The 72,089-nt window shown below is 29.0% G+C and overlaps 8 non-coding genes across 8 annotated transcripts; 6 read left to right on the top strand and 2 right to left on the bottom strand.

Annotated features, from left to right (window-relative positions):
- The first annotated feature begins 35,312 nt into the window (after positions 1 to 35,312).
- Positions 35,313 to 35,384, top strand: Trnac-gca. Its single transcript has one exon. It is a non-coding gene; the product is annotated as a tRNA-Cys (tRNA).
- A 1,064-nt stretch (positions 35,385 to 36,448) lies between these two features.
- On the bottom strand, positions 36,449 to 36,543 carry Trnay-gua. The gene is made up of 2 exons: positions 36,507 to 36,543; positions 36,449 to 36,484 (listed from the first exon to the last, which is right to left on the bottom strand). It is a non-coding gene; the product is annotated as a tRNA-Tyr (tRNA).
- Positions 36,544 to 36,719: 176 nt separating this feature from the next.
- Trnay-gua lies at positions 36,720 to 36,814 on the top strand. The gene is made up of 2 exons: positions 36,720 to 36,756; positions 36,779 to 36,814. It is a non-coding gene; the product is annotated as a tRNA-Tyr (tRNA).
- A 5,090-nt stretch (positions 36,815 to 41,904) lies between these two features.
- On the bottom strand, positions 41,905 to 42,002 carry Trnay-gua. Its single transcript has 2 exons — positions 41,966 to 42,002; positions 41,905 to 41,945 (listed from the first exon to the last, which is right to left on the bottom strand). It is a non-coding gene; the product is annotated as a tRNA-Tyr (tRNA).
- Positions 42,003 to 47,426: 5,424 nt separating this feature from the next.
- Positions 47,427 to 47,521, top strand: Trnay-gua. The gene is made up of 2 exons: positions 47,427 to 47,463; positions 47,486 to 47,521. It is a non-coding gene; the product is annotated as a tRNA-Tyr (tRNA).
- An 88-nt stretch (positions 47,522 to 47,609) lies between these two features.
- Trnay-gua lies at positions 47,610 to 47,704 on the top strand. Its single transcript has 2 exons — positions 47,610 to 47,646; positions 47,669 to 47,704. It is a non-coding gene; the product is annotated as a tRNA-Tyr (tRNA).
- An 890-nt stretch (positions 47,705 to 48,594) lies between these two features.
- Trnay-gua lies at positions 48,595 to 48,689 on the top strand. Its single transcript has 2 exons — positions 48,595 to 48,631; positions 48,654 to 48,689. It is a non-coding gene; the product is annotated as a tRNA-Tyr (tRNA).
- An 87-nt stretch (positions 48,690 to 48,776) lies between these two features.
- Trnay-gua lies at positions 48,777 to 48,871 on the top strand. Its single transcript has 2 exons — positions 48,777 to 48,813; positions 48,836 to 48,871. It is a non-coding gene; the product is annotated as a tRNA-Tyr (tRNA).
- Positions 48,872 to 72,089: the final 23,218 nt, after the last annotated feature.

Genomic DNA, 72,089 nt, shown 5'->3' with positions numbered 1-72,089 from the left:
ATATTTCTGAAATAATGAATAAACTAATTTTCTCAATCAGAAAGTTATTCAGCTGATATCAGACGATCATTTCTACCACCGATGTTGATTTTCTATTTTTTTACAAAGAAAACTTTTTTATGGAATTATAATTGGCTGGTGGTAATCTTTGTTTTTATCTCGTTCAATGTAATTTGCATGATTTTATATGATAATTTATTTGACTGAATTTATGTCAAATTTCATTTGAAATGTAGAATGAAATTTTAGTTAAAATTTAAAATATGTATCGTTGATAAGAATTCATATTAGATTGCATAAAAATTTAAGAGTTTCTACGTGAAATAGGCTAATATTTTTAAAGTTTTATGATAATAGTTCGAGTTTATAGAAATCGAAATGGTTTCAAAAGATAATTTAATTGCTGGTAAATATATAATATTTCTTATTGCTGAAAAACAATATAGTTTAAAAAAAAATTTACTATAGCTTAGAAAAAATTCAAGCGTTCTATGAATAAAACTGCTCTTTTAAAGTATCTAATAATGTATTAGAGTTTGTTAATGACTTTGAATTGCCGGAATTCTCTGGGGAATACAAAAAGAAATTGAATGTAATTATCTCATCTAACTGCAAAATTTTAATTTTTTTTTATGAATATGATTTTTGGAACTGATATATGTTCAAATATTAATAAATTTGACATTTCTTTTTTAAATTAATTTTGTTTAAATAACCTTTGGTACATGCGAAATTGTATAATTTCGTGTGAAAGTTTTACCATATTTCTACCTTTCAAATCAAGATTCTCTGAATGATAATGAATCCTGAATATAGTGCGATTAGGAATGTTGGAATATTCTCTATAGAATTTCTCTAAATCATAACCTCTTCCTTACAATTAAAGTAGATTTCTAAAATCTTTTTGTCGCAAAATTTTGTATACATCAAATCAAAATTAGATACCTACAACCAATCATAGTGACTTAGTTCAAAGTTGATTGAACATTAAATCATTGATATAAGCTAAACAGTAATATTCATAAATTGTACTACATCAAATAGATACTATTAGTCAAATCTAACTATTAATTTACATTTATGTAAATTTTCAATATTAACTCGAAACTAAACTAAACTCTAACTAAATTAAATTAAACAGACATACTAATAGACCGTGAGTCTATAAAGAAGCGAAATTCCTATGATTAATTTTTGACTGTCATTTGGAGGATTGATAAAGTTAAGTTTGATAATATAAAAATCTGAGGTTTTAATCGTGGTTCAAGTGTCAAATTTAAGGAAATCAAGTTTTTCGTTTGTGTCTGTTTTCCTACGATTTTCTTATATATTTTGTGGATATGAAAAGAAAGACATTGGCAATAGAAGCCAAGGCCATTTTTAATCCTTCGATACAAGTCGTCAATAACTCTATGAGCTTTGTCAAATGGGTATATGACATCTCGTCTTAAATTATAAAATTTGGCATATAAGTGATATTAATTTTAAAACTGACATTGTTTTTTAATAAAAAATTAAAATGATCATATCTAGAATAGAAAATAATTTTTTATTCTGTCAATTTTTCAAGAAATAAATTGACTATAATATATATATATATATATATATATATATATATATATATATATATATATATATATATATATATATATATATATATATATCTTATATATATAGGAGACTTTCTATAGATATAGATAGATAGTCACTCATCACGATATCTCTGGAACTATAAGACCTAGAGACTTGAAATTTGGCAGGAATATTCCTTTTGCCAAGTAGAGGTCAGCTAAGAACGGATTTTACGAAATTCCACCCACAAGGGGGGTTGCGGGGGTGTTCATGAATAAAAAATTCATATTTTGCAATTATGGCTTTTAATAGTTCAAAACTTGGTCAGAATGTTTTAAATTACATTTAGAAGATTTTTTTAACCTTCGGAGGGTAGAAAGGTGTAGCGAGAAAGTGGGAAGGAATTATCGAATATTTACAAATATACTTAAGTGGGATATCAAATAAAAGAGCATGACGTGTACATTACAAAACTGTTATCCAACGCAAGGAAATGTGGAGGGAGGGGTGCAAGTGGGGATGTTGCCCAGCAAAGCGGGCGGGTAACAGCTAGTATATATATATATATGAGCCAGTGTTGTCAACTCGGTGGTTTTACAAATAATAGTAGTGGCTTTACTTATTCTTTAGTGGGCAAAATCGGCTAATTATTATAGCGGTGTCTTGAAAAATATACGGATATCACTGCTATAAAGTGGCTTTTCAATGGTCTTCTATCGTTTAGTGGGCAGAATTGATAGTTGGCAACACTGATATGAGCTTATGATACGAAAATAAACAAATTATTTTTAGCTTCCAAGTTTAACTGTTCATTTCAGGAAACAGATCAAAAATAAATTAGAAAAATCATCCATTGACTTAATAATATTATAAGAAAATTTGATTTTGCGACAGAATAGTAGGTTAATTCTTTTTAATAGATTATCAGGTTTTGTGTTTATATTTAAAACTAATATTTTTCCTAAAAATAGGATGAAATACCCTTATTTTTTGAAGCCGTTTGACTTAATCCAATACGACAGAGAAAAAAATGTTGTAGGAAATATGTAAATCGAAAACTTCATTTTCATTGTCCAAATGACAATGACAAATAGAATCATGGAATTTTCGTTTCATTATGGCTTCACGGTCTATGTTTAGTCGCTGCTATGTGTTATAAATATGATATATTGTAATTAATTATACATATCATAACACACATATAGATAATATTAAATGTATAGGTGTAGTATAATAATATTAATTACTAATTAGTAATGATAAGTTAATTGAGTTATATCACTTAAATTGTACGTAGCTACCTACCTACATATATGTTATAACTAGAATATATGTAAATTATGTTTGTATGTTTATATGATTAGAATGATTTAGAGCTAATTTCATTAAGAATGATTCATAATCCAAGTTTTCATATAATTTACCAATACGTCAGAAAACATTTATAAGTAAACAGGACAAAACATAAGAGCAACATTTTGAATAAAATACATAGCATGTTAGAAACAAACTGTTCATCTGATTGCGACCCTTATGGTTCACACATTATTCCAGATTATGAAAATTTCCTACCAGATGATGAAAACTAAGCCTAGCTTTATATTTTATTCCAATACACTTTTAAAAGAAAATAAATTAAATTAAATAATTGTTTAAAAACATTATACGTTGGCTAACGCCGGTAAAATTGAAATTTTCAATAAAAATCTCCAAAATTTTTTAATTTTCACCAAATATTTAAATTTGAACTATTTTTGTGGTTTTTAGTTCAAATTACCCTTTCAAATTAGTTTCAGAAATTTATATCTTTTGAGATAATCTTATGTTAATCATCTTCTTACAAAATTCTGTAGATGTAAAACTTCAAGACAGCGAAAAGCAAAGTCAAAATTGATCCAGGTACCATAAATACAAAGAAATTTTGGTTATTCGTAATCATCAACTTTTTTTTTGGAATTTTTTCCCACATAAACTGAATAAATTTCTCTCAATCACCATTCATTTTTGATATTAAAATCGGTATACAAAGAGTATCCTTTACTAGAACATTTTTAATTTTCTAATTATTTAATTTCATATTGGTCTGTTTTAATTAAATTTTGGCCATAGAAGGCTCATACTTTTTTATACTCGGTATAAATAAAATTGATATTATGTAAATATCAAAACTATAAATTTTCTAATATCTAATCAGAGTAATTTGGGTATGCAAATATTTAATTATACTACCTTTCAAATAATAAAATTTGATTGTTTTTTGATTGATTCTTAGTCAATTGATGAGTGTTAATTGGAGATAGCCAGATATGGATTCAATTTTAGACATAAATTTACCTCAAAACAACCTTAAAAAATTATTTTCTTTGTTAGCTTTGGGCTTTTTAATCAACAGCATCAGGAGCGGGTACAATCACCATGGGTAGTGACCCCTGAGTATACAATTTTTAGAGAAAGATTCCGTTACATACGGGTCAAGCTAATAAAAGCGTGTTAAAAAGAGGTTACAGGAAAAAAGTGGACACATTTAAATCTTTCCTTTTTTGTAATTCAACTGTAAAAGATGTCACTGTAAAATTTTGCCTTAAAAAAGAAATCTACTCTTTATTTTACTACTTAAACAAGTGAAAACAAACAATTGACTGAGTTAATTGTTGAAATACCATGCATAGTCAGTGTTGATTTCTTTATCACATAACACATACAAACATGTGACACATACATAACTAATAAAGTATAGTACATATGTAAATGACTTTATAGGTTTCTGCATTACCGACCGACATTTATTGTATAGTTTGCACACATATTATAAAATTTCCGCCTAATTGGCGCCCTCACGGGTAAACAGTGATGTTTACGAAAAAATGTTTCAAACAAAAGTTGTTTAATTTTTGATAAGGAACATTTCTTACATTTAAACTTTTGTTCTATCTCTAACGGTTTATACGGACCTACGGATCCAAGACCCAATTGACCTATGAAGCTCATTTACGAACATGACCGCACTTTTTACGTCCTGAGTACGCTGTAAAAATTTCAGCTCGATATCTTTTTTCGTTTTTGAGTTATCGTGACCACAGACGGACGGACGGACGGACGGACGGACAACCGGAAATGGACTAATTAGGTGGTTCTATGAACACCTATGACAAAATTTTTTTTCCTAGCATCATTATTTTTAAGCGTTACAAACTTGGGACTAAACTTAATATACTATGTATATTTCATATATGCATGGTATAAAAAGACTACTTTTAAATAGTCTTACGTTAAAATATTTCTATTCCAAACTGCCTTAAATATTTATATTTAAAAAAAGTTTAAATAATTCAAAGAACACTTCTTCTATCAATTTCAATTTTTTACATGCCACAATTTTTAGACTGAATAAATCCACAAAAACTTTTTGAAAATTGTTTAAAAATTGACTGTGAAAAAAAAGAAAAATTCACCGTCATAAAGTTATACTTTCTATTCAACAAGATAGTTATTATAATGGAGCAGTATGGAACATTACTGAAGGTGTAAGAAGAGCAAAGTGAAAGTTGTCTGTGATTTTTTTTTTATGAAAAGAGAAACGAAAATGATATTTCATTTTACAATGACATAACATACCATTCATATAAGAAGTAATCAAAAAAGTTTTACATCTTTAAAGAACAAACTGAAATTCTAAAAGTTTTCTAATTTATGGTTTTTCATAAAAATTTTAACACATTTTTTTATTCATCTGTTTGTAAACTTGTGTATGACTTGTTTTTAAAGCTTAGTAAATTCTGTTTAACAAAAATGATTTCGAATTTTTTGAAATTTTTCACGTTTTGGAAATTACACACTTCTTTAAATTGAATTATTGTCATATATATATATATAATCGAACAAAACTGCAAATTTCAATAATTCAAGCTATAAAATTAAATTTAACGTACTCGTAATTTTTTTTCGCTTCTAAGTTCCTAAATTAAATCCATAAAAAGAATTTGTGAAAAGTATATGTCACTCAGTAAAAGTACAAAATATTTCTTTTCGTAAACATTAATCTCGTACTGTCTCAACAAGAAAAACTAATATAGAGAATGGTAAAATTTCCATTTAATTTCTATTCTATTAATGTATATATTATAATAAATTTCTATTTAAGGCTTGGTTTTGACCACAAAACGTAAAGACACGTTCAATACCATCCATTCACTATGAAATAGAAAACCAAAACCAACAAAAAACACACAGCTACCATTTTTCCAGTCAAATGTGTTATCAAACAAAAGATTTTTGCCAACTCAAAGTTGTGAACTTCTAAAAAAACAACATTTCCTTAAAACAAAGAATCAATTTATTGCAAGATTGTTAACTAAAGTGAAATTTTAGAATTTTAATTATAAAAATTGTATTTCATACACGCATTTTTTTGTTTTTTTTTTTGTTTTAGTGAAATCAATTTCTCTTCAAAACCACCATGAAATTATTAAATGGATTCTGATTTTTTTTTTTAAACCATTACAATTGACAATGAAATATTAAAAATGATTGTTTTTTTTTTTTTTTTTTTTTGGTGAATAATACAAATTAAATTAATAGATATTATATATTTTATTAATGACCATTGGATCAACAATACATACATTTAATAATCTTTATGAAACATCTATACCAGTACGAGTTATGTTCATAATATGTGTATCACGGATATTAAGGTCTATTTTTACTATACCTCAAATGGTTTCTTAGAGTGCATAAAGTGGGTTAGCCATGTCATTTATATAAAATATGACACTCTCCTTTTAGATTTTTTTCTCAGAATGAAATGAAATAGTTGTAAAATGATTTATTCCTCCTTCAAAGATATATTCTTCGGATAAAATACACGTATACCAATGTTTTTATATTGCTCAAATCATAACAACATAAGCAGACAGACTTGAAAGGTTTGGAGCCAATAATATTGATTAAAAATTTAAAGAAACCTTCGACATAAAATCATTTCTGGTCGATTTATCGTAGCTCCTAAATGAATTTACAGATTTTGATTTCTTTTTATTGTTTAAAAAGTAATTTGAGAGACTTCTTGGCTATGTTTCAAGAAAATCCGCTGAGCTGTTTCAAGAAAATCCGCTGAGCTGTTTCAAGATTATCACCTTTTTTCTAGTTTGTCATATCATATAAAGAGCCCTAAACTCGCAGGTAAAACAAAGCTAAAAACTATCTCAATCAAATTATCTTAAAAAAAGGAGCTACGATGCTACGGGTAGACGCACAGGCATAGATATGTTGGACTTACAACTGCCACCGCCAATCGCTAAAAGCTTTAATAGATGCAATTAAAACCAGAAAACTAAGAGAGATATGGCGAAATCAAGATGATTTTGTCATTGTTTGAAACGACAAAACGTCGATATGGAAAAAACAGACTGATGAATGATAAGAAAGACGCTGTATATACCGTGTATTCTGTGATACCGTCAGAAGCAAACTGAAAAAACAGGGGATAACAAAGGGTGCTTCTGCGGAGAATGTGGGGAAGAAAAAGCAACAATATTTCTGTTGTTTTAATGTCCGGCTCTGCAAAACCGTCGCTAAAATATTAAGACAAAGTAGTTTTCTGGGTGGTGAATATAGCGTGGTGAAATGGTGTGGTGAATAGATATTAAAACAATAAAGAGCTTTGATTAAAGAGTAAAAAGTTTCTAGAGCTCAGGGGATGTTTATTTTTAAACAAGACAACACAAAGCGTCTCACATCGCCAAGTACATTGCCATACAAGCCCTCCTACCTAAGCTTACTTGAAAGTTAGGTAAGAATAGGCAAAAATTAATCGCCAAAACAAGAAAATTGAAAGAAAAAAAAACTGAATTTGGGTTAACTGTCTTATAACTTTCGAAATGGTAGACATAAAGAATCAAACAAACTTCGCTTTCATTTGGGCAAATGGTCTATTATGTAGTCCAATCCTTTAAAAAAGACTTATTTAAAACATTCCATACACTATATAGCTCTCTGTGTAGGTATTTATTAATTTGTATTACATACATATAAAGCTCAGTGAGCTTGTTTTTGTGCTACAAGCTTCAACTACTACCAACAAAACAATCCGCATATGATGATTATTAATTACAAACAATAAATTTTGATGGATAACATTTCAAAATATATATATCAAACGCCATATAATACCAAATAATACCACACATCTCATAATAATTATTATATATGACAAGGATAATTATATAAATGGATAAAGATAGTAAAACCATCCGTTCGTTTGTTCGGTAAATGTAAATAGACAAATGATGTTTGGTTTTATCATCATCGATAGTGTGTGTAGTTAATATTTTGAATAATTGAAATGTATTTTAATATTATTATTGAATTATGAAAATAATATTCATTCAATCACATGTTGATATTAAATTTATAATTATTATTATGGATTTATATTTATTTAAGGTAGCTACCGTCATGATAGATTTACACGCTAATGTTATTTGCATAAATCGATTTGTGCATGCTAATTAATTTGTACAAATAATCTGAACTTATTGCGTTTAAATGTTCAAGAAGTACGGTGAGCAGTTTTTCTAGACCAAAGTAGGTTTCTAATAATATATATTTCGATAAAGTCCCCCAGAAACTTTTTCTTTTGGTAAAATTTTGATATCGTTTAGTAATAACACAATAGACTGATATAATTTTTAATTAATTTAATTTTAAGTCATAGCCAATTATTGATATTTCGAGATAGATGCGATATGTTTTCCAAGGACCTATAAATCCGTAACTGCTCAAGCTTTGACCACAGGCCAATTTAGATTTCACTGTGAACAGTTACCTGTTTGGTAAATCTTTTACAGGACTGTGAAGTTTTTAACGTTGTCATAACGCTTGCTCTTCGCTACCCTAGTCCCACCACCTTTAATCGGTAGCGGAAATAGAGCAAACAATACATTGGCACATTAATAGCACTAATTTTTCGGAAAAGAACCGATTTGTTTTGTGATGAGAGGGGCTAGGTTTACACGAGATAAGTATATTTTAAATATGTATTATAGGCTTCTATTTATTTTCACCTGTTGGTTGTTTTTAATCAAATCTTACAAGTTAAACTTAATCTACTCCCCGATTTCCATTGTAGCTGAAATATTGCATCCATATGTAAATCGAACTACAATGCATTTTTATAACCTATCTTTCCCATCGCTTCCACCATAATTAATAAACATTCGTTTTTTAGTTTTAAATTAAAATTTTAACGAAAAATACTTTTCTGGAGAACAAACTTTTATTGAAACTTAAAAGTAAAAATAATATTTCTTATGAGTCACTCATACATGACTATTGGTAAAAGATTGAGGCGCTCCAAATTATCATTGATATTTTAAATTGAGATCGTCCAGTTTTAAGAGTCATGAATGAGTGATTCGTAGGAAAAATTATTTTCTACCTTTAAAGTACAATAAAATCGTAACCCTAAAATAATTAGTTACGAAACTAGTAGGATAACAGCATTATTACGGTACGCTTGCAACGAGCTCGCACAACGAGAGTAGCATGAGTTAGTCAATCGCAGAAATATGTTTATAATGCGTGTATCACATCTTAGTGCGGTAATGCACTATTTTCCCCCTTATACTGAGTGGTAAAAATACTTATTACTCACGGGCATAGATTAAATTATTTTTATTATTTTTAGCATGTGATTTCATTCATTTGTATGTTTTTTTGATAAAATTTCAGCCACGGGGCATGGCCTGTGTTATTAAATATTTATCAAAATAACACTGAACCCATGTTCAATGTCTTGTTGTCATTGATAAGACTATTGGCAAAACATATGGATAACATAATGAATCCAAATGTAATTTTTCATAATTGCATATAGATTTATGATACCTTTGGGGATTGTTCTGTGATTCACAAAAGTAGACAAAATTAACATTAAAAGCATAGGCGTATGTGTTTCTGTTCTCAAAAGTAGGCGTTATTTTTATAATGAATTTTTAATATTTGTTTTTACATTAACAAAGAACAATTTTTATGGTAATTATTAACAATTTACTACTTTAACAAATCTTTTTCTCAACTATCAATCAGATTGTCAAAAAAAAAAAAATCTTAAAATCATAAATCTTTCATTTGTTATCCCATTTTTAAACGCAAGGGTTAAACACAACCAACTCTTTTATAGTCGAAAAACTAAACCTAGCCAACTCGTAATTAAAACAATACTCCGGGCCTATAAAATTTTCGGATTATCGTAAGGAACTGTGAGGAATGCGCTTCATGTTAAGACCTACACGAATACACAGAAATATTTTCAAGCTACGGTTCACTACTTATACAAGTACTTACATATATAGTATAATTAAACAATTAAATTGAATTATATATGTGACAGATAGACCTTTAAACACCTCAAAATGACATTTAATATTTGATTTGACTATGGCAGAGAGTATCAACGAGCTCCATAGTTGAGATAAATATTATTATGGTAACAATATAACCATGGTATGTTTAGAATAGAGTAGTAGTATGATGTCTGACGAATTTAATTTGTCTGTTTAATATCTGTTGCATATTGAATATTGATATCAACTATATGAGAGATCTCATCTCAAAATATATTATGTATCTGTATAATTTATTATGAATATATTATCATTTATATATCGTGATTGCAGCTTCATCTACTTGCAAAAGTATGGAAAATAATTAATTATAGTTTAAAACAAGTGAAGACAAACAATTGACTGTGTTAATTGTTGAAATACCATGTATAGACAGTGTTGATTACTCACATTACACATATACCTATACAAGTCACACATTCATAACTGATGTTCCCATATAATACATACTATACAATTTACGCCTCATTTGCGCCCTCACGGGTAAAAACAGTGATGTTTACGAAAAAATGTTTCAAACAAAAGTTGGTTATTTTTTTATAAGGAATATTTTTTACCATTAAACTTTTGTTCTATCTTTAACGGTTTACAAGGTTAAGATCCAATTGACCTATGTTGCTCATTTACGAACTCGACCTCACTTTTTTTGTCCTGAGTACGCTGTAAGAATTTCAGCTTGATATCTTTTTTCGTTTTTGAGTTCACAGACGGACATCTTGTTCACAGACGGACGGACAACCGGAAATGGACTGATTAGGTGATTTTATATATTTAACACCTATACCAAAATTTTGTTCATAGCATCAATATTTTTAAGCGTTACAAACCTGGGACTAAACTTAGTATACCTTGCATATTACATATGATATAAAAACAAACACGTTGGAGTAGGTACCTAAAAAAGTTATAGTCGAAATAACTCTTGGAAAGTCATAGAAAATTAATTGGAACGAATAAACTTATGCAGAAGGTTCATACGCGGGCATTTGACTGATATAATTTTTCATGTTAATTAAATGGAGTAGATTTAATTCGATTAATAAAATTGTAATTAAGACAATATTAAATTTCACGTGTGTGTTTGTTTGTTTTATTAAAGTTAAGAACCTCGATTTGGATCACCCTTTATTATATCGTGCGATTGTCTCTTTCACTTTCTCGATTTAGTATGTGTTTAGATGAAAATTTATATAATAGATAATAAAATTTGTTTCAAATACAAACAACGTTCTAAGAATCAAAGATTTAAAATATCAAAACCTTTACGTTTATCAGATTGCACAGTGCGGTAACCTTGACTAATGGCGAACGAAATTACCTAGAGATGGCTCTGGTGTGAATGCAATATGGCCGATATAGAGGATTTTCGTTCAAATTGTCAAAATAAATTTTTGCATTTTTTTTGTTTATTTGTTTTTTTAACATGGAGAAAGCCCTGGATATTAATATTGGTGATATATTTTATCTACTTGGTGGATCAGTAAGGCCGTTGATGGAAGGAGAGGCCCTTTCTCGTTCCAAAAACTTGTTTTTCTGTGGTATCCAATCGAAGCAAAATAATTGTTTGTTAATCAAATCTTCATGTTTGCAAACGTCGAACATCACCGAGAAACCTCATGAGATCTAAATCAAAGTGTTTGTAGCCAATGACAACAAAAAAATCGAATGCTATTGTTCTTGCAAAGCGGGCGCGGGAAGCAAGTGCAAGCATCTTTTTGCGACATTGTGCGACAACTGACGCCTGTAGATCTTGTTTTCCCACACTGGGGAACACCACAACGTTTTTCATTTTTAATAATTTCCATCTCAACAACAAAAACATTCAGCACTTGTATAGCTGTCAAAACTCAAAATCCTCTATAATAGTTTCACTAATCCTCGCTGCGCGGCGCCACCGTATCTTGCGATCGCGAAAAGACAGGCTAGAGATAAGTGAAACAAAATGTCAATGATAAGTAATTTACTCTCTTTATTTATAGGCAATTTTAGTCCAGATATAATATAAAAATTACATAAAGAACAAAATTAAATCTTAATTTTATTTATCTAGCTGGTTTTTCCTAAGCGGTTCATTTTTAGACCCTGAGTCTATTTTTAAATCATGAAATTTGATAAAAGAACAAGGAAGGTCTTGGTTGGACAGCAAAAAATATAGAAATAATATATAAGATTAGAAGAAGTTTAGTTTCAAAATTTTTGTATGCTAATAATAATGGATGAGTTATTGAGTAAAAAATTTCTTAATTTAAAATTCACAAGCAAATTTGTCTTTCCTTAATTAATGTACAAGACATAATCATTTAAGTCATAGCCAATACCTTTTGATTATTTACTCGAAATTTGAAGTCCAAAGGTTTACCATAAAGCAGCAACAGCTTTTATAGTGTGAATAGTCTACTTTTTAAAGAAAATCAGCGCCTCTATTGCTATAACATTTTCCTCGGAGCTATTTGTTCACTTTTTGAAACTGTATTTTCCTCTTATGGTGATATTCAATCTGCAAATTTATCTCTATAATCGAGTTGGAAAAATGTTCATAAAATGGTCCTCTTCTTGTAGCTTTCTTACATTGGTATGGAAATTGTGTTCTTACCGAAGATTGGCGAATTTGCATTTTTTCAAACACATACTAAAATATTTAAAAAAATTAATTTTATCCTAGTTTTTTTGCAAATAAATAGCAAACTTGTTTCAAGACTAAAAATAGAAGAAATAAATAATTTGTATGACCTATTTATTGAAACACGACCGAAAATTTGGAACAAATATTAATACATAAATGTACCCGATCTCTACTTCAAGATCACAATCTTCGATCATAACAAAATCACAATACATCAAAATAAATGACAATTGTCCCTAAATTTCTCAGGACCAACACCACTCAAAACAGATGTAACAATTTTTCAACTGTTAAAAATTTCAATTGATTTTCGATAAAAATCTATGTATATTGATTTTGTTTTTTTTTTCTTTCTAAATAATAGTTTTTAATTTGTAAAGACATGAATACGAAATACATGCAGTATGTGGGTATCGTATTCAGTTACACCTGGCACGCTTCATACATAGTACTTTGGAGAATGATAACGACTATCGATAAGGTTAACCACAGAGTAATATCAAAATGAGATTGGGTCATTTGATAAAACATAAAAACTCAATATTAAATAAAATAAGAGAGGGTCTTAACGAAATCCTTAAGACTTTAAATATAAAATCTTGTGATTTAAAGTTATGATAAACTTTTATCCCTTATTTTTGGCTTAAGGTCTTTTAAAACTATAACAACTAAGTATGTATGCATAATTATTTTGAATATTTTATAAACATTGGTCAATAATGGATTCATTTTTTTTTTTTTTTTTTTTGGATTTCTGTCCTACAATGACTTTATTGAAAATCATGTTTTGTTCAAATTGTGTTGTGATGATATTTTCAAGAAATTTTTTATCTGAAATCTTATTTCAAGATGTAGATGTTTGTGATAAAACTATCAATGCTATGGTGATATTTAGACGCATCAAAAATATTCGGACGTATAAAAATTTTTTAGATTTAGTAGTTTCATTCAAGAATATGAAGTTGGTATTGAATAAGTGTTTGCGCTGTTGTTATTGGCATGTGCGAATAGATTTAAACATATAACTAGCTTGATTTTGAATTCTTTACAATATCAAGTATGAATATATGGATATATTCATTCCAAGAATTTTTTTCGTTAAGATTTCTAAACAGAAAATTCAGCTGCCCGCTATTTTTATCAAAATACGTTTTCCATGGATTATTCATAGAAAAATATGTTTCTAACTTTCAAACAGGTTGGGTGTTTATATTTTTCATACCCTAAACTAACAATCCAAAATCTTGAAAATCAAATTGATTTATCAATTGAACGATATTTTCTAGGTATCGACTAAATAAGTGCTCCGGGATATTACTCCTCTTCTACACGATTTGAGTCGAAGCTACTGTGTTCTGCCTTACTCATACCAAACCAGGAATTCCTAACCACCTTAAGCGTTCCTATTTAGACGTAAACTTGAAAGTGCGTTACGTTTACCATTCGAGCCTAGTCTATTAGTCAAAGGGCGCCAATTTTTGTATTTTATGGTTCAAAATTATCCTAAACAATATTTTTTAGTCAAATAGGTGAAATTTTTCTGGATTTATGTTATAATTTTATTAGAAAAACGTTAAAGAAATCGACAAAATCGCGAACTGGGAATATAGAGTAATTTTAACCCCAAAAATACAAAAATTTGGTTCATATTGCGATTGTACGAAAAAAAATCAAAAATCGTATGAAAATCTTTTGATTCAAAGCAATGCAGCTAAAATAACGGATGTAATTGGGACGGAAATCATCCTTCGAAGATTTGAACCAGGACACTGGAGTCAGGGTTAATGCTACTTTAATTGCCACCAAACTTACCATCATCAATCCTTTAAAACTCACGGTCTATTGCCCGCCTGGGATCCTCATTAATACTAAGTTAGCAGAAATAAAGATTGGAATTTTTCTGGTGAGTAAAATTAGATCGTGTCAGGTCAAGCTCCTGCTGAATAGCCTTGGTAAGTGAATAATACTTATCAACAAAAATCAAAATTTAATCAATTTATTTTCAAAGATCATCTCAGTCATATTGACAACGTTATTATATAAGTAAACCAAGTATCTACTTCGAAACAATCTTATCAGAAAATTATCTAGACATTAACTCCAGCAATAGATCCTAATTATAATTGCAAATACACTCCAGCACACTTCGCCCTTTATAGAATTAGTATTAGTATTTGAATCTCATAAATAAACATAAATATTCTCATAAATAATTTATCTTTTACGCATGATCATAATCAGAAACACTTATAGTCCGCAAGCCCACTATAAAAGTTTCTGATTCATCACTATTGAGAATTTGTATACGTATTCTTTATGCCTTTTTGGACAACTTTTTACATAAGTAAAGTGAAACGGTTTCAAAAAAGTTTTGATTGCAGTCCCAAGCTACTCATTTCTTGTTATTCTGTCCGTTGATAAACATCCTCAAAATTGCACTTTTCAGAATGTTGGTTAGCGAACACCTCATTATAATGGAATACTGAACAAAATTAGTTTTTCCTTTATTATTCGTTGATTTTCCTGTTTCCTCTTCCAGTTGAGGCTTGAGCAGTTTCTTAGGTAAGAAATTATTCAAAAAGACATGAAAAACACATATACAAAGCTTCAACGGTGTAACTTTTGCAACCTGTAACTTTTTTAGATGTGTGCTTGCGGACTATTACACAGTCATAAACAAATACAATAAAATAACAATTTTTTTCAAAAAAATAATAATAATTTGTTCATGGAGAAATAAAAAAAAATAAATTTGTATAATTTTAATAGACATAAAGACTAGGAAATGAGATGCAGTTAGTAAAGACGTTATAATCGCAGCTTCTGGTGTCGTTGGTATCTGCAGGTGGGCGTAGGCCCCGTGCCGTTTGTTGTTGTTTGGGGGGTCTACTACAATACCAACTACATCATACAGTGGTATATTATTTATTTATATTAATAAAATTTATATATTAAATTGAAAATGTGTATTCTTGGACAATTATTATGGACTTGTGTGTGTGTGTGTGTGTGTTGTTCATGCCACCAATAGTGTGTTTTGTGTACCATAATTCATAAAATGAAACTTCTTTATTTATTTTTAGTTTTTTGAAATGAATCATATTATGATGTATAACTTGTATATATGTCTCTTTTTTTACCTGTGAGAAAATATTTTTATTAATTATTAATATACTCCAGCTTGTAAGGACAAAACATATTTTGTCTTATGCATTGTGACTTGAAAAAGATTGTTTTGTGTTTGGTTAAAATTAAAATTTCTATGTGTGTAGCATAAAAGAAGTCTTACAACAACACAATGAAGAAATGTGCTATTACTTCACAAAATTACTGTTTTCTTCCTAACGCTTCCACCATATTTTGATATGAATACGCTACTAAAACACATTTAAAAGTAAAAGCATTTATTGCATAGATGAAGAAAGTAAAAATTTTCCTCTGAATCAGCTTCATATATCTTTGTAAAAGCTTGGAGCGCTTAAATTTTTTACTATAATAAAAGCCTGTTACAAACGCATTTAAAAGTCAATATATATTAAGTCAACGATAAAAATGCACTATTTTAAATTATAGGAAATTTAGTTTTGATCCAACGGTAGTTTGTGAGAAATTTTTCAACGGGATTAGATCGTAGATAACTACATTCCCAAACAATTACAACAATTTTCTAAAATTATAATTATCTTAGCTATATTCATTTTCAATTCAGAATATGCTACGATTTTATGCTCTCCGCAATACAGAATTAATAAAAACATCTAAAAATCACGACTTCTTTAATGTTTCGTACAAAGAAAGAAAGAAGAATCCAAATTTTGAAGCCGTTTTTGTTCCATGCCTCCCCAACTAAAATAAGGTACATAAAAATGTTTTTATAAGTGATTAACCCCATTAATCATTTCATTTTTTTATATTTTAAAATTATTTTTATGAATTAAATATAATGGCTACAAGCATTATTCATTTTTGTTCATCCTTTTTAAAAATTTGGTAGCCTCACATTACTCGTAATCGTGGTTAAATAGAGTAGGTATTTTTTGAGCTTGGTTAGGCTATTAGGTAGAATATTTACACATTTATTAAGAATAGGTTCCATACGTTTCTAGAATATTCTGGCATGTGTTTATAATTGACCTCGCATTACATCGTTTAAATATACACTTTTTACCTTCCGAATTATCTTTTTGATTCCAAACCAACAAACAACGAAATTCAAGAATAACGTTTTCGATAATTTCATTTTCGATTATCAATGATCATTTTAAATCGCTCCCGAAAATTCAATAAGTTTCTCGAACTTTAAAAGATTCTAGAATATTCTGCTTCACTCATGTATTTTGGGATAGCAAAAGTGGCATTCCTTAAGGTAGTACTATTGGTAATAGTCTTTGCTTTCAGAATTTAATGAAACTTGGCATAGTAGTCCATTATTATATCATACTTAACCAGTTAAATTTTTAGGGGCCTTCAGAGAACTGAAAAACTGAACGTCCAGTTTTGTGAAATAAAATAAAATCTGTGATTTCCCATACGGATCAATGTTAAAATATCTTTAAAATATCTTTTTTCATTTCTCTGAAGGCAACTAAAAATTTAACTGATTGATTATGATATAATAATGGACAACTATGCCAAGTTTCATTAAATTCTGAATGCAAAGTCTATTACCGATAGTACTACCTTAAGTACTCGCAATTTTTCAACTGTCCCCTATATGGAAATTTTGATCATAACTTAACGGTTTGCTTTAAATTTAATTCAATTTTATTGTAGAGAATTGTACCTACAATTGAAATCTAAACCATGAATAAAAGCAATTTTTTCCACAAAGATTTATAGATATGAAACAATTGACTATACACACATATTCATCTTATAGCCCTTCAAATTCAATATTATAGGTATAGGTAGGTACTTGGGATTTTGTTCCTCTATCCGTGTTAATAAAACGTGCAACAAACAATAGTTCAACCACCATTTTGTGTTAACTTTGTTTAAAAACTTGAGTGCAAAATGTCTATTATATCTATATCTATCTCACTTATATTCGTATAGACATGTAATGGTAAAATACTTCATTATTATTGATGAATACAAAATTTGAGTTAAACCAGAGATAAGTCCAAGCATTGAAGGTTCTGCGCTAAACTACTCACTAAACTTCGCAAGTTCTTTTGAAATGCAAAGTTTAATAACAATTGTGGTACTATATCTTTTCTTCGGTGTGCTCAGCTCATTATTATTTTCTTGAAAACTTATAATCTATTCAAATATAAGAATTTCGTCTCTAAATGTGACCTCAACATATGAAAATTTCGAGACGTTTCATCGATCATTCTCAAAACTGGTTTAAAAATCAAAAATAATCAAAATTGCGAAAATCGTTTTTTTCAAACAGTTTTTTTGTTGGCCAAATTCGATGATAGGGGAGAGCTAGTAAACATGAACGGTGAGGTTTTGGGGTTTATATAATAACTCTCAATATACAATACATGATTTGGAGCCAATTTTTATAATAATTTAACGAATTATTATTCAGTAACTTTTTCCTCAGGCGAGTACTCTAGATGTCCGCTAACGAATGCGAATATTAATACTTATATCGGAACATTTACTCCTTCATCAATACTATTATTAAAATTAAGCACTCACGTTATGAGCATTTTGCTCACGCTCGATTAAAAACAATTTGTGTTATATGTGGTTCAAACTTAATATAATGAAAACATCTTAAAATATAATGTTATATATTTTCGAATTATGAGTTTTTCAGATTTTTTCAATCTATCTACAGTTTTTTAAATTATATTTTTTCAAGTTGTCTTCATTAATTGTGAGAATTTTTCTCATCATGAGGCGAAAGTTGTGTTAGCTACGGCAATTTTCAAGCCTTTTCGTGTACTTTTTTTAGTTTAATATGAATTGTACTCAAAACATTAAAAAAAGTTGTGATAAAAAGGTGAAATTAGTCAAAAGGAAATTAATTATTTTCATTATTTCTCTGCTCTAATATTTTCAAACATTATTCATTAATCACCAAATGAATCATTTTTTAATTACTGCATTAAAGAAATAAATTTATTTAAAATTATGTAGAGGTAATGTGCAGAACGCAAGAGCAAATCTCTAATCACGCTACTAAAGATTACCGAACGGTTAACGAGAATGCTAATGGCTTTAAAGCGAAATAAAACGTCACGTAAAAGCGAAAAAAAGCGCCTATATTTTATTTCTCCTTGCTTTTGGTGTATTTCATAAATGTTTTTTGGTACGGATTATTGTTAAAGAAAACGTTAAAACGACTGCCACAATATGGTTTGTAGTAATATCATAAGATACTTATAAGTTTTGTTTTGATAAGCAATTTTTTTTAAATTAAAAAAAAAAATGATTCGTTAAAACAAAAGTAATATTTTTTCATAGAAGTGGAGTAAAGTAGTAGGAGACGAGAGTCATTCAGATTTCTCTCAATTTTGTGGTTTCATTTTCAAGATGCAAGAAAAAAAGAATTCATTCACAGTGCGAGTTAACTTCTTTTTTTTCTATATAGCTATGCCTACATCTTTTGTTTTTGATTTGACAAAAGTCATATATTTCTTTTTAAGATAACGTCTTGTGTGTTATTGTTCTATATATAATTGAATCAGCAACTTGAAATATCGTTAAAAACGTATTCGTTTTTATACGATATAAAAAGTTAATTGTGTAACGACTTCCTACATTTGTTAAATAGTTCGTTAAATGATATTTAAATGAAAAAAATGTACGGTTTTTACTTCAATATTATCAATAACAATTGATTTTAATTATGAGATCAATACCATCTTTTATCTTGAAAATCATTTATTTATCATTTTTTATTATATAAGCAAAATACGTAACTATTTACAAATAAATCAAATTGCAGTATAATATTTAGAAAAAAAAAAGAGTTTTTCTGATCAAACTTTTTAATCTACTACAAAAAACAAGAAATATTAGAATTTTAAACCTCGTTCAGTAGATAAATTGATTACAAGGCGATTTTTTCCATTGGAAAGTTGATTTAACGAGGTTTTAAAACTCGAAAAATCTTCTTATTTTAGTATAAAAATGGAAAAGTAATTTTTTCAAAGACATTTTTCATGTTCTTTTTGAAATAACTGCCAGAGTGTTTGAAGATATTATAAGTAATTACTTATTAAATATTTTTCTAATAATTAAACAAGAAAATCCGTTTTCATATCCATTTAGTGTAGCTGTAATTTTCATATGATCGTTGATGTAATGAAGACTTACGGCGGATAGGTTAACCTAACATATAAGCGTAATGCTCTATTTATTGAAAAATTATCAAATTTTTCACTTCTAGTGAATGCTGCTTGATTTCTTGGTATTTGCACCGAATATCTTCTGCTAGTTTTACGATTGCACCAATGAATATGATTCAGGTTTATAATTAAAAAAAGTATTTTTAATTTTTCTGGTATTCAATTTTTTTTTTACTAGCGCGCATTCAGTGTCAGTTAATGTCACCACCATCAAGTGCAAGACAAACTTTAGACCTAAATTATTTAAATAAGGAAAGAAATATCCGAAATTCAGTCGTCATAAAATTTACTCAAAAAATGTTACCAGCTCTCGGACCAGTTGTTTATATAAGATTTTTTCCCAGAAAATTGCAAATTCTAGAAATGGATAAACAGATAAACGAGAAAAAATTTAAATCTTCCATAAACTTGTAAACTTAACTTTGTGGTAGTGGTCGAATAACCTTAATATTTACAAAACATTATTAATTCTTTTAATTATGTCATACATAAAAAAATTGAGACATAAAAAACATCATTGTATGACAATAGAAAACCTACATTATTTTGTTTCGTTCCTAAAAATAAAAAATAAAAACCTTTGAACAATCATATTGAGCACACCATCTGCATATGACAATATTCAGAGTACACACAAAATCAATTTAATTGTAGTATCTATTATTTAAAAAACTACATATACAGTAGATACATTTAACTGATAAGAAGGTGGTAAGCTTACATATACAGCATAGGATAATATATTTTTTGATCGAATGCCATGATAACCATGTCATACTAAATAATAATAATAATAATACAAAGTGTGTTTTCAGGAGTACCATTATAAAGGTCTGAGGAACAATATGCCCTGTTTAAACAGCTTGTAAGTTTTAGATGTGCATATAGAAATATAGTATATATACCAGTTAACAAGTAATTTACCTCTGGAAGTCCTATTAAAAGTAAAAGGTTGGCCAACGATTTAAAAAAACTACAAAAATATTGAATTAATTAATGCATGCAGTCGAAAGAATTAATAGAAATTGCGAAAATCACTTTATCGTGAATAATTTTGCAACATTTACGTGAGTCACAAACCATTATCTCAACACAAACTTAGCTTACGTAGTTTTGAATATGAAAGCAGAAAATTAATTAATTTTATCTCAAGCATTTATATTTTTTTTCTCTTAACTGAGGCAACTATGATATTTTTGAACAAATTTTAAAAAGATAATAACTACGATCCTTACTGCTATACTACCTTAAACCTTTATATGTATGGATTTCCAATATAAAATTTCTATTTTTAAATCATATAAACAGTTCTAGAAGATACAGCCTGTATAATAATAATTTTCCTTCGTTCAATAAAAAAATATCAGCATTATTAAAATTTGGTCAGTTTGAAATTAAAAAACAACATGCGTGATGCGTGAGCTAAGATGTGCAATATGAGTTCAGATATTGTGAAAATTATTGTGAGAAATGCGTAGGAGGGGTAATTTTTCATGTATAGAGCTAAAAATCCTAATTTGAGGGGGGGTTCTCCAATTTTCTGAGAGGTTACGATATGGATAATTCAATTTTTCGAATTATTCTATTCATTTGATTATATTCCGAGTCAATTGGTAAAAATTCCATCCATCTAGCATGTTTACAACAGAAAAATATAATTTTGGGAGTGTTTTTCCAATTTTCCGAGAAATTTTAATGAAAGTTTTTCGTTTTTTTCTCGGAAGTATCAAGTAAAATTGCTTGAATACATCGAATGCAAAAAACCGCATCTTTTTAGCATGTGTAAAAGTGCCTTAGAATTTGTATATATGTCAGTGAGTGAGTTATAGTTGGTTAGTTTCACGTTGGAAATTTGCAACAGTCTGGTTAACATTTAGACCCGACTGATTAATCTGGCTTTTCGCGATTTTATGTTTCGATAGATATCTAGATAAACATGTCCTTTAACTGTGTCGACAGGATAGTGCTTCCGCCCATTACTTTATTATATTTTGTATCGCTTAAGTCATGTCTTTCATGTCTTACAAACAGACAGACTTGATAGTGGTATAGAAATGAAAACTTGAGCTAAAAATATCTTCACCAAAAATAATGTTTTTAGATGTTGGTACGGATTTCTAAATCTAAAAAGACATTCGTTCACGTACTCTCAAAAATAATTTGAGTAAGTGAATTGAATTGAGTAAATAGTACGTAGTAAGTTAAAAAAATGTATTGAAGAATAAATAAATAAATAAATAAATAAAAATATTAAAATGATGCGACACATTTTTTTATTTAAAAACATTAATAATAATATGAATAATGTTTTTGTATATTGTACTTTTTTAAAGATTACATTTTAAGATTACACCATTTTTTTTAAAATTCATTTGTTTTGTGTATATGTGACTACTACTGCTCTGCTTTTACAAAATAATACACCACTTCAATATATTCATACAATACAATTTTATAAAGGTCTACTACTGTTTTTTAGTGGGCTATTTGTTTTGTCAGTTGTTTCAAAATTGTTTTATGTTTGATTTTTTGAATAAAATATATAATAAAATCATAAGATTCGATGAGTTTATTTTTGTAAACATTATTTTAAATATTTGGGTAGCTTTTTCTGGTTTGATAATTGTTGGGCAATGGGTTACATCTAGCGATCAATCATTATCTAAAAACAATAATCAACAAGCTACTTAAGTTATGAGTCCGGAAAATTTTCAGTTGTTCCTTCCGAGTAAAATTATTTATCATTTTGCTTTTTTCTTATATTAATAGAAAGATAATCGACTCTCTGAAACTGAAGACTGTGTTTCTACATTCCGATACTCAACGAAACTGGGTATCAATCTGTAGTTCGATGTTTTACAAATTTCAAAGTGTCCGGCTACGAAGGCGCCGCTTCGAATAATAAGAAAACAGCTATTATTCATCAATTTTTGTCTGGCGGGAAAATTATAAATTTGCCAAGCTCATAAATTCAGTAGTGCAGCACTTTAAACGCCCTTGCTCAGGGTTGTTGGAAAAATTTTAAGATAAGAAAAAACTATTTGAAAAGATGTACGCTGACTGTAGAACAATATATTAAGAATTATACTTTTTTAAAGATAAAAATGGTATCTCAAAGCTCGTCACATAATGTTATTTATCAGAGCAAATAAAATATCATTCGAAAATTCGTCAGGAAATCGAATTAGATTGGTAACAAATTCCTAAAATATTACTAGGGTGAAACTATCTAAGGTGAAAATGTTTTTCACCTTCAGCTTTAGACATCAGATGACCTTTACTCGACGGTGGCGGAAAGCGGTAAATTCTTTTAGCGCAGCGGGATGAAAGTTGACACAGGGATCCTATCTTCGAGATGTTTTAGGTTCCTCTCATGATACGTATCTAATTTTTAACCCCAACTGGATCGATGGTTTACTTTCCGGTTTTAAATCCTAACTGAATCGATGGTTCATTTTCCGTTCCTATTTCACGATTCGAAAGACAAGTGGGAATATGGCACTTTTGTCTCGCAAAATAGAGACGGAAAACCAACTTTCCATCCAGAAGTGATAAAATAAAAATAACATTAATGGAACCGAAAGGAAATTAGTCCAAACTCTTTTCAAGTTTTATATAACTGAAACGAAGGATTTTCTGCTCAAAAGATCATAAAACTTTACCGGTGGAATAAAAAATGCTTAGTTCTTGCAAACCGTTCCCAAATTATCAACGAATAATTTACGCTATGTATTATTACACGAAATTACGATTAGCTAATTAATATTGATGATAACTACATACTAGTCCACATACGTACTTATATAATACAAAAATTGATCTAGAAAATTGGGACAAAAGCAAAATTTAATTCGAAAAATTCTAGAGTTCTCATTTATAATCTTTGTTATATTTAAAGAAATTTAAAATTTGCAAATCCTGTTTACTTTTTGCTTAAGCTTGAATTTTTAAACAGATTTTGCTTCATTTTATTTACCCAATTAATTATATTCAGTAAGTTTCTCTTGAAGCTTTATATAATAAACATATTCTTTTTCATCCAGCATCTGTATCTTACTCAACATAACCCACAAGTTGAATTAAACAAAAAAATAATTTTGACATAATAATTAAGACAGACCAGGACCACACGAATTGATAAAATAGTAAGTGATGTATGAATTCTAATTAGATTAATTAACATACATATTTAAAATATAAGATTGAAATCACTACACACAGCAGCTCTTATGTTAAATATGAATGGTGGTGCCATAATGTTATTTCACTTTCACTAATTACTATATTATACATATTATCTTTATTTTAAAAACATTTTGAATGAATAACTACCTAACTAACTTATATATGTGACTCTGGATGGGTAAAATATAATGTTTCTTATTAAATTTCTGATATATAGAAATTATTTTCATCCCGAAATACGAAAGCGAAAAATTCATTTTATTTTAACGATTTGAAGAACGCTTTTTAAGAACATTTATGCCTGTATGTTCGTAATAAAATTTGTTCGTTTTAAATTAGACAATTGGAGAAGGTCTGTGAGCTTACAGCGTGGGGCAGAGAAATGTGTGATTTTGAAAGGATACAATCTTGCACTTGAAACATATTCAAGTACACTCTCCATTAAATTACCTTTTTCTTAAAACCTTTTCCAAACTGATCCGATTTGGAAGATTATCGAGAATTTTTTGTTTTTTCTGGATACGGAACCCTAAACTGGGCCTTGAAACATAGCTAAGAACAATCTCAATTAAAATATCTTTCACGATGTCACAGACAGACAGACAGACACATATCGGTCAATTTTATAACACCCTCTTTTCCCTCTTTTTAGTTCGGTGGTTAAAAAAGAAATCCCAACCCTTTTTCAAATTATTAAATTACCACCTTCCTCTACATGAGAGAGCTTTTAATAAAATTAGAAGAAGATTTCACCATCGGTACAAAACTTACAACAGTTCCTTTTCCTTAAAAACTTTGCTATGAATGAGTGTTCTTTAATGTTAAGTTTAGATTTTCGGACGTTTTGGAAAATAGTTCCCTTAAATTATAAAAATAATTGTGGGAATCATTCATTCCAATATTTACATATTTAAGATTTGAATGTTCATAAAACTAAATTTTAATATTTCGGGGAAAATAGGTAGGATGTAGAGTAAAATTTCCTTTCATAAAAAAAGTTATACAAAGCAGATTTTATCAAAATTAATCATTTATTAAAGACGAATACAGTTACGATTTCTATAATTTTTGTACTTTTAACACGCTTTTATTAGCTTGGTATGTATCTTGAACATGATTTTCACACACTCAACACGTCGAAAAAACTTCGCACACTTATCAAGGACCGATGACAATACAATAGTTTAATCATTTGGCCCGATTATCCCGATTAGGATCTTCTGGACTAACGATAAAAATAAAAAATCTATGATGGTGGAAGCGCAGATAACATTTCATAATATTAACAAATTACAGTTTAAAAATCTAGTACAATAACACACTTTTGTAACTAGCTGGACTAAAAAGTAGAAAATAATTTCAAAAATTAAAATTCTCCTTTGAAGTCTAGTACCCCACCTTTTTTTACGATAAAATGATATTAATTAATCTATCAATTTTCATATCAACTCATATCAACTTCCTATTTTTTGTTCAGTTAATCACAAAAACTTTTTTTTTAAGCTATTATTTATTTAACCATAAAAGTGTTCTATTTCCCGTTATCAATGAATGGGGAAATTTACTTAATAAGAAAGCTTCTGGTCAGAGAGACCTCTAAAGCTCACATTCAACACCACTTATACTATAAAGTTTCGTTCAAGTAAAATTCTTGTATATTAAATATAAGTTAATTCTACATATGTGAATATAAAGTATAGTATACCTTCAGTATGCGTGCGTGTATGTATGTATGGTTGGAGTGGAGTCTGCTGCTGGTTCCTTTTAGTAAAGTAAATCATCATAATAATATTTTGTAGACTTAGACAGACGACAAGCGACGTCTACATTGATTAAAACATTATACAAATTACAGTAATTATATTTCACATATGTAGAATATATGTATATGAATGCATTCAAATTACAGTTAAACTAATGAATTCGGATTAGATACAAATATTATAAATACAATTGAAGAATCACTTTTTAGAGGCTTTATATCTGAAAATGAGCCATCAAATATTAAGTATACAGATTTATTTTTTTATGAATTATACAGGTATGTAAATTGATGAAATTTTTTCAAATTTTCAAAATAATATTTCATTTAAAGGTGAGATTTTATTTACTAGTAAATTTCCATGAGCAGCAAATTGAAAATTTTTACTCTGATTTATCTTAAAAACTCGGAGTGGCTCAGCTGGTTAAAGTGTAACCAATTATATACACGGTATGCCCAGGGTAATGAAATTAATGCCATCGTCATAACAAAAATTAATTTAATTAATAGTTGTGATGGGCTGGTGGAGTGCACGGTATGTGCATGAAGGTGATGCACTCAGGCTCTCAAAATAATTGAGGAACTGATAAATGAAATTATCAGCGGAAAAGGTGATAAAACGCATATATGGTATTACAATAGGCTCTATAGTCTAAGTGTGTCCTTCGTAGACAGCCAAATACGACGGTCCGTATAAAGATTTATTTGCTTTTTTATTCAATTATCTTCTTATTTGAACATCGTCCTAATAGATCCATAAATATCCATTAAATTTTATACTTGTCATACAATTTAAAATTTTCAGTCTTTCTGAAAAAGAAGTATCTCGAAATGAAAGTTTTTGTAGAGCAAAAAGCTATAAGGCATGAGTTCTCAAATTTCCAGCTGTTTTGAAGTCAAGTCTTAAACTTATTAGTGAAGTTTAACTGTATGACACATTTAAATACTAAATGCATAAAATAATACCTACATTTAAGATGAATAACGTTTACAGTCTACGCTAAATTTAGCGTAAATATTCTGTAAAGAAAATATTTTAAATTCCACGTATTGAAATCAAATATAATTTATCATAAACAAACAAACAATTATAATCAATTTGTTTGCAAGCATTTACAACAGATTTTTTTTTTTTTAATAATAATTAATGGCTGTATAATAGACGACATTCAAATTAAAATTGCAAATATTTTTTTTAATCATATTTTAATTTTGGATGCACTCTCTTGAGAGATTCTTCATTCAAATTTTAATTACACTACGACAATCGAATTAGAATTTTACCCTGATACAAAAATATTGCTGTCATCCTGATTTCATACTTTTTCTTCTGTACTTTTTATACAAAAAGTCCATTTAGTGTGCAATTATTCGTAAAATACCTGGAATCCTTGGAAATTTTGTCGCTTTATATGTTCAACTGGATCGAGCTATATAATTCGTTATAAATTTTGTCAATAACTTTATGAGAATAAAAATCTAGTTGAAAAAAGTTAAAATTGCCCAGACCAAGTTCTTAAGTAACCTGATAATCCCAAACAGAGGTGTTATTGAGAAACCCACGCTGTTTAAGTACTAGGCCCGGTAAGTATTTAACAGCACCCCCAGAACTAATGACTGTTATTCGAGGGCCATAAATTGCAATGATTGGCATCAGCCCAAAGTTTTCAGACTGAAACTATGTTTATATAAATTGACTTGTTGGAAAAATTTCCAAAAATTTGCGCTAGTTTTAAATCTGTTATAATATCAGACAGAAAACATGAAATTTGAATAAAATAATTTCAAAAAAGCTTTATAGATTTTATAGTTTTCAAATGATTAGTTATGCAAGGTGATTTTAAAAACGTTTTTCATTATAATATTTCGAAAAAGGGATGAAATATTAAAAAATGCGAAAACACGTATCTTCTCATTTTGGGTAATGCAAATACAGTAAAATTAGTAAAACTGTGCACGGTAAGAAATGTATGGTATTTGATAATTTTCATTTCGGTAAGAAATACACGATAAGAAATGTATGACCTTTCTTACTACAATGCTGGTAATGGTATAGTGACATATATTATCTTATATATTTAAACGAGCAATTCTTGAGCAATATATATATCAACGATCTTGGAAATGGCTCCAACGATTTTCATGAAAATGAGTATGTAGGGGTTTTTTGGGGCGATAAGTCGATCTAACAAGGTTTCATTTTAAAAAAACGTCGTTTTATTCGTTTTTTCATGAAAAACTGAAACATACATCGCAAAATATGACTCTTCCTGACATCTTTTGGTGTATATCGTAGTTAATGAAATAAACGACATTACAGGGATATTCAAAATGGTATTTGTGTGGAGACATTTTAAACGGTCTTATACAATATAATTAAATCTTTATGGGTCTTATATTAGTGATAAAATTTGTGTCTTTTTAACTCAAAAAATACCGAGCAAAGCTCGGTCATCCAGATATTAGTGTATATGTGAGCATAAGTAATATTGGGGTATTTGATAGGTCTATCCACCAGTATTGTGATTTCGTTCACCAGTATGGACCTGACACCCATATTGCAATAGACACGTCCGACGTGACTATTGCTAATGTTACTATTCCGTCAATGGTCAAATTAGTATGGCCGATACTGACATATTAATAGCCATAAAAATTTTCTTACCATGTACAATCGGAAAATTATTGACCAAAAATCTAAAAATCATACCCAAAACAGACTGTTTTTTTTCAGTAGCCTTCTCTGGAGGTTTGTTTATTCAATTATTTCAATACCACAACAATCGAATTGTTATTTTTCATAATTTGCAAAATAAATATTTACACAAATGTTTAAACATAAATTTTTTGCAAATCAAAACCCAAAACATGTTTGACATAACAATTATATTATATACATGTAAAAATGATTAATAATATAGTGTTAGGGTCAAACCTTACTAATTATACATCTTTTGTCAAAATATTAACGCCTATAATATTTTTCCATAGTCAAAAGAAATTCCCAAAAAAAAAAAAATAATAATAATAATAATAATGTATAAACCAAAAATTATCAGTTGTTTACATGGATAATATATGTTTTTATAAATCTGTCAGATATATTAAAGTACTATATTTATTTATTATTATATGAAAAATGGAAAGAAAACCCAATGGTTTTTTGTTGTTGTTGATTTTTCGAAAAAAAAATAAATATATAAACATTTGTTCGTTAGTGCATGTAACAAAAGTCTTTAGGTTTTCTATTGTTATACTTAAAAATTTTTGTAATAAATGGTCAAACTATTGGTCAAATATTAAATATGGCGTGTTATTCAATTTATAAAAATTAATCGTATTTTGTGTATTACTTTTGGTCTATTTAGGATGCTTTATAATTTACTTGTTTAAAAAAACTTGCTTCTAGAAAACTGAATACGATATAATTATGGTGGAAGAATCGGGAACATTCAGTATGTGATAAGTAAGATATGTTCCATAGTACAAGTTTGCATTTCCATATGAAAATCTCTTCACAAACAAAGAAATATCTTTGGAAATTTCAACAGATTTTCATCAGCCACAATTAAGAGCCATTTTGATTAAAGTCACTCTTCAAATAAAAACTTTTGAAAGCGATTCAATTATTTGAGCACAATGATAAGCTTTATCAACACTTTTAAAATAAGGAATACAAAAATATTACCTTCTGAAGCAAGCTCGTTACTATGTATACTACCACTCTCTCTGTTAATCAAAGTAAGTATTTTCGAAATCTATTAATATTTTTTTGAGAAATTTATATCATTAAAAAGAAGTGCAAACGATTGTACATTTTCAATTAATATTTGGAACATTATGATGAGAAAAATCTTAGAAAATAACTTTTTTCTATTAACGGATATATTTACGTTCAAAAGTCTAAAAGTCTAAAATTCTCTTATAAAGAATGACTTTTTCTTAAAATGCAAAATAAGGAAATTTGCAAGTATAGTTACCTCTATTCGGGGACGCACTATATATCTTTAATTTGGAATAATAAATTGATTGAAAAAGTTTTACCATAGCATAAATAAGAGAGTTTTTTTTTTGTGACGAGACACTAAAAAGTCTAAAATAAAATGAATAATTAAAAAAGAAAGAAAATTTGAAAAGAAAGGAACAAGTCCCTTGTTAAAATAAGGACTTAGACAGTCGGGCTCATTTATATCTAGACCGGCTCTAATCTTCCCAATAATTAGCCCCGACTGTTGCTATGTCGCTATGTTAACTACTGTATTTTCTTGTTTCTTTCTTCTCAAATTTTATTTAACGCAGGTTTTTTTGATTGATTATAAAAAAAATTGATTTTATGAGCTATGCCTTGTATAAATTTGCCTGTCATGATTTTGCTCCTGTTCTACCAGAAAAAGGGACGATTCATATATAACAAAATGGAATAAAGATAATAAATAATCAAAAAGTACATAAATACAATTTTTATAAGCAGCAAACATCTTCATAAATTTTAGTGAATATTATTATTATATAACTGAAAAATATAACTTTTTTTTTCTTCATCTTTTGAGTATGTAGTATGTACGAAGAAGCCAAAACCAGCAGCCTTCCATAGAGAGAGCTAGCGACCAAATATACATACATACACACATACAAACCACATATAATAATATAACTTAACTTTTTTTTTTTCTTTTATTATTTTGTGAGAATTTATTTCTGAAAAGATTGTATTCATAAAAATATAATTTATGGCATCTTACATCATTGCAGAGAGAAGAAGACTTTATTATTATTTTTTTTCCATACACAACATTTTCTATTTCCGTATTGATAAGTCTGCAGTGAAAAAAAATTTTTTCTTAGATTTCAAAAAACTTTATTTACATAATAATAAGTTGGAGAAAATATAAGAAATGCGTATTTTTCCATAATTATTTTAAACTTATATTTTAAATCATTGATATAAGAATTATAAACGTTAAAATTTACAGTCAAACCCGATTATACCGACATTATAAAAAAGAACTGGTTATAACAACGAAATGGAAAGATCCCGACCAAATCCGAATTCATTTAGTAATCGTCACGGGGAAAAATCTTTTTCTAGAGTTATTTTTACTCAGAAAATACAAAAATCTGGTCCGACAATTTAACATGAAATCATATATGAGGCGTGAAATCCCAGAACAATCTCTTCAGTCAACAACTTCAATCTCAAACCTACCAAATTGTTATGTTTTTGGATTATTTAGAGTAATTAAAGCCTTAAGTAATTAAGGATTTTAGGTAATTTTCACTATTCCCTGAATCCTTAAATGCACGTAATTTTTGTATTTTTGGGTCAACATTATCCATTATATCAAGTTTTACACAATCATTCCAACTTCCATCTTCCACCTTCGTCGGGGAAATAATAGTATAGACACAGCAGGAGCAAGGTGATCTGCCTTTCTGGCCGCATTTGACTCCAGAAAGAACGACTTTTGTGGCTTGTAATTTTGGTAGAATAGCAACAGTGTGTAATAAAAAGTCTCGGCTACACCTTTCCTAGAGAAATTCTTTCCTCGAAAAATTTTTACACAGAAAAAACATAAAGCGGGTTTGTTTGAGGATTAAGCGAGTTAAGTTTACAAAAATCGTTTATTTGAGGTAACATCGTGAAACAGATAAAAATTCTGCAGACTTCACAAATTTATCTCGGTTCATGCTTTCTTTTTTATATGTATTTTGATCGATTTGATAGTCGTTTCTCTCGATATAGGCTAAAGACATATAAAAAGAAGAAGATTTATTTCAGATACTGAATTAAACTCATAACTTTCGGTCATTTAGGTGCAAAGTAAAAATTTGTAAATAAAATCTAGGTAATCTCTATGATTTCGAAATCTAACCAACTTGTTTTTGACGTTCTAAAACTCCCTTTAAAAATTCAAGAATTGTCTACAGAACTTGTTGTTATCTTCGAAGTAAGTAGCAGAAACAGAGGCACTGGCGTTTTCTTCCCCTAAAACTTATTATTACATTGAAGTAAAAGTAATAGACGAGTTGTAGCGAACAGTTTGTGGGTTAAAAGTGCGGAAAATTTGTACAATTCCGCAGAAATATTTATTTAAATGAAGTTTCTAAAACACTTACTAAATTAAGCCCCAAGTACAATTAACAAATCCAATAATTAATTTAAGTAATTTAAAAAAACAACCAATTAATCTAATCATGTATAAATATAAAATTACATCAAATCCAGACACTTTAATATTCAAATTGAATGGGTGAAAAAAAAAATTAAGAAAGGTGGGATAGGGTAAAAATATTTATATAAACATAACACACACAGATGTTAAAGTGAAATTCACAAACGGTTTTATTTTATTCATCCCGCATATACGTACATTCTCATCCAACAACAAGTCTATTAGCTTAATTGTCCATACTGTCACATTTTATTAAACATTGAGTCTTTAATAAAACTAATCTAACTAAACATGATGATGAACATTGTATGTATGAGTATGTTTTTACTTGTATTCCAGAGTGTTATACACTATTTACACTAAGTGTAAGTGGAAAAGGATGATTTCATACCACCGTAATAGCTCTACCCTTTTCTATTTAATACGCTGAGACTGAAAGAACAAACGAATATATATATGTATGTTTGAAAGGACGACACAAATAAAACCACCCTCTAAATAAGTACAATTTTGAATAAATAAAGCCTGATTTCCATGTGTCTGACATATTCGCTTTGCTAGATAAATGTACTTCGGTAGACTGTATATTAAGAGGAATAAAGTGCAGTTGTAATCGTATATAAGAAAATGGGAAGACATCGACCAAATCATTATATAAAAGAATCTATCAATGTATCGGTTATATAGCACAGGTGGCTTTTTGAAAAATTCGATATTTTCAGAAGTTTTTACTTGATATGCTTACAGACATGAAACAAACTAATCACATTCTACTTGAAACTTTCTAGAACCTTTAACAATATTCAAGAACACAGCGGCTATCATGAATTATCTTGGCATTCGATTCGAAATTGCTTAATTCACTTAACATATGAAATCCATAAACACAATACCCTCTTTTGGCACCATAATTCTGTATTAAATCCCTGCAAACTGAAATTCCAATCTATATGAAAAATATTCGGTTAAACTACACACATTTATTAGAAATACTAAACAATTTGAAAAGTTTTCATTTCTGTGATAAATGACTTTATGATTTGACTATTTTTACAGCATTATTTAATTTATGGTTCAAAATGGTGCTCATAGATGACGTAGTGAAATAAACTAAAATGAATTTTTTTTAAAATATATTTTTATAAATAATTATAGCTTACATGTTAATCTGATGTATTAACGAAATTATTGTATAATTTCATTCAACTCCATTCAGTAGTTTTTGCGTGAAAGCGAAACAAACAAACAAACATCCTTAGTTTCACATTAATAATATAAAGGGATAGAGATAATCAACTTTCATGTATTCCATTTTGTTTATTTATTATGTTTTATAGTTTTTTTTTTTTTTTTTAAATTGCTTCTAGAAAAGTAAATAAGATATAATTATGGTGGAAGAATCGGGAACATTCAGGTATATGATAAATACAATATGTTCCATAGTACTAGTTTTTGCTTCCATATGAAAATCTCTTCACAAACCAAGAAATATCTTATAGTAATATCTTTGGACATCCATCTCAAGAGATTTTCAGAAACAGCTAGGAACTATTTTGATTAAAGCCACTCTTCATATAAAAACCTACTAAAAGCGATTCATTCGTTTGAGCACAATGTTGGCTTTTATCAAAAATTTTAAAACAAAAATCTGCTCTTCTGAAAGAAACTTGTTACTTTCAATTTTTATACTGCGACTCTAGCTTTAAAAATTTGATTGAAGTTATGATGGAAAATCAGAGAAAATTTAAGGCAATGCAAAAAATCAGAGAAAATTTTATAATTCTTATCACAACGCAACAAATATTTTGTTAATTGAATTTATATTAGGTTTTTGGTAGTACATACTATATTATAACAAATACCGGTTTAAAATATCTTTTCCGTCTATACTCGACAGTGCAACAAAAAAATTCGTTTACTACCAAGGTCAATAGCTATCGAATAAATGATGAACCAACTCTTATTACCAACAAAACATTCATTAAATTTATTCCTATAATAAATAAAACTTAAAATAAATGCAAACCAGGCATTATTTATGCAGAGTTTTACTAAAGGCAATGTGTGTGATTTTATGCGTGGTGTTATCATGATTTAACATTTAGGATCTCTCAGTTGATATTTGAGTATTGTACTCGTATTCTAGGTATATATAGAGATGATGATGATGTCTCTTTGAGATCTTATAAAATGATTACAATCACATCAAACGCAATTGGGACACGTACATCGTTCATAACCAAATGTTTTGTATGTTTGGATGGATGGATGGATGGTTGGATAGAAAGGGTCCTAACATTTTATAACCTCTTTTCAAAATGTTTTATTCTAAATAGGTTTTTAGAATAATAAAAAAAATAAAACTTTTTTTGTATGTATTTTCATCGAATTTGTTTAATATGATTCATTAAATTTATTAAATTCGTCACAAATAATATATGACTAGCAGATACCTGCCCGCATTGCTGGGCAATTTCTCCTTAAAAAAAAAGAGTATCACGTTATAGCCCTCACTTATCCTCCCTCTTGTCCACAATTGTATGGATTTAAATTTTATGGTAGGGAACCTATTTTTTTTGAAAATGAAGTTTTGATACTCGCTGACATTGTAACTTTCTATAGGTCCAATCATTAAATTAACATGATTTTTATACTTTTTGGATCAAAATTAACCCATCCAATAAGTTTTTAAATTTTTTTGCAATTTTCTCGATTTTTTCAAAGAGCCCTTAAAAAATTGCAAAAAATCGCGAAATTTTTGCTGTCTCCAATTTCCATAAAACTTAGTTTAAAAGGTAATTTTGACCCAAAAAGTATAAAAACCGGGTGCATTGGATGACTGGTCGAATAGATTTTGAGATACTCAGAAACTATGCATCCAATCATTAAATTAACCGGATTTTAATACTTTTTGGATTAAAATTACCTCATCCACCGAGTTTCATCAAATAACAAAACAAAAATTTTTTTGCGTTTTTCTCGATTTTTTCAAATTGTTTTTGAAGGATCTTCAGTTTCGATAAAACTCAGTATATAATGTTGTTTTGACCCAAAAAGTACAAAAATTTGTTGCAACTTATTAAAGGTGAAATAATTTTTAGAATCGGTTAAATAGTTAATTCAAAAATGAAAAATTTTCATACAAATGATCATCCCCTTTTCATCACCAAAATTACTGAGAATAATAACACACTGTTTTAGAAATATATAGATTGAATTGTATACTTCATCCATTTATTAAACCGATTAAACTGCTTGATTTAGGTCTATCAAATATTACAAGGGGATATAGCTCAGTGGTAGAGCATTCGACTGCAGATCGAGAGGTCCCCGGTTCAAACCCGGGTGTCCCCTTTAAATAGTTTTTTTTACCCAACTGTAAAGAAACATACCTTACTTACAACGAAGCCATGAAATTTTTTGTGTTAATTTTCGAGATTATCACGCGATGGCTCTTTAAATTTCCACCAATTAAATCAATTTTTAAATACCACCATTTTTACTTTCAGTATTCTCAGGGATAACAGTAATAATATCCGCAAGTGTATTTGGTGCACCATCAATTTTCAATCCATTTTCTATGTTGATATTTGCCGATGGATAAAATTTTCCGAATATTATAAATGTCAAATATACGTTATATTAGATACCATTTATTATTTAATATAATAAATTTTATTTAGGTTAGGTAGGTATATTAAATTTAACAAAATTAGATTTCTAAAAATTATATAAAGTTTTATTCATGAAAATTGTAATATTCGTTAATATAAATGAATAAACAAATAAATATGCATCCGTAATATTCCTGGTAAGTAAATTAATCCACCACAAAAAGCATCAACCAAAAATATCATCATCTTGAATTTAATCAGATATAATACGTTTTATTCTAAGGTATACAATAATATTATGGTACCACCTTTTATATACATGTACTTAGACCATATTTACAGAATGTCATAGAGATAATGTACACTTATCGTAAAACCTTAAACCTCTAGTAGGTAGAGACCGATAAATCGGAAGAGGAGTAGCCAATTTTATGAAAGAATATTAAAAACAAATTTTTTGTGTAAGATCTGGTTTTGAATATAACTTTTATTCGAGCCAGATTTGAATATATATAGAAAATCACTAATGACGTCATGTAAGCATAAATGTTAAGAAAAAGCAGCAGTGATCTATAGAAAATAATTTTTATGAACAAAAAGATGATTTGCCTAATTTTAAAAATAAAATTTTCCTTTAAGCAGGATTTGAATCAGCCTATTGATTACTGACGATTAATAAATTTCACTACAATCTATCGCTCTAGCGAGAAACTGAGGTAACGGAAGCTGGTAGTCATACTCATTGGCCTGAGATCGGTCGAACAAGTTCCACTTTGAAATAATTAAATATACTAATAAAAATAATCCTTCGAGCCGGATTTGAACCAGCGACCTATGGATTACTGACATTTTACTAATTCCACTACAGTCCACCGCTCTACCAACTGAGCTATCGAAGGTTGTTGTATAGTCACTCAAAATAATTATTCAATTAGTTGATAATCGTTCTTTAACAAAATTTAAACTGTTATTGGTGAAAGTTTTTTTTATTCCAAAAATTAATGATAAAAGGTCATTAAGATTATTTTGAAAATAATCAAGTAATTCACTCATTATTTTTCAATGTACTCAACATCCTTCGATAGCTCAGTTGGTAGAGCGGTGGACTGTAGTGGGACTTATAACTTGTCAGTAATCCATAGGTCGCTGGTTCAAATCCGGCTCGAAGGAAATTTTTTTTAAATAAATTATAAATAATTATGTTAATTTTCATGATTCAAATTTTTCCAGGCGCGGTCTTATTCGTTATGTCCCAACCTTAATGGATTGAAAAATAAATGCTTATTTAAAAAAAAAAAAAGAAAGAAAACTAGTCTGACCCGCCCCCTTCCTGAACGTTCTCCACCCTTTATGAACAAATACCATCACAAAAAATTTCCCCTAGTCCGATATACGCTCTTCAGTGTATAAACCTATAAATATTTCAACCTTGGTCTTCCTTTTTTACTTTTTATTCCTCAACTTTGTCCTTCCTTGGAAGACGAAGGTTTGGATTATGAGCTCGTTTTACTCGAAACATGGTTAGTCTACATCACTAGTGAGACTCCAGAGGAGGATGGTAAGCTAAGAATTGTCGTAAATTTGACCTCAATCTTTCAATTGTTTTAGAGCACGGTTACACAACTACATATACACGCGATTATATAGGTAAACATTAGTTAATAAAAATTATTAAATGCAGGTTATTAACTACGGTCATTTTTCTGTTGATAAAGAGACTGGTGACTAGAAAAAAATATAATAGGAATTTGAAACACCAACAAACACTCGAAATACTCTTTCATAAACCCTCACACTACAATAGCAAAAAGTTATCAAATCACAAATAACTCTAAGTACCAAAAATTAATCCACACTTAAAAGGAAGAAAAAAAAACTAAAGCAGTGCTAACGTAAATATAAACAACTTTTGTTTCATGATTAGTACAAAATAGCGAGGTACTTAGACGTTACAAAGACCTCACATGGATTCTAAGAGTATTTGTATGTAAAATATATAGTAAACATTGCTTTGTTCAAAAAATAAGTAGCTTAAAGAGAAAGGAATAAAAATAAATACTTTTGGGCTTACTTCGAACTTTTGCTAGGAATTATCACTTAAAAAATATATTTTTGGTTCTATAAAATAATTCTTTGAACGGATTTGGTACAGCCACATTCGTTGAAAGTGGATCTCTTAGCAGTTCTACCGAAAAAATAGAAGAAAAATAATTAATCGATTTTAATTTAAAGAGGGATTTAAATTAAAGAAAAATTCCAAAAAATGTTTAGAAAAAACCTTATCATTTCTAGAAAATGGTAGTGATTCTGGGGAATTTTTTGAATTTTCTTATATTTTTTATGTTTTCTTTGGTTCTGTAAGCTACCATCGCAGTTTGCGCTAGCTAGCAATAATATAAGATTTTTTTAAGAAATTTAGATGAACAACTTCTACGTGTCACTCTTTTTGTTTATTTTTTACTTGTGATTTTTTACAATCAATAACCAATTTCTCTTTTATTATACTCTGGATCCTAGTCCAAAAAGCGGTTCGGAATTCTGATCCTGAATAACATAAATTGTTGGAATTCTTCTAAAAATTGTACATAACCTACTCCTACTCTAATTAAATAAATGTATATGTATATCCTTTTTAAGTCCTCTTTAAACAATCACTTCTGTATTGAGATAAATGGCGAACAAATTTAAGAAATTTGTAGTCATTATATTTCGAAGTTAACATGAATGACATTTATTGTAATGGGCTAGAAATGTTTATGAGCGTGGGGGGGGGGTAGATATGTTTTCTTTAAAAATTGTATCTTTGTACCAGCATTTTGAAGTAATTTCTTATTTGAGATATGTTAATACCAACATATTCATTAGACATAGAAATTTTCCATGAGTCAATAATGGACTGAGAGTAAAAATATTATCCGTAATTTCTGTAACACCATACTTACGATCGCATCGGTTTTATACAAATATATTAAGTAAGTATTCACAGTAAAGCTTTATCAATTGGTAAAATCAAACTGTCATATACGGACGCAAAACATTATGTATGTATGGATATATATTTATATAGAAATGTTTTTGGTGTTATCTATGACATTACATCTCTTTCACTCAACTCAGAAATCTTTGTGTAAAACCAAAACATTATTTTATAAGGGGGTTGTTTTATAAAGGCGCGTACTAAACATACAGTATATACCTTCGTATATACTTCAACAAACTATTATTATTATACAAAGCTTTTACTGTGTATTTTGTATGATGTAAATTTAGTCAATTTTTACAGTATGATTCATTTAGTTAGGTTAGGTTATTAGAGTGGCTGTCCTGAGGTGAAACACACTTAGACCATAGAGTACGTTGTGATACCGAAAAAGGGTTGGTCCAACTCCGACCACTACTCCATTGAACCATTTGGTGCTGTTTAAGATCATCAGGACTGCTTTGACGTCAACGGAATTCAGGTTGGAGAAGTCGTCAAAAGAGACATTGGTCCAATCGTTCAACGTGCGGGTCACTTAGCCCGTTTCCTGTTAACGTTATAAGGACAATATGGACCTTTTAATAACGTTTCGCATATTTTGTAGGCGTTAATAGACCCCAAAAATAACCTCCAGATTCTATCGGGAGAGTTCACAGACCCTCGATATCAACATAAATCCTTCAGAGATAGAGATAGTTTTTGATAGTTTGCTCCTCAGTAGCTTTTATTTTGAGTTAAATGGAGAAAATTTTAAAATTTAAACCATAGAAAAACTGGGGACATTAAAAATATTTAACAGAATTATGATGCGTGATATAACTATCTCCCGATTTTCCGAACCTATGAGGTGCACTGTAAGAAATGCACCTGCGTTTATTGCAATGCTGGTATGGTATAGTAATATATATATATATATATATATATATTATATATATATATATATATATATATATATATATATATATATATATATATTTTATGGTATAAAACTTTGAACTATGAGTCCCATACTACATTGCAGATGTCGCAATGCTACTTGTTTTTCTCGCTATGATTTTTGGCCTGTTTAACAATACGCATTATTGAACTACGTTCTTATTCAGTTTAGGTGTAAACGCTATGTTTGTTGTCACACTACCCATCGCTCAAAATAAATTCCCAATTAAAACAAATCACTCTGTACAATAATATTATATTTCATGAATTTAACTCAATATTTTAGATATTTTATCAAGAGAAAAAACAGAGATAGGGCTCAGCAAAAAAAAATACCAGACAAAGAGGCAAATGTATTTTCTAGTACATTCTGTGCGTGTATATTGTGTTAACAGTTTAAGATTAAATATTTTATAAATGGAAAGAGTCTGATATAATTATCATGATTTTAGAGATATTTTCTGATATCAAATGGGACATGTTCATCAACAATATTAAATAATTATAAATAAAAGTTAATTTACGAAAATTTAATAAAATCATTAAAATGTTTCAGCGCTTTCACTATTTATATTATTTTAAAAAGGCTTTGGGCTAAGGCTCAACTAGAAATAGTACAAATTTTGATTAGTAACATGACTTGTAAAGAGCATAAGCCTTAAAAAACCTGTTTTTAGAATACTCCAACTTAATCTTTTTTTTTTCTGAATGAAATTTTAACCTTATTTTTTTTTTGAAATGTTCGACATATCTACTTAAATGTTATACTCCAATCAGGAACTTTTCCAACAAACATTTTTTCTATATATTGTTATGGATCAATATAATTCCGCCAATAATTAAATTCCTTGATGGCATAATATTTTTCCACGATCAATGTTTCTAATCGTTACCAACTGGAAACTTTATACGCCATTCAAACCATATAAACAAACTATAAAAAAAGTTGAAATATAACACTTTCGAAAACAAAAAATGTATCCATTTTTGCATACAAAAAAAAAACGTAAAGAATACCAAACATTCTTCTAAAAGTGAATTATATACCTGTTAAGAATGTTTACACGGCTATGTGAACAATTATTGCAAATATTTGAACGAGGCGCCTATTGACATACCTAACAAGCACATATACACACAGGCCTCTGAGTTAAAAAATAAATAAAAATATACCTTTTATTCATCTCTAGCTAAGTTGAGTACATAATGCCTTATTGTTACCATTATTTTCTATAAAAAAAAAGTAAATCTTCTATTCTTTTAACCAAAACACCCAATTATCATGTATTGTTACAATTGTCACAACTTTTTGGATAATCCCAAAAAAATAATATAGATTATCCTTAAAGATTTTTATGAGAAATACTCTTATTATAGATTTTTTTTCAAGGTACATTTTATTATTCTTTCTTAGGTCCTTATTTGAACAATAAGTAATGTTTACGATATATTTTACATAAAAATACTCTTAGATCTGTATGAGGTCTTTGTAAGGTCTAAGTACCTTGCTATTTTGTACTAATCATGAAACAAAAGTTTTGTTTATATTTATGTTTTCAGTGCTTAAGTTTTTTTTCTTCTTCTGCAGAAAGTATGGATTAATTTTTTGGTACTTAGAGTTATTTGTGTTTTGATAACTTTTTACTATTGTAGTGTGGGTGTTTATGAAAGGGTGCATTTCGAGTGTTTGTTGATATTTACAGTAGCTTTTATATTTATTATGGTTTATTCAGTTCGTCAGGTTCCTTCGTGTTTAACTGGTTCAACCAATCGAATCTCGCAATTTAATTAAGATCAAGAAGCAAAGAACAAGAGAATTAACAAAGTTGATATAAAAAAATTCGTTTTTCTAACATCTTTTGATTTTGTAAAATTTCTTCACAAAACTAAAATTGTATAGCAAGGTATACCGCGAAGAAAAATGGATATTGTTAAGTTGATCTGGTGTGCATTAGGTAATCTTTTTTCTAAGGTAAACTTTAAGGTAAACATCATAAATGTAATTGTAAATATGTTTGTAATGAAATAAATAAAGATTAACAAATAATGATGTGGGTGGCCTCTGTGATTAGACATGTGTCACAAAAACGGAGGTTAACCCCCCATTATTATTATTAAAAAGGTAAACTTTTATTAACTTAAAAGGACGTTACTTACACAACAGTCTTTAGATCCAATAGTGGAAATTGGAATTAATACCTATATTACTTTTCGTTTATAAATCATAGATGCAGCTAAAAAATATTAGAGTTTCATAATTAATATAACTTAAATACTAGCTTGTATCATATGAGAATGGGGCTATTTAAAAGTCATTAAACAAAAAAATTTAAAATAAAATTACTCCTTCGAGCCGGATTTGAACCAGCGCAGCGACCTATGGATTACTGATATGTATTATTCCGCTACAGTCCACCGCTCTACCAACTGAGCTATCGAAGGTTGTTGATATGAATGCAAAAATATTAAATCGATTGAATGTTACAGTGAGCATGATCTCATAAACTTTTAATATTAAGATTACCTTATCAACTGAAATGCATAAATCAACAAAAAAATTTTTTCTTACTCAAAACTATCTTAATATTCAATAAAAAAAGTTTATGTCTTAAAAGTTTATAAAGAAATTTCAAATTGAAACTGAACTTAAGAAAAATTTGTGACAGATAAAATGTAAAGAAAACAATGAAATAGATTAAAATAGGAGTTTACGATACAAGTGGCTTAAGAGCATTAACGCAAGCATGCAAAATTTGCTAAATTTTGCAGATGCGTATCAAGAGTCGAGCAATCGCAAAAGTACGTTAATAATGCGATATCACACGTCTATCGTGCAAAACTTTATCTACGCCTCTAAATAATTATAATTTAAAATTTGCCATGAGTTATTGAGAAAATTAGAACATTAAAAACACCCAATTAACAGCTCTTGCTTCCCGGGAGGCTTTAAATTCAAATTTTTTATAATTAATACTTTAAAGAAATTTTTCTTAGAAGTACAAATTGACTGGTTAACACCTTCGAATATTTTTTAGGTGTTACATACCGGTGAAACTTATTATACACATTTAAATGAAACTAAAATCGTATATCGTTGATTAAGAATAAAAATAAAAAGCCTTTAGGTAATCCGAAATCGAATAAAAACGCATATATTACCCACATACTGTAACAAAAATCAGTAATACCAATATAAGATTAATAGTAAGTAAAGAAAAAAAACTTTTTTAAATACAATAGAAGTTAATTTCCATATAAAATACATAATTTATATTAGAATCTAATAAAATACTTATTAAATTTTTAATAATATTTCCTTGTAAATAAGAACAGCAGTTTGATCTACACTTAAACAGGGTTTTCCATTGAGGATGATAGAACTTTAACCATAAATAAAATCAGTTATATAATAACTTTTATCGGAAAGATTATTTAATGTGATATATTATTATTCCAACCAAAATGAAATCGCAGCTTGGGCGATGTAACAAACATTAGGGAAATTATCAAGAAACATTACACGGGCTACTTATTGTGTATTACATTATCATCTTTGGCACATATTAGCAATACTGTTCGATTATTCATCGTTAAGTTAAATCAGCCGGTTTAGTACATAATCAAACTACATGCCAATATCGATCTTAAAAGGAAGCAAAAAAAATGCCATCGATGATATCGAACATATTTAAGGTTCTATCAATCTTAATGGAATACCATTTATATGTAAGTATTGTTACTTAAGTATAAGTTACTTTAATTCTAATACATGTATTAAAAAAAAGTCTCTACTCAACATATGTAAAATACCTATTTTACATGGATACGACTTTTATATTATCATTTGTATGGGTACTCACCCTTGTGGAAAAAATGGAACAACATAGAATTCGAATTTCAGAAAATTCAAAATATTCATATGTCTCTAATTTAAGTATTATGAAATACAGTATTTATATAAGTAATAGCGATTCACTAGTTCTTACTGATGATGACTGCATAGTACTCGAAATGCGTAATTATATAATACAAAATTGATTCATTTCACGAATTCATTTCATGAAAGATATGTCTCAACTTGTTTTAAAGAAATGTACTTGTCTCCACACGATACGAAGGAGGCATATTAAAAAATTTTGTTCAATTGAGGAAAATGCCTGCCTATGGGGCGAAAAATGGTATTATGTCTATACACGAGATCTTATTTGAATCATTCAAAATGTATTACGCTGTCATCCATGGCACACTGTTTTAGCCCCCGATTAATACAAAATGGGTTTTATAATTTTATTGTATCTGTGTGCCTGTCTGTGGCATTGAAACACCTAAAGCTGTGTGAGGAGAGTGTTCTTAGCTATGTTTCAAGTGCGAGTTTAGGGTTCAGTACCCAATAACAACTAGAAAAGGGGATGATCTTCAAACGATTGAGTAGATTTACTTGAAACATATCTAAGAATCGATCAAATCACCTTTCAAACAAACTAAAAATCAAAATCGATTCATCAGTTTAGGAGACGCTGCAGTTTAGGAGTTAAACTCACTCTTGAAACATAGCTAAGAACACTCTCCATCCACAGGTTTAGGTGTTTCAATGCCACAGACAGACACAGAGATACGTTAAAATTATTACACCTATTTTTGATTAGTCGGGGGGTTAAAACAGCGTAATTCCAAAAACGAATTGATCAAACCTTAGTTTATTTAAATTTTCAATTTAATATTATGGAAAGTAATGTGTTCTGTTAAATAACATGCCTTGTTGGTAACGTTTAAGATTAGTGCGTATCATTTATATTGAGCACAAGTGTATTCTTACACACACATACCTATACATAATTTTTTAAACTTTATAGATAGAATATAGTTTATACGTTTTTCTCTACTATAAGATTATTATTATTTGTGGTATTATAATATTATTTGTTTGTTATCATGATTTACTTGAAGCAATATTTATTATGTATTCATATAATGTAGTATAACATATTCATATTCATATTTTTATTCATATGGATAACCTATGTAATATACTTCTTAAGTTACCTAATAATATCCTACTGGTAACTGGTAAAGTGGTAACGGTCGCTCGTTTTATTTTTTTTATTGGTATTCAATATGGTTTAAAGTATTAAATATGTTTTTGTAATATTCGATTTTCGATTTTTATTCTAATTCGAATTTTTAAGAATTGTAAATAAAATAGGTCGCTGGTTCAAATCTGGCTCGAAGGAACATTTTCTTAACAATTTAATTATTTTGATTATTGTTTTAATTTATTTGAAATCAGTGGCTCGCGGACTAATAAGTTCATAGTGAGGACCTGGCATTCATGCTGGACACGATGTTCATTCATTTGATGTTTGTTCAAATTTTGTGAAATCTTGAAAAGCTTCGCCAAATTCTCAATTGAATTTTCCTTCAAAACTTATTTAAAGCAATATTGGCCCAGTTGTTGTTAGTTAAATTTGCTAAATAAAAATTTGTATCGAATTTTTATGTTTCGATAAAGCAATCAAAAATTTAAATAATTCAAATTATATTTCAATTTAAAAAATATATTTATTTACATTTTAAATTTAAGAAAAAAAAACAGTCTAAGTAGATAGTACAATAGCTAATTATTTAGAAACAGTAAAAGAGATACTTTATCATTTAATAACATATTATTTTTAATGCCTATGTAAATATGTAAAACATTACATTAGTAGGTCTGTGCCTCTGTTTGTTTGCTAGTTTTTTGATATTAGACAGTGAGCTCATAATAAAATGAAATTTTCTTCGATTATTTTTGTTTGTCTTTTATATTGATAAAGAATTTCTGATTTTCACAATTTTATTTTTATCTACCATATATGCTAAACGAAATTTGACAACACAATAGAGTCGATTCTGGGTAAGTGAAAGTTCACGTAGTACAGTAGTGGTTTTTCTCACTGAACAGGTTTAACAAACAGCCTCAATGACATGGGAGAAACGGAGAAACGACTTTTTCTTATCGAGGTACAGTTTTCTCGTTTATCCACTGTTCGTGTGGAAAAGGAGGGAAAAACCACTTTCTCTTTTAGAGGTTTCTAGTTTCCCGTTTAAAAAGATTTTAAAGTTTTAAAATAACAAGAACCTAGGTTGAGGTCGTGTGAGCAACTAAAATGAATAAGGCGGTAAAATTGATCGCATTGCCATTGTAGTTTAATAAATAAAGAATAACAATAAATGTCAAAGAAACGAAGGTTAAACTCCATTATTATGATAGCGAGACCTAGAAATTGCATCGCCTTTTCAGGTTTCATTTATTCAGGTTTCACTCACTCTGGTTTGACTAGTTGTGAAAAAAATGACAAACAATTTACAACAATCGAAACATAAATTAGTTTTTTAAATTGCTCTTTGTTTTTCGACGCTTGCAACTAGCCTGGAATTTTTTACGTTTGATAATGCGCTAACTACAGAAAAAAATACGAAACAACCGTGAGAAGGTACATACAATTTAAACTTTATTATAGGCACACGGTCTATTTGTTTGGTGGTTTTTTTGATATCATTAAAAATAAAATAATAATGATACTACTTAACATCTGCAATGATGATCTAAAATAACCAAAAAAGTTTTGATGTAAGTATGTTTTTATTATTATTTAAAACTATCATAGATTTTAGATTAGAATTTTGGTTATATCAAACAAGATAAAAAAAAATATTAATTTGAATTGATACCAAAATATAATGATAAAGCGATATTTATATTTCTTAACTCTGAAATCTAAACATATGTTTTTATTTTCAAAATATTACTTTTTTTGCCTATCAATTATGATAATATTTGAAATTTTAATAGTTGATATGATTTCCTTTAGTTTGAGGGGGCGTTATCTTATTGTATTGAATTAAAATATTTTTTACTAGCTTTTTCCCGCGGCATCATTTTGTGAATATTTGAAGTAAGTTTCATTGAATTACACGTCGAAAGCAAAAACCGCATCTTTCTGGCATATTTAGAAGTAAAAATGTATTTTTGGAGGTTTTTCCATTTTTCGGGGGGTTGTGATGTGCATCTTAAATTTTTTCTGTATATTACTCGTTGTGTAGAATAAGCCGTACCACTCTAGCATTCGTGAATGGAAGTGAAATTGGTTGTCTTTCATCTCCTCTTTATCCCCCTTCAAGTTTTATTTTAGCGACAAAAGGTCTTTCCCTTTCGATCTATCTCTTAACCGATCTACCTCTATAATCGAAATTAGTTCAGCGTATTAGGCATGAAAGTAATAGACAGGCAGAAAGAGGTACCTTCACATTTATTATAGCAGTAATAAGCCTTAGGCCAGGCGCAGTAAGTTATTTTCTTTTTATAGTCGTTTCGTACAACTTTTTCCTGGGTCTCTTTCAGGATATTCAAGAAGTTTTCAATGATACGGACAATTTAAAATTGATAAATATTCAATGCAGACAATATACAAGTACGACTATGGTCTCCGATACACAACATCGTAAAGTCACGCGGACACCTTGTAAAAAAACGGTCATATTGTTATTACGACTGTCAGGCCAAATAAATTTTAAAGGCTAATTCAATCTTTGGAATCTTTGGAAACGTAAAACCTAACGCAATTAAGCATAAGTCATCCAAATAAAACTCACACTTTTTGAGATTAAATAGGTTCAGATCGATTTTGAGTTTTAAATGCAACATACCTATATACATTCTCAAGTAAAACGCCTATCAATATTTACGTCACAAAAATTAATTTATTTTAAATTTTCATTGGGTAAAGTTCAAATTGCAATCTTGAGTATAGTGACATATGATACCAAATTTTTGATAAGGAATGTGTATTTAAAGTAAATCATTAATTTTCCACGTTATATCAACAACCTTCGATAGCTCAGTTGGTAGAGCGGTGGACTGTAGTGGAATTCTTAACTTGTCAGTAATCCATAGGTCGCTGGTTCCAATCCGGCTCGAAGGAAACTTTTTTAAAACAATTTCATTATTTTGATTATTGTCTTAATTTAGCTTAGATCAGTGGCTGTCGGACTAATTGGAACGTACAACAACCTTCGATAGCTCAGTTGGTAGAGCGGTGGACTGTAGTGGAATTCTTAACTTGTCAGTAATCCATAGGTCGCTGGTTCAAATCCGGCTCGAAGGAAACATTTTTTTAAACAACTTAAGTATTTTGATTATTATTTTAAATTCAGTTGAGATTTCAAAAATTTTCCACTTATTCTCGACTGGTTCCACCATTCCTAATCTTTTATAGCTTGTTTCGTAGCACTTACAGTTTATTCGATTTTAATATAAATTACTTTTGGATTGTACGAAGATTATATTCTTTAGTTTTTACTTCTTAACTGATTTATTCCAGCGTATACGGAAAAAATAAAAAATAGTTTATTTAAGACTAGAGATTTACTGATTGTCACTGATAAACAAAAAACCAACCTAATAAAAATCTCGACATACTTCCAGAAATACGCATTAAACAACAAATGTTTCGTTTGTTTCGAAAAAAAAAATTTTTTTTTGGTATAATTTATTACCAATAACCGATTAATATTTTTCTAATAAATAATAATAAAAAAAATTATATATATATATATATTTATATATATATATATATATGTGTGTGTGTGTGTGTATGTAATTCCCAATGTGAGATATTCGCGTATATATAGATATCTTGTTTGAAGATATTCGAAGGGATATTGAACGAGAACGGACACCACCCCCAAAATATCCCATTCTATATATTATTTTGCGTCCCTGAAAATATTATAGATAGAATCATTTGCTGTATATCATGAATTGTTATACGCTTTTCCATACCGTAGATAGAGAGGTATATAAACTACTACTCTTTCAAATATTTTATACAGGGTGTTTCTTTTTTTTGTTGAAGAGCATTATATTTTGAGTGTCGTTTTGAGTTACAGAAGTGGAATTAATTTTTTTTTTGAAATTGAAATTATTTTTCAAATTCTTAATCTCTTTAAATGAAAGTACTTTTATTTGAATCTGCAAATTAATATATGTTATCAACCTTCGATAGCTCAGTTGGTAGAGCGGTGGACTGTAGCGGAATTCTTAACTTGTCAGTAATCCATAGGTCGCTGGTTCAAATCCGGCTCGAAGGAAGCTTTTTTTAACAAATTAATTATTTTGATTATTATTTTAATTTAGTTCAGATCAGCGGCTCACTGACTAAAAAGTTCATTTAACAACCTTTAATAGCTCAGTTGGTAGAGCGGTGGACTGTAGCAGAATTTTTAACTTGTCAGTTTTCCATAGGCCGTTGGTTCAAATCCGGCTCAAAGGAAACTTTTTTAAACAATATTATTTTAATTAAAATCGTATCAAAGGTTCGCGGAATAATGAGTTCGTATAACAACCTTCCACAGCTCAATTGGTACAGCGGTGAAATTCTTAACTTATCAGTTATCGAAGTTACTTGACAAAGGTCGCTGGTTCGTTTTACAAATTCCTTTTTATTACAAATTGGTTCACCATCACATTAAAGTCCCTAGAAATGTTCAATAGCTAAGTTTGGGGAGCTATATAGTAGAAATTTTGACTTGACCGTTATAAAAATGTGGGAATCTTTTATAACATTTAATTTCAAATATAATTAAATAATTTTTTTATTTAAATGAGTTCAGGATTCGAAATCAACCCCACCATAATCACATTTCTATTCAACCCAGTGAAAAATAAAATATTAATGAAATGATTCTCTTGCAATGATTGGAAATATTCATGTTTCTACGCTTCCCTTGAAAACAGAACTGATAATTTTTTCGAAATTACAATACTTCCTTTATTTTGCACAAATAAGTAAAAAGATGATGAATTTATAATAGCTTATACTTATAAAAGCCCACCAGTTGCAAGAAGGCGACATTCTGAATCATAAGTTATAGCTTTTTCTAGTCGAAAGCCTTGAATACAATTTATAAACACTATTTCTTTGCGTAAATACTGTCAAATTACAGTTTATTTTAAATATTTTGCATATTTTGGCAATGTTTGTCCAAAATATGGCCCGTTATGAAGAAAACTCGAGGGACCAAGAAAATATACAAATCAATGGGCTCCCCGTGTCAAGAACGATTTAAATATGGATCTTATGGACGACATCTATAAACTTGAATATAATCTATCATTATCGTGACAATAGCTTGACGTCTCAGCACATTTGCTCGTTTGTTCTTGTGCATACATTGTTTATCGTATTTTTGACTACCTTTTATGTAACTATCCTGTATTTCATGATAGTATGAGTGAAAATGTGATTCCTTTCCTAGAAACACAAGGCATCATGCTACTCTTCTACTACTAGATTCATCCATTCATTCTGGTACACTGTTATAGTTGTTGTATATTCTACCTCGAAATGAATGTTCGAAATATACATCGCGTTATACATATACATATATTTGTATTTATGTATGTATGTATGTCTGTATGAGTGTTAGTAATACTCTTTATCTTAGCTATAAATTTGCCAACGTTGGCTTCTGATTTATGCCGTTATCTATCTATATGTACAACCAAACCAACCCCTATTTAAAATGGCGGAATATATGTATATGTATGTACCGGCTCGACTCGGCTGGTTGCCTGCCTGCCTTGTCGCTTTTATTTACGTGGGTAAGAGGAAAGTAGACACGTTACACGTTACACGTTGTGTGTGTGTGTGTGTATAAATGTTCAAAGCTCTCTCTGCTTTGCTACACCATACCATACCACGCTATAATAATGCTCTAAAAGAAGAATATGGTGATGGAAATTGTTGGTCGGATGGGCATTTTATACGTTTGTATATACATATACTTATTCATATTATATGTGCAAAAGGGCACCGTTCCGATACTTCTAAATATTTTCAGTTTAAATTTTGTATTGTGTCGGTAGCATCAATAATAATTACAATTGGCCTTCTTAAGACAATTTGGGCAATGTCGATTGTTATGGTACTATAAACATAGAAAGAGCAGAAAATTTTTAGCTACATAGTTTTATTTGAAGCTACACACGGTAATCCCAAACGATTTGCTTGTTATGCTTGTTATGCTAATTCCATTTTTTTACTGCAAGTACTATAAGAGGTAGGGATGGAAAATACATCCTTTCCGACGCGACGAGAAAAGTCACGCAACGATCGTGCATTGTAGTTGGTCAACCTTCAAGAGGCCGAAAACATTAAAATGCGATTTTTTAACCTCCAAGTCGACTATCTTTTTTCATTATTTTGACCTCAAAATGATCTAGAAAGATCAGATTAATGTAATGACCGATTATACCCTATAGGGTATGTAACTTTGACAAACACATTCTAAATAAAAGGTATATGTATGTGTAGAATATTCAAAAACTAATTTCAAAACTATGCGGTCAATAAAAGTGATCACCAAGCAAAACATGGTTCTTTATTAACCCCCGGCTAACAAAAAGGGGTGCTATAAGTTTAACGTATCTGTAGATCTGTGGATTTGCGTGTATGTCTATGGAATCGTAGCTCCTAAACAGATGAATCGCTTTTGACTTGTTTGTTTGATAGGTCATTGGATCGAGAGTGTTAACTATGTTTCAAGAACGAGCTCAGGACTCCTGATAGCAACTAGAAAGGAGATGATGATCTTCAAACGCTTAGCAAATTTTCTTCAAAGCTAAGAACACTCTCGATTAAATTACCTTTCAAACAAACAAACAACATCAAGATCGCTTCCTCCGTTTAGAAGCTACGTGTGCCATCGTAGTTCCTAAACTCTCTTCCTCCTTTGAAAGGTAATTTGATCGAGAGAGATCGTTTGAGATCGTTCTTATGTTTCAAGGTTGAGTTTAGGATTTTGTAGCTGATAACATCTCGTAGATATCTTCAAACAACTTAGTAAGTTTTCTCGAATCATTGCTATGAACCCACTCGGTCAAATGATCTTTCAAACATAGAAAAATCAAAAGCGAGTTATCCGTTTAGGAGCTACGGAGTTCCAAACTAATCGATCAGACCTGAATTTGGTTGGGATTTCTTTAAATTTTCAATTTATGTGTTAAACTAGAAATCTTTGCCTGTTTTTGGTAAAACTGTGAATACATGAAAGTGTATAGGAAGAATACAGCGCCTTGTATACACATATAGCCATGCACAAAGTGTATGGTTTGGTATTTATAAAACATTTACCCACTCACAGAAGCACAAAATTCATTCTCGTTTGACTAATACTATTACTATACCTACTACCTACGATATGTATGTAGCTACCGTACTGTATGTAGCTACTCTACTAGCACACAACAATATGGAATTATAATTATTTTTAATTTAATTTGATTTTTATACAATTTGATTGTTAAATTTTATTATTTGTTTGCTTGTTCTATTCTTTGATTTGTTATTTTATTATATTATTTATAAAATATACTTATCTTTTTATCGATTTTATCAAAATATCGATTATTTGTTGATAACTTTGAGAGATACATATCGACTATTATAATATTACTAGCTGGGAACTACCCGCTTTGCTGGGCAACATCCCCACTTGCACCCCTCCCTCCACATTTCCTTGCGTTGGATAACAGTTTTGTAATGTACACGTCATGCTCTTTTATTTGATACCCCACTTAGGTATATTTGTAAATATTCGATATTTTCTTCCCACTTTCTCGCTACACCTTTCTACCCTCCGAAGGTTAAAAAAATTTCTAAATGTAATTTAAAACATTCTGACCAAGTTTTGAACTATTAAAAGCCATGATTGAAAAATATGAATTTTTTATTCATGAACGCCCCCGCAACCCCCCTTGTGGGTGGAATTTCGTAAAATCCGTTCTTAGCTGACCTCTACTTGGCAAAAGGAATATTCCTGCCAAATTTCAAGTCTCTAGGTCTTATAGTTCCAGAGATATCGTGATGAGTGACTATCTATATCTATAGAAAGTCTCCTATATATATATAGATTATTGATGGCATTTTCAACAAGATAACTTATAGATAAAATTTGTATTCCACGTATGGGCCAATTCCTGTTAGAGCTGAAGAGTTGTTCTACGCACCTCCCTCCCCTCTTGGATCAAAAGCATAGTACGCCCATGATAAACACAATAGATTGCTTATGATATTTATGGATTTCTATTATTTGTATTCTCCCAAGTGGTGACAATTTTGCCTTAGGACCTGCTGAAAACTGTGGTACCTATATAATAATAACAAAGGGGTATAACCTCCGTTTTCCAGATATCTATATATAACAGTGCTACCTTAATAAGCCGCCCGTACTCAATTTTTTAATCTATGACGACCTTTATTATCTGCAAGTTTAGAAGATGTAAGGTGTCTCATCAAATCCAAACTTGTGAAGTGCCCAATTGCGAATGTGGTGCCCGTGGCCAGACGTATCGTGTAAACAGTGGGGGATTAGCCATCTAGCAATAAGTTCTAGGTAGATTTACAAAGTCTAATAAAAATAAGTGAGGAAATAGAAGAAAAATGAAACGAAAGAGACAAATTGTGGGTGGAAAAACATCTCCGTCAGTACCCCAGATAGATTTACAAAAAAAAAAAAAAAAAAAAAAAAGTGAAAAAATGAAAGGAATAAAAATGGAAGGAAATATATATTTAAAAAACAGTATTAAATTTTGTACTGAATTTCCCCCTTGTGGTTGAAATTATTTGTTATAACATTATTTTCAACTTTGATGATGACTTCTCGATATTTTGAAAATTACTCGAGATTTAGAGTAATACGAGTTTTTGTCTTATATTGTCAATTTATAACATAATTCACCACCAAAATTGAAAGAATATATTATATATTTTAAATTTTTGTTCCCACTAACGTGCTCATATATCTTTAATCACCGACTAGTTTTGGAGAAATCTATGAAAACATATCATCAATCTATCGTTTTGCCATAAATCCAATGTTAGTATGCCTACTTTTGAAGTCATTTATGTTTTTAATTAATGCCCCCCCCCCCTTAGATTTTCAGAATTGATTAAGACTTAGACCAACTTCATATAAAAAATATCAAGCCTTTTATCCAAAATTATCCTGACGCTCGTACATCCTGAAATATTATGTATAACAAAATATCTACCTAATAAAAGTTTGGCAAATCCTAAATAAAGTCACATCATAATTTTAACTTTCGTATATATTTCCCAACCATAGCCAAGCTAAAAGCTATGGGAAAATTTAACTACTCACATCTTGTATTCAGTTGTGTGTGTGTGTCTCCTCTAAAAATACACATCCACCAAATCCTTATTCATTTATTTTATCAGTTTTACCTCCTCTCTTTATAAAACTGTGTCTGTATTTTTTTTTATCAGTACGCGTTCCATGAATACGATATTTTATGTTTTTGTTTCATGATATGCATTGCAATTCATTTTATTTACCCAATTCTTTTGTATGTTTTTTTTTTTTTTACTTTTTTTTTTACATATATAATAAAAAAAATGGAAAAATTTAAAAACAAAGACAATGGAAATTTGTCATTGTACATACGAAATTTTTATGGACGTTTTTTTTTTAACACTTCGTAGGGTGTCCTGTAATAACCGCTTTCAGGAAAGGCAGTGATACAGGTATTAGAGAATTACATCTAAGAATATGGATTTTATAAAAATTAACCCTCCTTAGGAAAATGTAGCAGGAAAACTTGAAAATTTTGCGAAATATTGCAAAAAAAATATACCTTTGTTAAAATTTTGTTTAACATTGGTTTGAAATTTTTTGAAGCAATAGTGCGAGCTTAGGGTTCTGTATCCGAAAAAACTACAAAATTGGCGGTTATGACAAATAATATTAACATATAAATAATAATTACTATGGAAATGAATGGTCAAATAAATCTGGCTCAATTTATTTCGAAAAGGGAATTGGTAAAATGATTAGGTAATTCAAAATAATAATTCAAAAGAACAAGGTCCACTCATATATTTGAATTAAAATATTTCCAAAAATTTGTACCAAAAAATGATAGCTCTCTAAGAACCCTTTTCATTTCATCTGATGTCCTTGACCATCACTTTGATATTGATTTAAGATGGAGTGTTATAAGTTTAAAGTTTCACAAAAATCGGTTTACAAGGCTCGCATTTGTTGTGGGTTTTTTAAATTTTGTAAATTTCACTTGTTATGTAAATTCTAGCAGAAAATAAGAAAAAATTTCCCTTTTAGGAATTCAAGAAAAAACTCAAAATGGGATTTACTTTACAACTATTTCAACGAAACAATGCTAATTAGAGACGTAGAAAGGCTCTTTATTAATGCCTATAAAAATCTTTATTCTCACGCACTCGATATGTATGGGGTACCAGTGGGTACATCTTCACGAATGAAATAAAAAATCTCAAGAAACTTATCTCTTCAGGCAAATATTTTCAGAGATTGAATCATTCACAGTTCTTAGCTGATAAGTACCTTAGCTGATGTCAAAATTCCAATTTTTCAGCAAGAATTTTTGCAATATATAAATAAAAAATCACTTTCCTGCAAAAATTTCAACACCATGTACCAAGGAAAGAACGCTTTCCCGGCGATTAATGTATTGAGAAATTGTCATTATTTTAACGATATTTACCGTTTGATGAAGTCCAGCTGTTATAAATTTTACCACCAAACTGTTATTTAAATTGCGTAATAATATCATGAATAATTATTTCCTTAACATAAAATAAATTTTATTTAAAAATCAATTAAGAAAACAGTAAACCAAAATAAATATAATTAAAGTAAATATGAGTCATTAAAATATTTTCAAAAATTATCAAAAATACAAAATTTCAAATCAATATGAGTGAGTGAGTGACAGTAATTTCATACATGATAAAAACTATTGAAAGTAAATGTCATGCAATTTAAAACGAAGTCGAGTCGAAATAACAATTTTATACATTATATTCTTTAATATATAGAAAAAAGGACTAAATAATATAAAAGATAGATAATAGCATATGTCTAAACACTCATTGAAAAAAAGGATCAAAGTGAGAGTTATGAGTTTTTTGATGGGTTGGCGCCACTATCTTCAAGGCAGGCGTCTATTATCCTCAAATACACAAAAATTTATGTTAACTTACATATAATATTTAAAAGTTATTAACTGGAAAAAATTATTATTTCTCGGTTGTTAATTTTTAAAACGTATACACATAAAGCCTGTTTAACATTCAATCATTACAAATGATTCGATAAAGATTCATTATTGCTATTTATGAAACTCGTTATTTTTTAAATGGCTACTAAAAATTTTTGAAGGAATCTATTGCGGTTTTAAAATAGACGATATTTTCTGTTTCTTCTTTAAAATCCAGGTAGCTTCTAACCAAAAGTATTCCAGGTCGAGATCGTAAAAAGAGTATGTGAATTTTTCCAGTGATTTAACATTTATGGATAGTAAATCCTTATGCATTTAGTATTGAGCGATATAGCCATAGTAAAGCCATTAGTTTATTAATGGAACGTTTTGATATTATATAATAAAATTGAAATCTATGATCTTTTTTTAACCGACTTCAAACAAAAAAGGGGGAGGCTATCAATTTGACTGCATTTTTTTTTTGTGTGTGTGTTACATCAGAACTTTTGGCTGGGTGAACCGATTTTATTGATATTTATCTATTTGAAAGCTGATGCTTTCCGTGTGGTCCCATTTCATTTTAGTACAGTTCTGACAACGGCATCTATAAGTAAACCATAAAAGTCTTAAATTTGCATTAAGTATGCACGACAAGAGAACGAATTACCCAATATCACGTAACCGATTTCGATTATTCTTTTTTTAATGACAAATTAGTTAGTGTACTTCAGACTCACTAAAAATCACAAAATAAAAAAAACTTTTAACAAAACAAAACCGACTTCAAAAGAAAAACTTTTCCAAAACAAATTAATATACACTAAAAAGTAAACAAATAACGATAATATAATGTAGTTAAAATTATTGTTATTTTTGGAGTCGGTGTCAGTCAAGCTAATGTAACAAACTGTTCTGTCAGAGTTGTTTCCTTGGCTAACACCGACTCAAAAAATTACAATAATTTTAACTACATTATATTATCGTTATTTGTTTATTTTTTAGTGCATATTAATTTGTTTTGGAAGTTTTGCTTTAGAATTCGGTTTTCTTTTTGTTAAAAGTTTTTTTATTTATTTTTATATGCCTGGAAAATTTATTTATTTTTAGGAGTGCAAGATCGATTCAGTATTATCTTCCAATACCGACTTAGTTTTTCCAAACATTTTTATCAGTGACAAAAAATACTTCTGAATATATGCAAAAAATAGAATATATGCAAGCATACAGGAGCCAAGCATGTCTTCTTATTACCAATGAGGCTTTACAATAATGTAAAAAAGTAAATATAAAAAATTTTTAAGAACTGTAACAAATAAAATTTACACATATCATATTGCCTTTTTAATAAAAAAAAAAAAAAAAAAAACTTCTGTAAAAAATCAGTTACACATATGAAGAAAAAACATTTTTACCGAAATTACAAACAAAATAAAACTCTTTTGAACAAATAATTGTCATCTATTGTTCACTATAATTTATATGCAATAATTTAAATATTTTATTAGTTTTTAGAACAGGTGAAATAGGTGGCAAGTAAACCTATTTCTTTTTTTATGTATTGATATTATTTGTTTTTACTGTTTAAACCAATCACTGTTTGTATGATATTTTATCTAAAAAGTGTACCTTCAGAATGTAAAAAAAAAAAAAAAAAATTAGATATTGTTTTCAAAAAGAATTTCTACAATTTGAAAGTAATGGTGTTAAGATTTTCTTAAACTGTAAATGATAATTCTTACAAACAGAAAAGAAGATTCGTTCTGATTCTTTAATTCGCATATCGAAGATTATGGAGAAGAAAGCGTTGTCATTTATCCTTCGTAGGTATGCCTGGTAAAAATTGAAACAAGTGAGGTTTACAAGGATTTATCAAGCCTCAAAAACACTTTAAAAAGTTTTATAATAAATATTATATTTTCCTAAAAGTTTATGAGGGAAGCTCCATATAAATGGTACCATCATTATTTTTCCAAAAGACCTGATCAAAATTATTTTGAAATTTTTTTATAGATCCAGGCAAAAAATTCCTCAACACACATAATTTATCCCGCATTTTGCTCTATAAAATTAAGTCCATTTTGCCTTGTTCTTTAGTTGCTACTTTCCTAAATGTCAAATTTTAACTTTTAAGGTTTTATAGAGGACATTAGGAGGCATGGAAAGAAGGTGGAATTCTTAAGGTACCTTTGTATAATTTTTTCTTTAATTAAATAAAATAATGACATTAAATTAATTTTTTCTCTTTATCAAAAATTTTTCCCATTTGATAACAATGACCTCCTACTTAGTGTTAGAAAAATTTATGTCACATAACACAACGATTAATAATTGTTTTAATACTTTATAAAGGGCTTTCCATTTAAAATGATACTTTTTAAGCTTAATTTATACAACTTATTTATCGGATACAACAAATGTAATGGCAATAGAGAGGTGCATGTTATTTCATAAAAATTACAAAAAATTTTCATGTAATTTTATAAATGAAATTGGTATAAGTAAAATAAAATATTGGTAATATATATTGATATGAATTCCCTTAAATTCGTCCATTTTGGTTTGTCCGTCTGTCCGTCATCACGATAACTCGATTACGAAAAAGAGATATCGAATGAAATTTTATATCGTGGTCAGGATGCAAGAAGACTCATATTGTAAACCGTAACTTTTATTTGAAACATTTTAACGTGAATATCTTTGTTTTTCCGTGAGGGTCAAAACTAGGGCAAAACTTAAGTTTCTATTTTCTCAAAAACTATAAAAGATGAGAGTTGATTATAATTTTATATTCACCTCATCTGCTAGTATTGAGGGGATTAAATAGATTCCTTGGATGAAAAAAGTTTTAAAACTTATCTTATTTATAAAAATTAATAAGATAATCTAGATTTCAACAATTAACACAGTCAATTGTTAATTTTAACTTAAATGTATATCACTTTTAAATGAAAAACCCTTTTTTGTAAAACCTACCCTTGAGTTCCCATCAACCATCTAATCAAAAAGTATAAAGTTAAAAACAGTTAAATTTTATTTTTGTAATTAAAAACTAAAAAAAATAAATAACATTACAATTATTTAAAAGTATTTTTTATGTTAAACGTATGACTGGGTTTCACCCTGAACATGTCACTTTTTGAACATATTATTAAATACCTTATGTACAGTTATACACATTAAAATATTTTCAATTTAACGATAGCACAAACGAAAACAAGTTCATTTGACGACTGAATTATTAGTTCTCAATGGCAAAATGAACAGTATTTATCTGATTTTTGGGTAGTTCTAGAAAAAAACGACACACAAATTTTTCAACATAAAAATAACTAAATTTTTGTTCCTATTCAGACTAAAATCAATATTTCTCGATATATTGACTGAAATTTTATTAGAATAACATAAAAATCAACTTTGTTTGCCATACAATTCTGTAATTTTTGTAGCTTATGTGGTTTAAAAAAATTGTAAATATGGAAGCATTGCAAAATTGCTTTTTCTTTCCATCTCTTTCCATCAAAATTAAAAAAATTAACTCCTCTTTAATTAAGATTACTAGACAAGATATTTGTCAATATTTAGTTTATGCCTGTATGTATCAGATTATATCAAATATAATCGAATAGACCATGATGTAAATATCGTATGCATGATCAAAAGTAAACATCAACAATAAGTAATAGTAATAACTACTCTAAAAAACAAGCTTTTATTGCGACCTAAAATATAAAAAAATTATTTTATTCATTCAAAATATTAATTAAGGTAGTTCCTCCGCGACCGTCCAGTCAAAAAGTTTTGGACTAATACTATCATTCAGTGCATTAACTGTGCTATGACTATTATACATATACCATATATTATTTTCACAAGACTGTAGTTCCTCACTAACAAATCTTCTATACGTATACACACACATACTATCATATATAACTTTACCATTAGTTATTATATCCTCTCCATAAAAAAATATCGCTAAAACGAGTTATTTATTTAAGTTTTTTATCGAAACTATATGGTAAATAATTTTTATTTTTATTTATATATTTTCTAAATATAGTATTCTACATTATATTAGTTTTTCATAGAGATGGTGGACGTCATTCATTGGTAAATAAATATAATATTTGTAAATTTGTGTATTTTTATACACTTCTCCCATGTACACGTACAAATTGCGTCACTTTTAATTGCTAATATCTCATGTATGGCATGGTAAATCATCTTCTAATTTTAACAGCAAGTGTATTATGAATTAAATATTTTATATTCTGAGTTTTGAGAAATTCTTGGAATATCACTTTCGTGTAGGTACTACCTTACTACAATTAAGCGCTTCAAAGTTGTACAGATATTCAAAAAAGTTCGAATTGTAATGTATTTTTTACTTTTTAGAGCAAAGATTGTTATTGTAATTTTGACTTTGTATGAAAAGATATTTGAAATATTTCGAAAGACGATTGTAGATTGGAAAGATTTGATCATAATCACTATATAGACTCATGCAATTTTAATAAATATATTTACATAGTCAGTGGCGTAGAAAAATAAAAAACCACAACAATAAAAGTAGTTAAGAAATAAATAAATTGTATAGACTTTATTTTTTATATTTTTTTTTGTAATATTTAAATATGAAATATATGCAAGACAGAAATAATTCGCGTGACTATAGATTGACACCTAAGATTTGTTGAAGGTACGAGTACACACACAGTAATATGTGTGGTACCTCTATACTTAACATTATTACACAACAAAGGTCAGTCAACGTCCAAACATAACACAACAACAACAACAGCAAGAACGCTTATATTTTTATTTTTTTTGTGTAAAAAATAACATACAAAGTTCAAATGTTCAATAGCCACGCGATAATTATTATTATTTTCTATTTGACCTCTATGTAGAGATTTATTGTTTGTTATACAGAGGTCAAATAGTCGAGGAAACGTAAGTACGAAAAATTTGAACAGTTACACGGATTTCTATATATTTTTGTGCATTCGATTCGTTAGAGAGTCAGGAAACTTTGTGGCCTAAATTGATTTATAAGAAATTAAAAATATGCCATTTGGCATAAATAATATGCATTTTATAATTGCATTTCAAATTGATCGTAAATACTAAATTGACAATTCGGTTATTTGTGATGAAAATAATTCCAAATTTTTCACACGGAGGTTTTAAGGATCATTGAACACGAATATCGAGACATAATTGGTCTTCAAGGTACCTGATGCTCAGGGTGAACTGTTTCCATGCCGTCTTGTGGAGGTTTCAGAAAATTTGTTATATAATCAGTACAAACTCGGGGTTTTGGTATCGCTGAACACGAATTTTGCGACAACTCCATTAAGTTACCTTTTTCCATAGAGCCTTCTCCAAACTAAACTGATTTTGGGGATCATGACCTATTTGTCATACGCAACTCTAAACTCGCACTTGAAACATAGGTAAGCACACTCTCCACTTAGTTAACTTTCAAACGAAACAAAAAAATCCAAATCGGTTCATCCGTTTAGGCGCTACGATGCCATCGACAGATAGACAGACACACATACAGCGGTCAAACTTATAACATCCCATTTTTTGGTTCGGGGCTTAAACAGGAATTTAATTATTTAGATTATTTCTTTGCTCTAATATCTTCACTATCAAACATCATCCAATAATCACGTAACCAAACTATTTTTAATTAGCTAAAGCATAAAAAAAAATCTAAAAAATATTATGTAGAGGTTATGATTTACATAGTTAAACAATATTTAACATGCGAAATATTTGACGCAAGTGCAGAATGCGTGAGCAAAACTCACATCACGTCATTAAAGATTACTGAAAAATTACCGCGAGTCCTGAAGAGTTAAATAGAAAGCACTCTCTCTAATTTCTCGTAAAATCAATTTTTCCATATATTTCAATGTTCCATAGATTCAATACAACATATGCATAGAGGTTGTGTGGAATTCATATCAAAATTTTTAAAATTTAGTGGTTTAGAAGCTTTTATGTTCATCATAAATTTTTACAATAAATATTATGAAACGAGCTTTAAAAGTCTTGTTACTATACATTTAATTTTTGTGTGTTACTTTTACCTATACAAGTAATTGGCTCATAAATATACCTTTTTATATTCATTTGAATGGGAATGAGATTGGGTGGAGTGTCAAAATTTGTATACGAAATTTCATTTAAGTTTTATTATTTTTCTTGTACTTTTTTGTAATAAAAATTTTTCAACTTCACTTGAATATTACGATTAAAGTGTGTAATTATTTATTTCTATTACTAATGCAATGTAAATAAAGCTGTGTACAGACGTTCAATTTTATTTCTTTTTTGTGTTTATGTCAAGTCAAGACCAATTTTATTAAAACGGGATGTGAAAAATTATAGTATAGTATTGTAAAAAAGTTTTGATTTATTGCACGGTTTATACATATAAACCAAACACATGTTTTGTAGTCAAGTAATGAGTTATTTTTAGCTTTACAATACCACGCAACTACAAAAATATGAAATATATTGTGTATAGGTGATGCTTATAAATTTTATAATATAGATATCGCACTTCAATCATCAATACTCTAACTATAGTAGTCTCTGTTCATCAAATGATGGATCTTCGAGGAACTCGATAATTAAATTAAAATGTTGCTTTTATATCATCGGCAACCTTATATTTTTATGGTATTATTATAAACTACAAGATTGTCTAAATATTTTAAATAGTTTTTATCACACTCTTTAGATTTTTTAAATAGAAATATCCAATTGAAAAGGATAACCTATATTATTAAAACCATCATTTTTTCAGCCAACTTTGAACGATAAAATACTAATTAAAAGTCCGATGACCTAAGAATTTTTGGTGATTTTTGGAAACTTTGTTAATAAAAAAATGTATTTATAAAAATTTATTGAAATCCTCAGTGTTATTCAATCCTTGCATATCTCCTTAATTACTTTTTGTGCTAGAATGAATACACCTAGGATAACATAAAGGCTGCACAAGGAAAATTAATTTGTTATATATTCAATTTGGTCCAATGCATTTTATCGGTTATTTTGATAATTGTTGGTAAAAAGAGTAAATATTTGGGACAATGGTAGGAAATATGAAAGAATCCAATTTTTTAAGTTTAACTAAACAAATGGAACAAACATACTGGAAAGGTTTGCCAAAATCATTCAGATTTCGAAACATTTTTCTATTGTCTAATTACGCCTGCATTTTTTACTAATCCAACTATACTATCACCTCAATTTATGTCGAAAAAAGAAGGTTTGACGGGCATTATATCCATTTGCAGTTTTTGTACTGGGCAAATGGATATAATGCCCGAAATGAAGATAATCCCTCCAATATCCAATAAAATTATCTCTCTATATATTTTCTTACCATATTTTACTCTGATGATGAAATGAGTCTTTCTTTTTTGAATGTCTTTGATTTCAACAATATGTGAGTTAAATTGCTCAATTATTATTCCTCATTGTACTTAATTTTAAAATGGCATGCCTTTGCGGTTCAAACTCAATTTATTTTTAAAATATCATTTTAAATCTAACAAAACAAAAAAAATTACTTGTAGAAGTGATTTTGTGCATTTTAGAAATTGAAATTTTACATGAAATGATTCAATTAAATTATTTTCAAACAAAACCCTAAACAATTCAATTACAGATAAAAAATTATTTACAAAAATTCATAAATGTTTATTGTTCAAAAAAATAGATTAAAAAGTTATTATTGTTATAATTTTTTTAGGGAATATATTGAAATATATTAGCCACGGTGAATATGACTTTTAACGCCGGATATAACTTTCTGTATATTTTTCTGGTCAAGGGTACGTTATAATAATTTTACTTTGAGAGACAATAACTTGATATCACAGAACAGGAGTAAATTGAATATCAATACAATATTGGGACAAAAATATTATAACATGTTGCTTTTTTTAATCTAAAATAAAAAATTAAACTAAGAATACTTTTTAAGTAAAAATTAATTTTTCGCCCAAGTGATAAATGACTATACGGATATAGAAAAACGAGAAGCTCTCGGGCTATAAAGGCTAGATAAATTAAAAATAATAAAAAGAAACTTAAATTCAAATGCCCTTAGCATTTTAAATATCAGCTGCCTAAGCTTATTTGTAACTAAATTTACATTATTCAAGACGCCCTTGTAACGAGTTTGGACTGATTATATGACGAATTTCTCAAAAATTCCAGCAAGCGACAAAAATTCCGTTGCACCAGGTACCACTGAGAACAATTCTGCTACGATATTCGTGTTCAGCTACCCCAAAAATCCCTGTGAAACGAGTTTGGACTGATTATATGCCGAATTTCTGGAAAACTCCAGGAGGAGAAAGGGATACCGTTACACCAGGTACCTCTGAGACCAATTCGGTCAAGATATTCGTGTTCATCGGTCTTAAAAACTCTCAGGTAACGAATTTGGACCGATTATATAACAAATTTCTCGAAAACTCCTCTAGACGACGAGGAACCATTTACCCTGAGCAACAGGTACCTCTGAGACCACTTGATGTTCAGCGACTCCAAAAACCACCGTGTAACTAGTTTGAAATCATTTTAATCACTGTTAATCGAATTGTAAAAATATTTACGATCAATTTAAAATGAAATTATAAAATGCATATTATGCTAATTGCATATTTTTAATTTCTTATAAATCAGACTAGCTCACAAAATTTCCTGACGGTCTAACGAATCGAATGCCGAAAACCGCATTCAAATCAGACTTACTGCTCAAATTTTTCGAACTGTATTCCTTAGTTTCTTCGTCTATTATACTACTTGACCACTTTTTGCAATAGGGGGGCCCCTCCTATTTCATTTCAAATTGCATCTAAGGGTCATAGAGCCAAAACTACAAATTGGTGTCACTTATGTTTCTAACTTAGTATATACTGCAAAACGTGAAGATAATTAAATTTTTATTTCGATTTTCAGTGTAAAAATAATGAATTACTATCAGAAAGCTTACAAGAGACCACCTAAGTTTAACAAAAAAAAAATTAATATTAACCACCAGGAGGGGGTGAGTTTATTTAAATACCACACAGAAATAACAAATTTTTCAATTGACTTTATTTTTTATTTTTTTGTTATGTTTTTTTTTAGAAAATATTGACATATTGTTTAATATTTATAGAAATTGAGAGATCTATTGTGTTTGGTATTGTTTTGACATTGACATAAACAAATCGATTATGAAAACCGTGAAATTGATTTCATTTTGTTATTCAGGTATTTGTTGTAAACTCTACATTTACATAATTTTGTTTTTGTATGTTATTTAAACTAAAGCATACGTGTATTGTTATTCATATTTTGTTTTCTATTTATTTTAAAGATTTTCTCCATTCTTTGATTTTTTTGTATTATTCAATATTTTACTCCGTATATAAGTTCAAGTCATAAATTTTTTTCAATTATAATCTTAGTGAAGAAATAAATACTTGATGAAATTTGTTGAAAATAAACGGCAAAAATTCCGCGTCTACAAATTTTTACTTACGTTTTGGTGAAAATCGATATGTACAATCGGAATTTCCGAAAACCTTCGTATTGTAAACTTTTTCTTAACCTAGGAAAACACATAAAAAATGCTTAATTCGCACCAAATTCAAGCTAGAGCAGGATCTTTTGTGACATCTTATTTTGGTTCTTCCTACACGATTGCAATTTATTACGAACCAATTGGAAACTTGTTCCAGAAAATTTCCATGGTTATGTATATTTATTTCATTCTAATTGACAAAATTATGTTCAAAAACTAGTTGCAACAAAAAACTGCATTAACGTGGAAAGAAACTTGATTGGCTAAAATTGGTTGAAATCTGACGGTTTCTCCAAAAATTGAATTTATCGTTTAATAAGTGGTTCATGGAAAATTTTTGTCACTTCCTAGATCATTCATATTTGATTTTTCATTTGTGTCCAAATAATATACCTTACATTTCAAAATAAAAGTTCGTAGCTTGACATAAAAGTTAGAAGAGCACTTTATACCGTCTTTAATGTGAGATAGATCAAGCGTCTTCAATGGGACAGAATATAGGGTTGCCAAATTTCCGATTTCCGGTTTTCGAGGTATGTCTCCGGTCTCCAGTTTTCTTTACTATATTTTATATACAAAAAAATGTATATTCATCGACAATCGACAAAATAAGGTAGATTAACGAAGACAAAAACAGAAATGGAAACGAATAATCTCTAGATTGATTGGAATTATGTCCAAATTTTCTGAAATTTTTAATTTGGCACCTCTAACAAAATATCAAATTGAACAAAATGCCATTTTCAAATATTTTATGCTTTTCTATGGATCCATTCCATTCCGTCGTAATCTTATGAAAGAACTCTCGTATCTGTCTGTCCGTTTGCCTGAGCGAAGAAAGTTTTAACAAAAACCGAATCCTGTTTTAGAAGACAAGTTTTTTTTTAACCTCATTTTTGAGAAAAGCTTGACTTTAAGTGGATGCTTAAGCATCATACCCACCTTATAGCACATACACATTTCGGAAAATCTTTTTATAAGAGTGGTATGTTTGTCTAAAACAAAATTGTAACTTTTTTTCACTTTACATATAAAGCTAGTATTTTAGTTTAAAGCCATCTTGGTACAAAGTTTTTGTTTATCCAAAATATTTATGTACGCATATTTCATGGACGACTAAACAAAATAGTCCCATATAATAACAAAAAATAAATTGTATTTAATATACACTAAATATAAAAACATATAATTCATAAACATAACAACAATTTAATAAGACGTATCGAATTATATTGAATATGTGTGTAATGTAGTGTGACGTTTAGTGTTGTTAGTGAGGCATCATATCAACATTATTATTACACTACACATGTGAATCTGTGTACAAAATATTTTGATTTTGTTAAGGTTTAACGAACATGTTAGCTACAGTGAGAAACAAAGTGTAGTAAAAGGTACCATCTTAAAGAGCGTACGACACAAAATGTATAAAACTTGAACTTTCATTTGATGAAATTTTTTGCCCTCGAACTAATAAAGGGGTGTTATAAGTTTGACCGCTATGTGTATGTGTTTGTGTGTTTGTCTGTCTATGATAGATGAGCCGATTTTAATTTTATTGGTTTCGCTTGAAAGGTAATTTAACGGAGAGTGTTTTTAGCTATGTTTCAAGAGCGAGATTTGTGTTTCGTACCCGAAAAAACTAAAAAATTGGCGATGATCTTCAAAATCAATTCAGTTTGGAAAAGGCATGACATATTATTTTAACATATAAATAATTGCTATAAAAATGAATGGTCAAACAAACCTGGTTCCATTAATTTCGAAAAGTGAAATGGTCAAATAATTAATTCAAAACAACAATTCAATTTCAATTAAAATATCAAATCAAATCAAATATTTCAATTTCAATTAAAATATTTCCAAGAATTTGTTCCAAAAAATGATAGCTCTCTAAGTATGTTTTTCATCTCATCTGATGTCCTTGACCATCACCTTGATATTAATTCAAGAAGGAGTGTTATAAGTTCAAAGTGTTTATCTGTGCGTTTTTGCATTTCTCAGTGGTATCGTAGCCCCTAAACGGTCGAACCGACTCGATTGAGAACATTTTATAGCTAAGTTTACAAAAATCGATTTACAATGAATAAATTGCATTTGTCGGGGGTTTCTTAAATTTTGTAAATTTCACTTGTTCGCGATATATTCAGAAAAGGGATATCGATGATTTTTTTTGTCTGCTTTAATAAAAGCGTATTCATGTATCTTTTTTCCATCCTTTTAACGGTATTTTCATGTTTTTGCGCCATCTATGAGGATCATTTTGAATGAGGTGAGGCCTATAACGCGGTGGTCTTTACCAATATTTACCTTTAAACCCAGCGAATCGATCAGGTACCAACCTAGTCGATCATAAATATCACTCTTTATATAAGATTGTTAAAATCCCTAACATTTATATTATATATTCCTATCAAACAACGTGACTAGAGAACTTTAAACGAAGACTACATACATAGTTTTATAAATAATATATTTTGACACCATTACAAATTTTATTGCTTTTTACTTCCATATTTTGATTATTTTGATTGTGTTATCAACACGCAGTGTGATGGTATCACAAATAATGGTACATCCCAAATCATTTCAGATATTCTAAACTACATATTATTATGGATATGGTAATTTTATGGTACAATTAATTAATAGATAGATATATATAAAAAAGACTATAAATTTATTTAATGTTCGATTGGAACTAATTTTTATGTACAAAATTTTTATGTAATATATTATGAAAATGGTGCGATGTGTCGGGGATGATACCATGGATTATGTGGGAAAATTGATTTTTAATTACATTAATAGATTACATTAGTACTAATTTTCTGTAAAATTTTTATTGCGGCAGACCGTGCGAAGCAATTTGTACTCAAAACATTTTGACAATATTAAATATGAAAAATTTTTATCCTAAGCGGGAAACAATCTCACAAATTTCTGGCATATCCGATTGGTGCTTTCATCAATTTAAATTACAGATTTATGTAAGGTGTAAATTTCTTCTACGGTCTTCATATTTTGATTGAATGATTGATTAAATTCATGGACTGGAACGACTGTTTACAAGTAGATACCGAGTTGTTTTCTAAAATTGTCCTGGTGCTCGTACATCCTTAGGAGATTTTGGAATAAAGTATTAAGTCGTTATTTACTAACCATTAAGTCTTTAACTTATTTTTAACGCGTTTTCAAGGAAAAAATATATTGCTAATTTTAAATATTAAATATTTTTTGTAATAAAAAGGAAAATATCTTAAACATGAAAATGGAAAGTGTTTTTCAAAATTAACCCTATATTATAAATTACATGAACGATTTACACACATAGACAATTCCAATTTTTAATGTAGGTACTGATAATATTTAAGGTTTTTTTTAGGATTCCGTACTGCAACTAGAACACGCATAAAAATACTTTTTTAATCTGCGTTTTTGCGTTTTTAATCTGAGATTAGTTTCATTATTTTGGTTTGCTCGTTACTATTCTTATGTCGTTGTTAAAATTGGTTTCTATTGGAAGTTTTTCGTAATTTTCGCATACGCAAATGATGTGTTTGATGTGTTTCGCTTGCTCACAATGTTGGAGATTTTCTGTCAAAAAGATAGGAGTGTGTTAGTTTTGTGTGTACACGTCTTGATCTCGCTAGTGCTGTTTCAATTTGCCTGGCGTCTTAGTAAGAAGTCTGTCATCCTGGTATTCGCGAGGGAGACCAGATGTATGAGCTTAATTTGATGCTTTTTCGTTGCCAATGATTCCTACATTGCTCGAGATCCATAGAATCAATTTTGTTGTTTGTGTTTTCAATTAAATGGTTTTGAACAATAACAACCATCGATAGCGCAGTTGGTACAGCGGTGGAATAGACTAAAGTAATAGTAAAGTATATTATTCACCAGGTCGATGGCTGAAATCCGACTCGAAGGATTCTATTTTTTTTTAAATAAACCTAATTTCAATTCCATAAAAGAAACATATCAAAAGTTGTTCCAGTCTAGTCATGCGGTTGTATCCGTCACATCACTATTTTGTTAGAATGTTTATAAGTGGAAGAACCAACTAAGAATAAGATTGTTAAATTTCAAAATAACAAAATTTGAAATTTTTTAGGCATACATTCTTACAAACATAACTTCGGTTGTTCAGAACACTCATGTGGTTATGTCAACTTCACCACTATACACCGTACGGTAGTTGTATCACATTCATGTCTCCATTCGTCATATTTGCTCTCACGACGAGGTTGAGACAACCTCGTGTCGGTTCATATTAAGAATTTTTTTTTTCAATGTACAGAACCCTGATAAAACGCATCAAATTCCCACTTCACCAGCTAATATTTTTTCCCTAAAAATCATTTATTTGTGATTCTCGATATAGAATTGATGTGATCATAAAGATTTATGACTATAACACAGCGTACATCTCCATATAATAGTATAGTAATAGAACATACATATCAAAACTTAAACAAAATCGATTTAGTAAGTGTTATTATAGTGAACGATTAACTTCTTATCTATAAATACCAGTAGAGATTAGCTACTAGTATAGCTAGGTAGTATGTAGTTCCTACCCCACATATGTATAAACACCCTTCTTATAAATATATACAACAAACATCGTAGTAGTGACTGTGAGGGGTTCACGTTGGTGGTTAATCGAGTGATTGTCTATTGTATATTATATATTATTATATTATATCGTATCATTCATCCACGATTCTTATAATTTAAACTACACCCCTGCTGATCATATTTGACTGGAGCAACATACAGTGGCTGTATACCTTTTAAATACATATTTTTGAATCTATAAATTATCAATTTATTGGATCTTAATATATCGGTGTATAGATTCTTCCATACTTCTTACTTCCAGTTAAACCTTACATCGAATTTCCAGGAAAAAGTAACAACAAATCTCTGTTTACCTACATTTTCAGTCTCGTTTTACTTCGCATTTCAATTTTACATAAATTTTTAAAATCCATCCAAAAAAAATTATTGTCTATTTTGGTGATGGTAAAAGATATTACGCTAGCCACAAAGAACGGCAAAAATACGGATACCACAACTCTCCGGTTAATTCAAAATTCTTCGCTTCAGGTTAATATTTCCTTCGCCATTTTATTGGTTAAACCTTCTTATAAAGATAAAAAATTCGTTAGCAAAGCGAATTCCCCCAGAGATTGAAACCCATTTTGAAGAATTTTTATTCCGAAAACTAAGCATATAGAGAAAAAATCACAAGAGTATTCTTTGGCTTAAAACTGATAAAATATGCAAAAGTTTTTATTTTTAAAAATTCAAAAATTTTGTAGGATGCTGCTTTTATATACAAGAAACTCGAATGGAGCTGGGTAGGACATTTGATGCATACAAAAGACAATAGGTCCAAGTTATCTACTGAATGGGTGTCAATGGAGGGCAAAAGAATGATAGGAAAACAATTTACAAGACAGTGCGAATTCAGTGCCGGATTTACCTCTGACGGGGCCCCAAGCAACCTCAGGTTTTTGGGGCCCTCATTGTAAAATACCCCCCCCCCGATATTTCAAAATAATGAATAACTAGTTAACTTTGCATAATCAATATATTTTACAGTTAACTTATAATTTACTATCTAAATTACAACTTTTTTCTACTTTTCTTAGTCGCAAATTGATGAATGACATCATCAAAGTCAAGTTTTTCAAGCTTGTCATAGTACAATCAATCATAGTACACTTCTGGTCGTTGAACTAGTTTTGATTCAAAGTTGAAGTGAGTTTTTTTGTGTTATTGAAATCAGAGGTACAATAAAATTACAAACTCTGTGTGTAAGAGACGATGATGCTTTTAAAATTACAGCTGTTCAGACGAAGACACAAATACGAGCGACCGAAGCGCCAACTATACGCGGGAAATACAGATTTAAACTAATTTCAAATCGTTTGGGGACAATGAATGATCGATATTGTTGACATGGATTTTTTCTTTTTTTCATGTGTTATTTATTTTTTTTTTTTCAAATTTTCGAATGTGTTTTAAAAATTTTCCATTTTTTTGGGCCCCTGTCCAAGCGGGGCTCCAAGCAATTGCTTCCTTTGCTTCCCGGTAAATCCGCCACTGAGTGCGATCCCTTAAAAAAATACGCTGGTAGCTTGTGGTGTCAACGGATAAAAAAGCTTGGAAGTATAAAAGCACAAATTTCTCAAAAATTTAGGGGACGAAAGTGCCAATATTTAGAGAAAAACCACTTTGGAATCTCCGTAACCGTGCACTTTAGGCCAAAAATGGCAATAACCTTTATTGTATATAATTTAATTTCCTATCTTTTTGTTAAAAATAATATTACTCATCGTCAACCATTTATACGACTATTACGGTTATTTTATTGACTTTTTCACCGATATATCTTTTAATAATTGTTTAAACAATTACATGCTAATAACTTTATTAATATTTTTGTAGTTAGTTGCACTACTATTACAGATAATAGATAATTTTTTCTTGCACTGCAGTATAGGAGTTTTTTTTAATAGGTTCAGTATCACGTAAACTTAATGCAAATGCATAAATTCCTTACAAATTTGGAGGGTGGAAGTGCCATCCTTGAAAAACCATTCCGGGTCTTCTTTTTGTGTCTAAAAATTTCAACGGATACTTTTTGCAGGTAAGAAAGCAAATATGTCACTATTATATCTTCTATTATATGTATATGTGAATACTTCATGAAAGAAAATTCATCCTGTAACTATATTTCACAGTGAAAACTCGATTTATACACATGATTTCATTGAGGGTAATCAAAGCATGTGTGTGCGTATTATGAAAGTGATATACATTTATTGTTCAT

Source organism: Chrysoperla carnea, chromosome 1, assembly GCF_905475395.1.
Source record: "Chrysoperla carnea chromosome 1, inChrCarn1.1, whole genome shotgun sequence".
Classification (NCBI taxonomy): Eukaryota; Metazoa; Arthropoda; class Insecta; order Neuroptera; family Chrysopidae; genus Chrysoperla; species Chrysoperla carnea.
The sequence above is the reverse complement of the archived record's forward strand: the minus strand, read 5'-3'. Positions and strand labels throughout refer to the sequence as shown.